General features: G+C 40.9%; 2 protein-coding genes across 2 annotated transcripts; one reads left to right on the top strand and one right to left on the bottom strand.

Moving 5' to 3' along the window:
• Nucleotides 1–27154: 27154 nt before the first annotated feature.
• On the top strand, nt 27155–33933 carry LOC136719126 (NLR family CARD domain-containing protein 4). Its single transcript, XM_066696969.1, has 9 exons — nt 27155–27470; nt 28342–28394; nt 28546–28806; nt 28908–30887; nt 31099–31191; nt 31513–31683; nt 32216–32308; nt 32399–32566; nt 33016–33933. Coding segments are annotated over exons 2-9 (3189 nt in total). The 5' UTR covers nt 27155–27470; nt 28342–28393; the 3' UTR covers nt 33438–33933.
• A 15916-nt stretch (nt 33934–49849) lies between these two features.
• On the bottom strand, nt 49850–57148 carry cdc42ep3 (CDC42 effector protein (Rho GTPase binding) 3). The gene is made up of 2 exons (XM_066696923.1): nt 56837–57148; nt 49850–51810 (listed from the first exon to the last, which is right to left on the bottom strand). Exon 2 carries the CDS (start codon nt 51570–51572, stop codon nt 50706–50708), a length of 867 nt encoding a protein of 288 aa, XP_066553020.1. The 5' UTR covers nt 51573–51810; nt 56837–57148; the 3' UTR covers nt 49850–50705.
• Between the last annotated feature and the right edge of the window lie 3800 nt (nt 57149–60948).

Here is a 60948-nt window from a genome sequence, read left to right on the forward strand (position 1 = left end):
TCGTTACCTGTATAAAAGACACCTGGGAGCCAGAAATCTTGCTGATTGATAGGGGATCAAATACTTATTTCCCTCATTAACATGCAAATCAATTTATAACTTTTTTGAAATGCGTTTTAATGGATTTTTTTGTTGTTATTCAAAAAATCAGCAGGGGATCAAATACTTTTTTCCCTCACTGTACATGAGTGAGCTGCCCTGAGAAATGCTTTTAATTCTAGCTGCGCTCTATTATTAAACCTATTATTGAGTTATTAGTATTGGATTGGGATAAATGTGGTATTTATACAGACTGAAGGCCTGGGGCATGGGTTAATGTCTTCATTTTAATGTTAAGAAATCTGTTGCTTAATATGTTTAAGTAATCAGTAATCAGGTTTCTATAATTGAGATAAATGGGTATTCAACTGTAGTAATACAGGGGTGGATATGAATGTGTGTGAAGCATGTCCTTATCTCTCACACACTCACCCTCCCTCTACCACAGACCTCTGCACACATGCAATCTTTCTCACTGGTGATAAAGAAAGAATGAAAATGCTTTACCTAGATTATTAACTTTAATAGACATACGTTTGGTTGTCTTGATTATTACACACTTCCGTCATCAGAACAAGCATAGGCATAAAGGTATGTACTTTATATGGAATTATATGCAATATAAGTTGGCATGCGCTGTATTTTTAAGAGGACCGAACCCCTTTCAAATTCTCCCAGTTAAGATTGAAGGTGTCCCCCATTGGGTTTGATCATTGGCAATTTCAACTTCCAAAGAAAAACCTAATTTAAACAGAGAACCACAGTGTAAAAACACCTTGAGTACAGAGCCTCCTGTAATGAGAGGCATTGAACAGATATACAAATTCAAGCACTGGCCTCAACAGCAAGCAGACGATGTGGGTGTGTGTTAATGCCACTTAATCTCTTGTTTAATGTAACATTCTGATATTAATACACCAGGCAGGGGACACTGAACTGAGGGGTGTCATTGGTGACAGTCTGTTCACAGTCTCTTAAAAAGTAGTTTTCATTTCACTCAGAAGTTTTATTTAGTGAACTCCATGTGCAGCTTAAATTAAAAGTGCGTGTGAAAAATAACAAATGTACTGCCTTGCTTTCCTCCACGAAGAACTTCTCTCCAACACATTCTGAGACAATTTATATATATATATATATACAGTGCATCCACGAAGTTTTGAATTAACGCAGTTTCTGAAGTTCAACATTTTGAACTGCATCACACAAGCCGATGGCAAATCTCTACACGTCACTGCGTTATATTTTTCCTAAGCACAGGGTAAAGACTCCGCTGGCTGTAGGACTGCTGGAAATGCCATCTGATGCAGCGTGACTCAAACAAAGGAGAAGTGACCCCACTTTGGATCCTAAAAAGAAATTAAAAAGTTTGGCAGAGTTCAGTACAGAGATTCCTACAATTTCCAAAGGTTATTATTAAGGCCAAAATGGTGAACTCTTTATTTGGTTAAAGAGCACATTTGGTTACAGTAACAATTAAGATTTCACAAAGAAATGGTTAGCTGGCCTAATCGAAAAATCTTACATTATTCTTTTTTTCTTAGTTCAATACTAGTACACTACTTGTTTATAATGAAACAAAGAAATGTGTAGAAACTGTTGTGTGTTATTTAAATCAGTGGTTTAATCAACCCAGGTCCTGGTGGAGTCCCTACCCTGCTGGTTTGTGTTCCTACCAAGCTCTCAATTACTGAATTGAACCCTTAATTGAAGTAACAGTTACCAAAATCAGAGCCTTTTGATTATTTTAAACAGTAGGGGTTTAAGTTAAGTATAAAATTGTATAAGGAATTTATGGAACCAACTTTTGATCAATTTAGAGTCAAATGTAATCAAATTATTACTTCAATTAAGGGTTTAATTAAGCTGAAATGCAGGGTTGTTCTATAATGCACTGTAAAGGGTTTCCCACAATGAGGTCTTTTACTGTAGGTACTCTTCTGTAGCTACTTTTAGCTGAGACTAATATCTTGCTGTCTGAGCTGCCGCTGTCACAGCAGATCTTCTTCTCACACCAAGCCAGCGGGCAGCGATTGAGACAAAATGCCAACAAGGATTAATCATTTCCAACATCACTTTCAGCATCATGGTGGACATTGACCGATGTTTTCGCTTACAGTACGTGCAGATGGGTCAGCCTCTGTGTTGTGTCTGCCGAACCGTTTAATCAGAGGTGGCATTGTTTTCCAGCAGTCGTGATGAAGACACACCTACCTGCTCCTTGAATCAGGTGGCTGCTGAAGGCTAATGAAGGTGATCGATAAACGCTGCTCAGTTGGGCTTCATCTTTCTATTATCACAGTGCATTGATTTAGCCTGCAACCCATTACAAATATCTCGTATCTGTTTATTCATTCAGCTACGTAGAAATAAATGAACGACTGAGTAGGAAGTGATGATGTCAGGCAACATACAAGAAGTCATTTTGAGATATCTCAAAATGTAAGTCCGATATCTTGAAATGAATTTGAGATATGTTGAATGTATTTCCAGAGATCTCATTTTAAAGTACATTTGAAGATATCCTGACAACAGTTAAAGATACCTGAAATGCATGTAGAGATATCTCAGATTCATTTAACACACTGCAGGTTACTGTTGTGCCAAAAAAACAACAATCATGTTTCTCATGGTAATTATTTTTCAGCAAAATCTCAGGAGTATCCTGCATGACTGAATAATGTATTATAATAATGATAGAAAATAATTAGGAAGTCAAGTCAGACTATGATAAGTCCCTGCTGTCAATTATGACCTATATATATTTTCTGATTTGCAAGCTTGTCAATGATGGAGGAGGGGAAGGCTGGGGGTGTTGTGTATTAATGTGGTGGGGAAAAGCTCAGTTAAACAGAAATCAGGTCAGTCTGTTGCTAAGGTTAGGAGGAGCCTCGCTGTTCTGACAGAGAGCCACGTCAGGGAAGATTGAGAGTCCACTAACGTATGCAGTGATGAAGATAGCAGCGGTGGCTGATTTAATTTAGATTAGGTTCTTCGGTACCGTCAGTAATATCTGTGCAACTGACCGAAATCTAGAAAATCCCGCCGACATGTTTGGAAATCTAATGTGTGGAAAACGACTGTGGGCTTCTTAAAAAAGATTAATTATGAGTTTGTTTAAAATGGCTGATGTTTTAATTTTAATGTGTCAGTTGCTTAGGGATCATTTTGTGTTACAGGTGCTACATTAAGCAAAGTTCATTATTGTCAATACTACTACAAGTGATTAAAAATACATTTTCACCTGAAGTTCAGATGATTTCAAAACCAGGACAGAGGACAGCATTCATTTTTACGTCTGCTAACTTCATATTAGGTGCCATTAAGATAACTGGAGAGAAGTCAGGCATTTATGATCCACTGACCCATATATTGAAGCTCAAAAACTGTTCCCACTTGGATGGTAGCTCTGCTGTCTGCCGGCTCGTAATCCTAGTCAGATATTCTCTTCTAATCAGAGGCCGTGTTGAAGGTTGTATTGATCACGAAGCAATGTCTCTTAGAGATGCAGCTTTTTAAACCTACAGGGCCTCCATTAACAACAACAACATGTATTTGATCATTATTCTGAACTGATTAACTGTTATACATTTTAACAGCATGGGGGAGGCACTGCTGGGTTCTTGGTACAGACTCGGCCTCTCTGATCAGTCTCCTTGATCGGTCAGGGGATGTAGACTTTCTATAGGCACTGTATATACACCGATCAGCCATAACATTATGACCACTGACAGGTGAAGTGAATAACACTGATAATCTCTCCATGTGTAGCCGCAGACCAGTCAGGGTGCCCATGCTGACCCCTGTCCACTGCCGAAAGCGCCTACAATGGGCACGTGAGCATCAGAACTGGACCACGGAGCAATGGAAGAAGGTGGCCTGGTCTGATGAATCACGAGTTCAAGGTGTTGACTTGGCCTCCAAATTCCCCAGATCTCAATCCAATCGAGCATCTGTGGGATGTGCTGGACAAACAAGTCCGATCCATGGAGGCCCCACCTTGCAACTTACAGGACTTAAAGGATCTGCTGCTAATGTCTTGGTGTCAGATACCACAGCACACCTTCAGAGGTCTAGTGGAGTCCATGCCTCGACGGGTCAGGGCTGTTTTGGCGGCAAAAGGGGGACCTACACAATATTAAGCAGGTGGTCTTAATGTTATGGCTGATCGGTGTATAATAGAAGTAGTAGTAGTAGTAGTAGTAGTAGTAGCAGCTCATAATTATTACTTTGACCTCTGAGCCACACTAATAAATCCCAATCAGAAACATTAGCTGAAGAAGCACATTTTCCACAGAAAGCGAAACTGCAGGTCTCAGGAATAAAAAAGATAAAACCCAGATAAAGCAATAAAACCCCAAAAGGACATGGTTAATTTACCTTGCCCTGACTAGGTGACTAACTCTTGACTTGTCTGCCTCCTTCCAATGGAGATTTTTCAGCTTCTACAGGTCATTTGAATTTAAGGACCATTTGCTGATTTCTTCACAGTTTGATCAAATGTGATCACAACAGCTTTGTAGGCTTTCACTGACGGATAGGGGATAAACCAGATGAAGGCGTGTGCGTGTGTGTGTGGGTGTGTATGGGTATGTGTAGGTGTTGTTTTAATTACCTACATCACCTTTGTTCTGGAAAATGCACTATTCCCATTTAATGGTATTATAGGATTGCTGTTTTCAGCAGGAAAAGAAAAACATGTAATGCATCTTAATAAGCCAACTGAGTACATGTGCTATTTTTACATTTCACAGGAACACTTGAAACAAGTCTGAGAGATAAAGGCACGACGATCAGTTCTGCCATTTAATTCAATAGCATTTAGACTCCTAGAGTAAGCCACGCGTGTCAAAGCTTCGTGCGATCTTTTAGAAAAGGCTTACTTTGCGTGCCCTTGAGAATTGCATCATAGAGACCATGGTTAGAGATCGAAATTATTGTTGTGTTGCTATAATCAGGGAAACAGCAGGGTTTCATCCTTTCAATAATAGACATTCACAGATCACCCAATTGAACCAAATGAACCAAAAAACAACTATTATTTTATGTTCTCCAGCTTACTCTATTTCTTTTTTTTAAATACATTTTTTAATTGGCTTTTATTAATATCACAAAAATTACAAAAAATGATAATAAATAATAATAACATAATAAAACATAAATTAAATATAAATGAATGATTATAATGAATATATACATACAAAATAAATATTATAATAGTAATAAGAATAGTAATTATATATATATATATATATATATATATATATATATATATATAATGTATATATAAAATAAAATAAAGATGGAAGAGAACCCACTGCAGATCATATACAGACCAAAGGAGTGTAAACATTTTCTGTGTTATAGCCTATACCAGGAGAGGTCAGCCCCGGTGCCGAGACCCCAGAGACCTTACTGAATTAATCTGAACTAACCTGATCCAAATAATTGGCAAATAAGGATCCACAGATACCTACAACAACCCACAGGACCGAGGCTCCCCAGGAACACGGCCAGGCCCCCCCAGGCCAATCTATCAAAAACAAAACAAAAACAGAAGTCAAAGTGATTCAATTGACATGAACTAAGGTTTGTCTGAGTTCCATAATAGAAGAATGGATTTTTGTCTACACATATTAACATGTCAAGAAGTTTCTCTCGATTAGGATCTAGAACTAAACTTGGCTCTATACCTAAAGGATACAAAAGGGGTGACATGTCAAATTTAAAATGGAGTATATCCTGTATAGCCCGATGAATAGAGCACCAAGCTGGTTTAATTTTATCACAATGCCAAGACATATGCATATAGGTACCCAATACATAGTTGCATCTTCTACGGCATACTGGGGAACACTCAGCTGTCGACACCCAGAGTCGAACTGGCGTAAGATAAGTTTTGAAAATAAATGTACAGTTAAGTTCTCTCACATTGCTGGAAATTGAAGAAGAATAGACTTTCTCAAAAAAAAATGACAAAAGTGAATCCTCAATAGGGTGATTGAGATCTGCCTCCCAGAGTGGTCTGAGGGGAGGAAAGAGGATGTGACCTTACTTGATCAATTTTGATCACTTAGACTTCAGAGATTATTTTTGACATAGAGGTGGTAGTAAGTAAAAGTTTTTCAATGTCATCAATTTGTAAACAAAATCTGTTTCTTTGAGTTAGTGATTGTATAAAATGTTGAAGTTCAAGATACTTAAAGAAATCTTTATCAGGTATTATGAATTCACTACTAATTTCAGCAAATGTTTTGAGAGTATTTTTCTTAAACAAGGAGGATAAACCATGAATACAAAGAGTAAGTGGGAAATCTGGATTGTGAGTGGGGGGGGGAACTGAAATACATTCTGGTAATTTCATAAATGTTCTACAATCATTCCAAGCAAGTAGTGTATTATTTATTACATATGATTTTTTTACAAGACCCAAAGACTTGTTAATAAAAGGAAGGGATCTCCGAAAGACATGGTGAATTAACAAAGATTCCATATGTATCTGAAGAGAATCAGATTTAAAAGCCGCCCCATCATCTGCCTAATCTGAGCTGACCAACAGTATGATTTGAGACTGGGTAGGGCAAGGCCACCTTCCCCCGAGGGCTTAATCAAAGTTGCAAACTTAATTCTTGTTTTTGTATTGTTCCAAATAAATTTAGATATAAATGTATTGATCTCTTTCAAAAACAGTGTGGCAAATAACAAGGCAGACATTGGAATAAATAATTCAATTTAGGGAGAATATGGTTGGCATGGTGGTGCAGTGGTTAGCGCTGCTGCCTCACAGCTTCAGGGGTCCTGGGTCGGGTTGCCTGTCTGCGTGGAGTTTGCATGTTCTCCCCGTGTCTGCGTGGCTTTCCTCTGGGCACTCTGGTTTCCACCAACCGTTCAAAGACATGCTGGTTAGGTTAATTGGCCAAGCTAAATTGCCCTATAGGTATGTGTGTGTGTTGCCCAGCGATGGACTGGCGTCCCGTCCTGGGTGTATTCCTGCCTTGCACCCTATGCCTGCCAGGATCGGCTCTGGTTTCCCTGCGACCCTCACCAGGATAAGCGGTTTCGATGGATGGATGGAGAATATTCATCCTGATCACAGGATATAATGGATGATTTGCAAAATACAGTGCATTGCAAGACATGACATATTACAAATTCCAATTAACATAATACAGTGCAATTCAAAGTATAATACATTTTACAAATTCCAATTTACACGATATATGAGCTCTTACATCCTGGTCTGTAAAAGCTGATAAGTGCAATCAAGATATTAGGTCACAGTCAAGGGCCAGGGGACTGGAGTGTAGGGGAAATCAAAATAACAATACGAGTACTAGTAACACAAGGCAAGTAGTATGATAAACGTTGTATAAGTGCTATCTTACAGGAGAATGAAAGACTAAATTAGTAGAGTCTGAAAAGATGCGTCTTGAGTAAGCGCCGGAATGAGGACAAGGACTCTGCTGTTTTGACTTTGGTGGGAAGGTCGTTCCACCATTTAGGGGCCAGGGATGAGAAGCAGCGGCTCTGGAGGAAGGAGAGTGGAGAGGAGGAGGAGTTAGTCAGTGAACCCTAGCATGACCAGTGTAAACAAGATTACACTTCACAGCATACTTAAACAGGTCAAATCAACACCCATAAGCATGCCCCATGTAGACATACCCAGCCAGCGTTTTAGTGAGGAGTACCATACTAACATTTTGTATTTTAAATGGGAGAAAAAAATAAACCACTGTAAAAACATATACTGTGTGTGTAGTGAGATGGGGTAGTCCTGGGGCATAAGTGGTTGCACCGGTTTTTGGACGTTAGGAGTCAATTAGGTCCTGATTGCCTGCCTTATAAAACGTGCAGTGGTTTTAGTGGTAGAAATTGGAGCTCATAGCTCAATGAGGCAGTCCCTGTTGCATTCCACCTGTGGCTTGGTAAGCGACAATACTGCTTAAACCCAGCGTGATCGTTATATTGTGTACTGATGTCAAGTGTTTGTTTGGGACGGACGTGTGCAATATTTCCTGATCGATTGAGGTACTGTTTTTATTATTGGTAGCCTGTTTTTAAATAAACGGTGGCTGGTGTTTGATAACCTTTCTTTTGTCTTTATTACAGGAATCCAGGTGTACCAGCCACTGTTTCTTATAGTGTTTTATTTATTTTAAGATTGCATTTTGCGATCTCTTTGTGGGGTTAGTGCAATTCTGCGCTTGAAACTGGTATATTTATGTATACCCTTTAACGGGTTACTTGAGAAGTGTGGGGTTTAGCGCTTGGTGTCTCCGACCACTAGATTAAGTTAATTTACACTTACTTGAGATTTATGCACTGTGTGGTTGGATTATGGTATGAGTTTTCTTCTTGAAGTTGTTTGGTTGTATTGGTGATTCAGTTATTGTTTTTGGTTGTGTGTATCTTTTTGTTTTGTTCTTTTATGAGCTGATCGAAGGGTGCAGAACTCCAGTGACAACGCCTTCACGTTTAAAAACCTTCAACTGAGTATAGATCAATTGTTACCTAGCAAAGAAGATCTTGTAATTTATTATTTTTAACTTTTGTATTAAACTGTAATACTGCACTACTGTCTCTCGTTCTTTCATTAAATTGAAGGGGACCTAGAAGTTGATGTCCCTTTTTTTTTTTGCCCTCATTATTGTTGGACAGGGGTTACATGTGCATGCATCCACAAGTGTACTCGAGTCGTATATAAAAAGATACATACTCGGTGTTATAGAGGCAGGATTAACAGTGACTAAAGTGACTTGTTCCTATAAAATAACAAAATTATACTAATAAGTATGAATCAAAAATGTAGGTGGATTTTAAATTGTCAATAGTCCATAGAATCACACTGCAACAGAAAAAAAGAAGAATGAGAAAAAAAAATATATATATAGACATCACTTTCAAGAAAATAAATTCTTATGCTTGCTGCAGAAAGAGAAAAAAAATGTTGGATGATCTTCCCAATAGAGCACTTTGAGTAAAATAAAGAAAAGTGCAGTACTCACTTGTTGTTATATTTCCACTGCTTTTAAAGGAAAATTAAAGAAAAGTCTGACTTCACTTGGGGGATCCACAGGACGGCTTTCCAACTCCCAGGAACTCGGTGGCCGTGGCTGATGTTTCAAACTCTAATCCTCCCCTTGTCCAGAATTTGAAGTTTAGCTGGACAGGCCAAGCCCCTGAAAACCCCAAGACCGGTGAGCTTTCTCCTCTCCGCTGCCAGATCTCTCCTCTTGCGCGGCACCTCCGCGGACAGGCCTTGAAACACGGCAGCCTTGAGCCCTTGTGTAGTACCTCACGTTCAATTCTGAAAGCATTCAGGATAGCCTCCTTGTCAAGGTCTCTCAGAAAGCGAACCACGATGCTCCTCGGTCTCTGGTTAGCTCCTGGTCTCTGTCCTGAGGATCTGTGCGTCCTCTCAATGTCAAATGGCTGGTCCAGAGGCAGGTCAAGCCAGACAGGCAGCATGTTTTGCAGGGCCCGACCCCTCCTGACCCTCAGCCAGTCCCACAATCCGAATGTTTTTGCGTCTGCCCCGGTTTTCGATATCGTCCAGTTTTTTCTGCAGTTCGTTTGCTGGCAACGCAGATTCCACACCGGCGATCCTCTCTTCCGTGGCTTCAGTGCGAGCTCCCAGCACCTTGATTCTCTGAACGACCTCAGTCAGCGAGTTTTCCTGAGTAGAAACTGAGTTTGCTATAGCATTTAGACAGCCGTGGAACAACTCAAATTTAGCGTCAAACCTGGAGCTAAGAGAATTTCTGGTAGTAGCTCTGTCGAGTTGAGGGCTGGGGGCGCCACGGGTGCTGCTTCAATCTGAGACGACGCTCCCAGGCCCAGAGAGGAATCTTTGTTTCTAGTGCTGGTAGAATTGTGCGAGCGAGTAAAAAGCAAGCAATCTTTGATCCCCTGGTTGTTAGCCATGTTACCAGGTAGTTCAAAATTGCGAACAAGCGAGTAAAGTGGAGGAAATAAGACAATATAGCTGGCGAATAGCACAGCATAAAAATCAAGCGGTCATCCGGCTCGGTGGGTCACGTGATCCCCCGCTTACTCTATTTCTATGCTAATTTGTATTCCAAGAATGTATAGCGAAGAGCTGTTTTCATTGTCTAAGTTTCTAGTTCAGTTTGTGTAATTCTGTATCAGTTCTATTAAAATGATGAATGTATTTTATGCTTAGTAATTAGCATGTGTACAGTGTTGCATTCATTGGCCTCATTCTTTTCCAGTAAGTTCTGGTCTGTCTTTAGTGTCTATTTATATTGTTAGGTAACTGCATGTTAATTTCACCAGCAATTTAAAAAAATCTATATTTCTTGGGGCCACTCTGCTTATTTTACCACTTGCGCTGTGCAAGAACATAGGTCAAACACAGAAGAAAAGAAATGAACATGCTGTTCCTTACATCTTTCTGTGTACACAGCTTGGAAAGATTAAATAAAGGAGAGAGTAAAACGGGCTGGATTTGAGATGATTGGCAGATTGGGCATAGCTTCATATTTCAGTGTTGGTTAAATGTCAGAAGAAATGTGTTATAACTGCAGAACAGGACTGGGGTTATTTAAGGTATGTTAGACCAGACATAACAGTTTAAAGATACAACTGTAAGCACTGTATTACATAGACAAATGCGGTGAGATTGAATTTGAATAAGCGATATGAAAGTTTCCAGCTTAGATTCATATTTGAAGATGGCATACTGGGGACAATAATCAGTGGTGGTATAAAAAAGAACTAGAACATAAAATCAATTATTATTATTTGACTCAGACTAACCATTAGCCATGGGAGAATAAATCATAGGGAAGAGAGGGTATTATCAAGTACCAAAAAAACACTCTGCAGCTCTTCCTATTGTGCTAATTATCCAGATTAGAGATCAACACAACGTAAGAAGGAAATATGACGTGCAGGAGAAGCAAGCGATAAGCGCACACAGTGTGTCCGTCACTGGTCACTTAAGATAAAGTTCAGAAACTTCAAAGCTGTATCTCTTTGAACAGGAAGTCAGTTTTGTCAGTGACTAGTGAAAGGGCATTGTGTGTCAACGTCATCTTCAAGCAGAATTTAATCAGTTTGCCGACGTAACTGGCGCAGTGGCTGAATCCTCTGCTATAGGCCCTGCACTGTTTCCTTGTCCTGACACTACCACAGAGACGAATCAGACGCAGCTCGGCTCACCGAACTGCTGAAAAGTACTTCTAGAAAACGTCTGAAGATTTCTGAAGCTTCAGTTCTTTTCAGAAACGGGATTTTACAAAACAACACATTTTATATATATATGTGAGTTGTTTTTTTATAGAAAAAACCCTCCATTGTGTTGTTTATGAAGTGAAACTCAAGTTTAAACAGCTCTTTTATTACATCCATACCTTTATGCTACTGCAGTTTTACAGCTACTTCACTGTAGGGTTTGGGCTGCCTACTCAGTGTTTATTTTGGTTGTCACCTGCATTTGTAATCTCTTAATGTGTGTCTCTCAAATAAATGAGAGATCTGATCTGATGATGAATCATGTATTTATTAATCATTATATCTCTCTGTGTCTCTCTGTGTCTCACTCTCTCTCTATATATATTAATTCAAATAAAGCTAGTAGAGAACAGGTGGTAAGCTGTTTTCTGAATGGGAGCAGGCAGTAACTGAAGTGGGTGAGTGTTGGAAACCCTGGTATACAAAGAAGTTATTGCTACAGTATATCAGTATATATAAAGGAACTTGTGAGTAAATATCTCTCTTTTCATCAGATCAAAAGTATCTCTGGATGAATCACTATGCCAAGATTAGCAGCAATATTAAAATTCAATTTTATACTTTAGATCAGTCTTATAACTGACATATACCCATCATATACAAGGGAAGGCACGTGTTTCATTTGAGATTTACTGTTCTTAAATAAATAAACAGTGATTTAACTATTATCCAGGCAAAGCCTACTCCCAGAGGCACCATAATATTTTCCACTTCAGATAATGAAAGAACTGCACTCAAGAAGTGTAGAGTGAAATTGTATAATATGGCATGCTGAATATATAAACACAAACTGGTATCAAGGATTTCAATGTGTTCCTTTAACATCATTCTCAAGAGGACACATATTCTGTTTGTGCATTTCTTTGAGTAATTTGCTGTATTTTATGCTTGTCTTTGAACAGCTCATATTGATACATACATCAAAGTCACTTTGATGTGACAGCTTTTAAAAGACTGATTTGTATGTGATACCTAACAACCTATATTTATCATTTTACCTGGTTTATGTTCTCAAAAGCATTTGGTTTTTCAGATTTCTCATTGTAAACGTATAAGGAAACGTAATTTGTCACTTTGTGGAGAACAAATACTTGTATTAACATGCTTAACTGCAAAATGAAGTGCACAGTGAGCAGCAATAAATAAAAGCAGCCTTAATAAAAGGTGTGAAAATCTAAATGAAGAGTTATGGTTGGGAAGGGAAACCACTTTTACATCAGTGTCAATCCTCCAATTGCAAAATGACCTTGAACATTAGATTAAAAATGTGAACTGTCATTTTATTTGTTCATAATGAATGTAAAGAGGCATTGATAACTAGGAAGGCTGTCTATTGGTGATTAAATGCTTCAGGTTTCTTTATCTAACTGAACGAGAAGGTCAGTACACTGGAGTAGCATACAAAGCATCTCTCCCACCACCTATTCAATGTACCGTAAAGAACAAGCCTGACATCCCAGCACCCTTGCACATACAGGGTGTTCAGTAATGGCTCCAGCTTATGCATTGTAAATCCCAGGGTTTTTTTGTAACTGTGCTTTCCGGAGCGCGTTATCCTAGCCACAAGGGAGGGAGTTATCTACATTATGCTGGCTGTGTTTGGTTTACTCCAGGCGGAGTGCGTTGCTCAGCCCACAGATCGCTCGTGTTATTTATTCTGGCGATTGCAAGGCTTCCTGGGCACAGATTTCTGGAGCCCCGCGGAGGACAATCAGTGGGGGTTCTTCAAAAGAGCCTGGCAAATATTCTCCAAGGCGGCCTGCACACAGATCAGCATTCACAACAGCTTGTAGGTAGAAAACCAGCCCCAGAACTCACTAGAGGGGAAATAGCATTGATTCACTTTGTAGCCGTACTTAATCTTCCTGTTGTGAGACCGGCCATGTGCAGGTTGGTGGTGGGAACGATGCCGTGAGAGTTGAGAAGGTGCTGCCACTGAGTTTGGGCTTTCTAAATCTTTTGACCTCTGAATGCTTCAAAAAGTGTGACCTTAGTGCAGAGGCGTTGTTCTCCTGTGCTGACCTCGACACATTAGTGCCATTTCCTCTCTGAAAATGGCCAGTTTGTGCTACTGGGACTCTCTGTCGCCATTAGGGAAGCAGAGCGCCACTGTAAATTGAACTCTGTCACTCTCTGGAAGCATCATGGTCTCGGGACGTGTGGCACTAGAGTGGTCTACTTCACAATTATCGAGTTCCTTGGGTCTGCGAGGATTTGAGAAAGCACAGGCAGCTGCTTTTTAGATTGATCATAAAATGACTCAAGCCATTTGTTCTTTGGGGTTTTGTTCACGGTCAGAAACAACCAATTCTGTAGGATTCAGCACAGAGGAGAAATTACCTGGGCCTTCATGTGTGCGCCTATATTGGGGTTAACTGCATCCGTCTGCTCAGAGGGTGTGGGAGTACACAGTAGACAGGAGAGAGAGGCAACAAGGAAACACAAAAATTAAGTCTAATCACAGAGTGAAACCTTCTCTGGCAAGCTCTTTAAAAAGATGATAATGTTTCTCAGTGTGTTTGGGTGTCATATGACGGTGGATGTGTTTAATATAGTGATACCCGTGACATCGTTGGGATTGCGTTGGTGTGACGGATGCAATTGCTTTTCTTTGTTTTAAATACCTGATATCAGAGCGTTTTATATTTCCAAGTATGAATTAAATGGGGAAATCAAATTCAACCCTGAATGAGAGCCTAATGCAATAGTGTGTGTCATGAAATCCTTGTGGAAAGAGATATCTGCAATTTCCTCAATTCATCAGTGCTACAGTAATGACGTTGTTTTAGTTTTTTTTGGTAATTCGTATTGAACCAACACATACAGTTCAGATGTCGGCGTCTTGTCCCGATGTCGTTTGTTGTGCGCAATCATCAGTCATTCAGTAACGATGCTGATAGGCAAAGCTAATCAGTACAGAACATCTTCAGATAATTCCAGCACACACAAGCCGAGCTTTACAAATTAAACGTACTGATTGATTCTTACTGTAGCTGACAATATAAATCACTGGTTTTCTGCCTAGGCTCAAAGTACCACTTGAAATATCAACACAATCTAGACTAGCATCTCATTTTGACCTGGTTCCCTGCCAGCCTACACATGTCTGTAGAAAGCGGGTAAATGTTCTTTAACCATTCAATGCTTTTTATAGCATTTGATTAAAAAATAATGTTGATAATGCATCTAAAGTATCTTTTAAATAACAGTAATGTAAATGATTATCATAACCTCGAAAAAGGCAGACACTTGAACCGGGTATATAGTTATCATATATAAAACATACTGTTATGGCACTTGCTAATGTTCTTGTGTGGGTGGGCTTTATAGTGTGGGTGGTCTATAGTTTTGTTGAACTGCATATTGTGAACAGCAAAGAAATGCAGTGCAGCAGAAGCATAAAAATAAAAATAAAAGTAGATTATGGACTTATATTTGCATCTTCATTTTGTATTTCACGTTGGTGTATGGGCAAGCCAAAATTGTGATATCAAATATTTGTGTTTATGAGAGGGAATAACTTTCTGACTGAAAGTTTTTTTTTTTAATGTTGCTGTGTGAGATGCCAGCTGCCAACAGATCCTTGGCAATTTCCACTTTAAACAGAACCATTTGTACTTTCCAAGAGCAGGGAGAACTGCGAAGGCGGACGAGAGTGCTGAAGCACAAGGAGACAGACCCTGGCTTCTTCACACGACGTGGTCACAGGAGATCAGCACTCAGCTGCCATTCTTTCAACATCTGGACCACTTTCAAATCACTCAGGTTGTTAAGAAGCAACCTTGTTCTCACTCAGAAAAAACAGGAATCCAATGAAGGAAAAAACTGTACATTTCTTATCAATTCAATAACGATATTCCCTGAGACCCTTCTATTATTATTTTTGTGCAACATTTCCCATTCAAAATTAGATACAATGTTAATTAATCCATCTAAATTCTCTTTTTATTATTTATCCATCTGGCCCCATACTATCCATATTCCAGTATAGGTTACAAACAGGATCCACAAGTTTTCCACAAAGGATTAGACGGTGTAGCCTCTATCATTTCAACTAGGTTGAACTAGTCATTGTAAAGGGCATATATCCGCAAGAAACCATATAAACCGTATAAAAAATAACATGAAGTTCATGTTCATGTTAATTTCATAAACAGTATTCACAGCTGTGCTTGTAGAATTAAATGGATAAATGGATATATTGACCAGTTAAAATTCAGTTCCAGTTATCAGTTGGGTCATTGATGTGTTCCAATCTGTTCTGGTGAGGGTAAGCATTTTTAACTCTATCAATAATTTACAATTTTGTGCCTTTGATATCTGGAATGGTTCTGTTCTCCTCGGTTATCATTACCCACCGGTTATCATTCAGTAATTATTACACTCCGGGATCCGATGATTGAGGAGACCTGTTCTGCATGTATCCGAGAAAAGAGAAGGTCAGATATATACCTGTTAATCTTCAAAGGTCATTCAGCACAGGGTGGGGAACATTAAAACCTGGGCATCTGGGTGATGAAATAGCCTCTCGGCAATCTGTAGAATTAGGTTCCACTTTCCTTTCCTTCATCATTATGTGTGTGAGTTTGTGTCTGTGTGGGCGGGACTGTCAGGTTCTGAGACATTGTTTGTGAGTGAACCACAACCCCAGGCACCCTCTGAAATCACTAACAGGGTGGAAAATATGTTTTAAAATAATATCTTCTTTGAGGAAGATGGCAGCAAATGGCACGACCACATGTAAATACAGAATAGATAAAAGCTTTAGTGGAACTAATGCTACTTAATTGCTGAACAGAAACAATCAGTCGGTACTGTTTAATGATAATGACTCACGGAGGCTGGTGGTAAACAGCTGAAGGCATTTTATCAACTTTCTGGATTTGGTGCAATATTACCAGTATCCTTAAACAACCCTAGTGTTCATCATTACACTGATGCTTCATCTCTGCAGAAATTAAATTGGCTTTATAAATCTGCTTTCTAAAAATAAGCCAAGTGATGACATGAGAAAACAGCTTCGAGGAATGGCAGGCCGTGGGCATTCTGTTCCACTTACAATCATCGTGGTTTTCAAGTTTCTCTGCTTGAAACTGATGTGCAACTATTCTATATACATACAGTCTCCCTCACATGCAGTCCAGCTTTCTTGTGTTGTTTAACGCAATTCAAGCAGAGCAACAGCATAGTCACTTTTGAAGTCTCATGTAGGGTCTGGAACACAGTTAAAAGCCTGTTTATAAAGTGACAGATATAAATGATGAATGATGATAAATGATTTTCCCAGCATGGGCCTGAATGAACAGCTGGATAGTAGTATCTTACATCACTGTATCTTACTAACTGTCTGCAGAACACTTTATTTAATGCAACGGCGACCTTAAGAACAATAATGGATGGAAAAATTGGAAAACATACTGCAAGGAAACAGCCAGGAAAAATACCAGTCTCCCATTATTCCCAAAATACTTAGCTCAGCATTAAAAGAACTGTAATACTCGATACTCTTTAGATATGTAGGACAGATGTGACGAGATCCTAAATAAAGAAATAGCTACAAGTAGATGATAATTAGGAAAGCCAGTAATGATGTGTTGACTGCTGTGGGCAGTAGAATAACTCAAGAGACCTATTTTCACTCCCCGGCACAAGGACACATCAGTATTGCTGCTACTGGTTTGATCAGTGTATTGACCTTGCCCTTGTCCTTGCTCTTCGTTCTCGATAATTCTTCTTGTTCTCCTTGAATTATTCACCCAACAACATGATATGCACAGTAGTCATACATATTTATAGATACGGTGATCAATTAACCTATAAACTATTAATCTAGTGTCACACCTTGTAATCTCTGTGTCACATACAAAGAAAGAAAGAAAAACTTATAAGAGTATATAGACTTCTCGTGGAGAAATCTAAGCAGATCTTCAGTGACAAGTTTATAATAGAAATAAGTCACCGTGGTAAAGGCAAAAGTGCAAAACTCTCATTACAGCCAGAAGATACACAACAACTGTCCACCAAGCACAATCCATAATGCAGGCAGTGGATTGGTGGTGAGCTACTTAGTAGTAATGAGCAAACCTGCTGAAGAACTTGTCCAGTTACTGTTGAGACAGATCAGTGTCCTGCTGTCAAGACAACTCTCAACTCTCATTGTCAACTCAAGTCAACATCTTGCTGTCAACACGACTTCATCTGCTCATATCTGGCCAAAACGCTCATTCTGCAAATCTAATGGCCCAGATATCTAACAAATATACCCGAACATCATTCTTCAGGAATTTTTGTGCCGATTTGAATATGCTTACCATACCAATCAACATCTAATCTCAAATTATGTTTTGATGCATAACCGATACATTGTAGTCTTAAATGTTGTATTTTTTTATTGAATTTCTGTAACTACCCTTAGTTGTCTGGGTTATGGAGTAAGAAGCTACTGCGCATTGTTTACTGCTGGCAATAACAACAACAATATTAAAATTCATGGCAACCTCTGAAGATGAGTCAGAAACGGATCTGTGCTCTACTTCTACTGATTGGCTGCCGGGCAAAAGAAAACAGAATTCAGTCTCTTTCAAAATGCATACATTAAAGAAGCCTCACACAAAGACTAATGATGCATAGAAGTACTGGAGGACAGATTTGCTTCCCACTTATGAATCGGACAATGTCCCGGACTGAGATCGGGCTAATTTATTAATTGTGAAGCATATAAAAGAGTTTTTAAAGGTTACACTAATACACAGCATATTAAATATCCTGCAAAAACACAAATATGATAACCGACGGAGGTAGTCGTGAAAAGTTATAGCCTCAGTAAAAGACAAGACCTAATTTCTTAGTATTTGCAAAACCCAAACTCCATTAACTATTGTGTCAATCAAGTGTAATAGCAAACTGACACGGATACAGAGTCCTACTGATTGGAAAATGTGATACAGAATTGTACTGCTTGGAAAATGAGATATAGACTTCAATCTCATATTCCTCTATGCAGCGCAAGTTTAATTTGTTTTATGTTACAGTTCTTCATCTAAGCATTTTCAGTACATACATTACAATAGAGTTATAAAGGAAGATTTAACCACAGATCTGTCTTTTTAAATATCTCTGGTAAGACAGTGAGGTTTCAGGACCGTTTCATTCAGGCAAATCATCACAGTAACAGTAATCAGACAGGAGGCCACCTTGGAATTAGATCAGGTGTGCATTACAAACATATTCAATGATTTAAATTATTAATTGCAAGTATTCTAAGGTTAACGAGTATTAAGTACAGTAACAAGCAAATACAATTAAACTGCTGAGCTCCCTTTATGTAGCTGTTGTAATGGCAAGTACTATTATTTCTCAAGAGATGAAAGAAGACCTAGAAAAAGATCACATAAATGATGGCAAGATGAACTAAGAACATTTGCTGGTGAGACCTGGGAGAGAGAGGATGTAGATCAAAACCAGTGGGCACATCCTGGGGTCCATCCAGCTCCATCCAGCAGTGCATCGATATAGGCTGATGATGATGATGAGGACTTGAGATGTATTCACATTCTTTCAGATTATATATAATTCAGACCAGATCATTCATACAGGGACTCAAAGGTAGCAAAAGACCATATTTTAACCCGGCAGAATTCTTTTAATAAGTCTACAGGGGCTACTCTTTGAGGTTTTTAAATCATGCCCGCTGCTTTGTGGTGGTGAAAAATCAGTTGACATTTTACTTGAAAAGAACAGAACACAAACACAATACAAACTGGGTCACTAAGAGATATCTGTAAGGTTTTGCAGACAAGGTTCCCAAGTTCTGCTTTTTTTACAACTGTGGTCAACGCGTTGGTTGGGTTGGTGATGGTTTATGTGCAACTCAGATTGAGCAGGACAACAATCAAATCAACTGCACTAAGCCAAACCACAGTTAAGCCCCCTGACCTTCTTTCATTCTTTCTTCTTTCTCAAAGAAAACTGATGGGAACACAATGAAATTTAATTTGAGAACAGAATCGGAGATTGGTCACACAGAGAATGGACCAGTCTATAATGTAACAGATTAATCAGTGAATCCTGAGATATAAGCCAATGTAATTAAATGGCTTCATGTTACACAGAAGGTCCTGTGATGCCTACTGTGAGATATGATTTAGGAACTACTACACCAACACAATACTCGCACATGTTGTCAGTAAACCGCCAAGGCGATCCGGTATCCGATATGGGTGTTCAATTGTCTGTTAAGAAATAATTGAAGCGCTGAAATGAAGCGCATTCGTCTGCAAAGGAAATAAGGAAAAAAGCATAGCATCGGGGATATGAGCAAACAACGTACATCAAGTTATGCTTAAGTATAAAGTAAATAAATTCGATAAAATTATACTGGTCAAAACATTACAGTTTTTTATGTTATGGAAATGTACTTTCACATGAAGCATTTTCAGAAGATCGTGTAACAGTTAGAGGCACTTTATGGATGGTGGATATCAAAAAGCAGTCTGTTCCTGAGATGTAAACTGTCAGTTTAAAAGATTAAATTAAAATAATTGAAAGTTGTGAATGTCATATCTAGTGATACCACCCCACAACCACAAAGGAGCTGTATAAAAATAAATAGAGGCTTCAGATTAAATTACTATTATTAATCTATTATGACTTTATATAGTCTGATGTTTCTTAAGAGAGGAACCAGTATGTTTGTTTCAAATTACAAAAAAGTTACCTGTGCTATTAAAACAATTGAGTTTTTTATTTTCAGGGAAATGGGTTTTAGAAAACTCGGGTATTGATTTAATATCACAGTCTGTCTTTGATGATACCAGGCTTCTCAAATTGTTTTCTCTAATCGCTTTTTTTTTAATGTCCTAACACCTCTGCATGTACAAGCATAGGAGTATATGAGTCTGCCATTTAATGGGGACATAAATAGATGGAGACAATATGATTTCTCTTTAGTAGTCACACTACACAACTTTTAACAATTGATTTTGAATTATACTGCTTTTGAAAAAATTAATTAAATGCATGATCATGAAGCTAATTTCCTAGCAGAGGCCTAACAGTGCATTAATAATATCAATTAGAGAATCGTGTCCCTGTGTTACGATTGATGGTAATCAAATACACGACTTTGTGGAAGGGTATGAACTGTGTTCCCAATTAATTTGCCAGCAAGACATTGCATCCCTGCTGGAGTGTTCTGCTTGACTGATAATTACCTGGTGATGTCACTTACACAGTATTGTGAGAATTGATGCTGGCAGTGAGAGAATCGGGGAGTGTATAAAGGCACCAAGACTATGAGGTGCTGCTAGGTACATAATTCACCCTGTGGTACATAAACTCAATACTGAGACAATAAACTATATACTGAGACCCATACACTCTATACTGAGACATATTTCCAAGGTTTGTAAAGAGACATGACCAGTTGGCAGTTCAAAATATGGTAGAAAAAGTTTGCCATTTGTGGGTCATAAGTCTTTAAACTATCTGTGTCAAACTCTTTAATGATTCACTGAACATAGTGAGAGATTATAGATCCACCCTTAAACCCTTCTACTGAGATATGTAAAGAACAGTTTATTTTTAAGTCTTTTAAGTCCCTCCTGCCCTCTCCTTAATTCACCTCATTTCTTGCCTTCATTTATATAAGCCATTATTTTTTATAAACACAGAATAAAATATACAAACACAGATGTTTCAGTGATCACAGATGAAAGTGCCTAGATTAAAGACACTGCTATAACACAAGCCTCAGTTCTCTGCTTTAGAAGGACAACAAAAGATTTTAAAGAGAATTATTTGATTGTAGAGCTTTTGATATATACATTCTTTCCAACTGTGAAAAAATAAAGTAGGAAAGGATTTACAAATCTAAGTTAAGGGAATGATTCTGAAGCTATTATTTATTTTGTCCTATACAAACTTCCCCTCGGGTGTTTAAATCACTTTAAGGATCATTCTGTGTTTTCTTCCTTTATGGCATTACACTCCAGTGAAGATCATTATTCTGGGCCTGCATTCATTAAAGATCAAATATGGTAATTGGAAATTAAATGGTTATGTAGTGGTCTCAGCCCACTGCACGTTTTGACAATGTTATAATTCTCATTCACTGACCCTTCAAAACGTGCGGCTTCTTTACTGAGCCACATGCCTCTGACGACGAAAAGCCACGCTCTATCTCTGACTAATTAAAACACCGCAATACAGTAATCTGAAGTACAAAACAACAAACACCTTGCAGATGAAATGAATGCTGTGTGTTTGTATCTGTTTTTTATCACTCCTCATCACTCCTCTTACAATGAGATTTTAGAGCAGAGATCTGAAATGTTGGTCTTACAGAGACACAGCGTCGTTGACATTAGTTGAATTTAACGAGCCTTCCGGTGTGGTTCTTGTCGAGTCTTTAAAGAATCATATTAAGCCTGCAGACAACCTGCTTTCCCATCATCAGAGATTCAGAGTCCTGTCAACGAGTTTAATCTCAAACCCAGCAAAGTCAAAATATATCTATTTGAGTGAGCACTCAGGTGGGAATGGAGGTATCGTCTTCTCTTTGGCCCTGCTGAGGGTTGAGCCGACCCACCGAAGCAAATACCAAAACATCCACCAATCAAGACTGCTAGGAAGAAAGCCAATTAACCGTGACCTTCCGGTAGATTCCTGAAGGACAGAGCAGACCTAAAGAGAAGTCTTCGTCTTTTGACAGGAACATGAAAACACTTCTTAGATAAGAAATCACCCTCTTCTTGTCCCATGGCACCAGTGTTCAATACTCACTCTAAACCTCCCATGATCCAGGAAAGTGCTTTTCTATTCAATATTGACATCGAATGTATGTTACTGCACATCCTAATGGTTTCAGACTCAATCAATAAAGGAATGTGTCAAGTTCTATCATATCCTTATAAAATTGTAATCTTCGTGTGTTCAAATGCAAAGATCTCATGGACATGATTCCATTTAACATTTACATATCACTTATTTTAGATTTAATATCCTGCATGTTCTTGTGTATTTTGTCCACAATCCCAAATTGCCATGCAGCGGTCTGTTTCAGCAGGATAATCACCAGCCGTTTTCTAATCCAGCCTGGCTTTGACAGAGATAAGAAATTCTCCTCTCTGTGTGGCTGCAAACAAAGCGACAGAGATCACTGATGTATCTGTGTAGGAGACGTGTGTGTGTGTCAGCGCTCAGCTCGGATACAGTGTGCTGTTGCCACGAGGGGACTCATTAGAAATTAGTTTGCCTTCCAACTTGGATTCCCATGACTGAGAAAACATGAAACAATATGAGAAATGCAGGTTGTTTTGAATATTTCATGAACAATCTCACTCAGCCATACACTACCATTCACTTAGAAATGTCTATTAAAATAACATCAGATTGATCAGAAATACAGCGCAGACATTGTTAATGTTGTAAATGACTATTTTAACTGGAAACGGCTGATTTGTAATGGAATATCTACAAAGGCGTACAGGGGCCCATTATCAGCAACCATCAGTCCTGTGTTCCAATGGCACGTTGTGTTTCTAAATCCTAGTTTATCATTTTAAAAGGCTAACTGATCATTAGAAAAGCCTTTTGCAATTATGTTAGCACAGCTGGAAACTGTTGTGCTGATTAAAGAAGCAGTAAAACTGGCCTTCTTTAGACTAGTTGGGTATCTGGAACATCAGCAATTGTTGTTTCAATTACAGGCTCAAAATGGCCAGAAACAAAGAACTTTCTTCTGAAACTCGTCAGTCTATTCTTGTTCTGAGAAATGAAGGCTATTCCATGTGAGAAATTGCCAAGAAACTGAAGATCTCGTACAACGCTGTGTACCACTCCCTTCACAGAACAGCGCAGACTGGCTCAAACCAGAATAGGAAGAGGAGTGGGAGGCCCCGGTGCACAACTGAGCAAGAGGACAAATACATTAGCATGTGTAGTGTGAGAAACAGACGCCTCACAGGTCCTCAACTGGCAGCTTCATTAAATAGTCCCTGCAAAACACCAGTCTCAACATCAACAGTGAAGAGGCGACTCCGGGATGCTGGCCTTCTAGGCAGAGTTGCAAAGAAAAAGCCATATGGACTGGCCAATAAAAAGAAAAGATTAAGATGGGCACAAGAACACACACACCGGACAGAGGGAGATTGGAAAACAGTGTAATGGACAGACGAATCCAAGTTTGAGGTGCTCGGATCACAAAGAAGGACACTCATGAGACGCAGACCAAATGACAAGATGCTGGAGGAGGGCTTGACGCCATCTGTCCAGCATGGTGGAGGCAATGTGATGGTGGGGGTGCTTTGCTGGTGGTAAAGTGGGAGATTTGTACAGGGTAAAAGGGATCTTGAAGAAGGAACGCTATCACTCCATTTTGCAATGCCATGCCATACCCTGTGGACAGCGCTTGATTGGAGCCAATTTCCACCTACAACAGGACAATGACCCAAAGCACAGCTCCAACTATTTAGGGAAGAAGTCAGCTGGTATTCTGTCTGTAATGGAGTGGCCAGCACAGTCACTGGATCTCAACCCTATTGAGCTGTTGTGGGAGCAGCTTGACCGTATGGTACGTAAGAAGTACCATCAAGCCAATCCAACTTGTGGGAGGTGCTTCAGGAAGCATGGGGTGAAATCTCTTCAGATTACCTCAACAAATTGACAACTAGAATGCCAAAGGTCTGCAAGGCTGTAATTGCTGCAAATGGAGGATTATTTGACAAAAGCAAAGTTTCAATTATTATTTCAATTAAACATCATTATTTCTAACCTTGTCAATGACTATATTTCCTATTCATCTTGCTATATTTCCTATTCAAACTCATTTAATGTAAGTGACCACAAACCTTTGAATGGTAGTGTATATACATGCCAAACAGGAAAGAACAGTCACTCCGAATCTACACCATAACCACACGCAGACGCTGGCTCTGACATCTTGCTGTTGTACTACTCTTTCACCTAGCTGTCGCTGAGCTAAACTCGAAAAACAACGTTAAGGACCAGAAGGGAAAGACACAGTGTAAATTTACTTTAGTGCAAGTCCATCTGTACTGTCCTGGGCATGCGTTTCACGTCCTGTAAAAGAAAGAAACAGTAGACTAATACTCTTGTACTATGTAGACTTCCACATGCCTGATTTTATGCTGCAATCTATGTTCTTCAGTTAATTACTTGTCGATAATTAAATCTCAAGACACGAGGGATAAAGTTAAAGTTTCCATTAAGCACACTTTGGGAAGCTTTGCTATTAATCAGTATAGCTTCTCTTGACTGGCATCCAGTATTTCTCTGCTCTTTCTTTGTTCCTGCTCTGCCTGCATCAATACCTTTTCACCTACTTCCCTTCTGCCTGAACAAGTACTAAAGGCCCACATCTGGGAGCTCTATTATCACATTAAAACCACGCATGTTTCACACGCAGCCCAGCAGGTGATCAAGATGCCATACTTATTACAGTTGTCCAACTCCAGATTAATCTATGTCTCGTGTGTCTGTTTGCTCTATAGTTGCTGTTTTTTATTCTGACATACCAATTTATCATGCAACTGATTTGCCGTTTTTTCATGTAACGTGGCGCTGTGTGCACATCTCAAGATAAATTGCAATAAGGTGTCCAGCCGCTCAGCGTGGAAAACAAAATCTGATAATACAATCTGATGTTCTGTTCCATGCAATAAATTGAATTGGGAATACTTATAAATCACCACTTAAACTGAAAATAATGTAAATTGAATTTAAATTAGCTTATGCAAATCATTTACCTTTGGTTTAAGAATAATAAACAACCATTTTATTGCTGTGCACCACTGATATTGTAAGTGTTTTTACAAAATTACATTCAATAAATGCTTTTGATTGGATGGATTACAGATTAAAGTGATTGAGATGAACCATAGGAGGACTTCAAACCAAAAGTGAGAATCTGAAGCATCCTAAGCACATTCTTGGTAAGGTTGTCTGAATATCCATTGGGTGCGAGTTCATCTTCATTGCTGTTAAGGAGAATGTTAACTTTCTTGTTCCTCTCCTCAGAAAGGGAAGTGAAAGTAGACCATAGACCAAACTGATGACATAGCCCATACTACATCAAATGAGTGCATTGAGAGTGGTTGAGCAATCAAAACTAACCCCAGTGTTGTTTTATTGGCTGGGTTGGGGTATTGTAATGCCTTGGAATGTCCTAAATCGTGACCAGGAAGTCCCTGTGAGTCAAACCCGTGCAAACCCTGGATTGTCACATTTGAATTACACTGAAGGTGCTGTCATTTCAATCAGTTAAATCTTACTCCAGGTTTGGTTCTTTACTGGAAATTCCTCTGTCTCTCTCCTCAACTGGATGTATTTCATGTCATTCTGTAATATGAGGGCAAAAAGCTCCTCCTGAAATTGAATAGATTACAATAAACAATAAACACATATTTTTGTTAACAGCACACTTGCTACTTCATGGCACACATTAACTAAATCAATGTGTCCTTTTTCATTACGATGGCATATAACTTTTATAACATTTATAACTTGTGCCCCCCCACCTTTTATGTTTAACTACGTCTTCACAATTGTGCCTGGCTTCCCTGCAATTTAATTTAGAATTATAACATTTTTTAGGTCACATGAGGAAATGGATTAGATCAAGCAAGAGTTCGACAAGTTCTAAAAGGCAATAATCTGTTTCACAATTTAACCTGCAGACCTATTGATCCAAACTTAATTTGCATTCACCCTGCGCAGTCAAGCTTATGGGCTGAGATCATGACAATAATCAAAATGTACTATATGAGATTTCCAATTCACACAAAAGTCAAATATGATACAGACTAACAGTCTTGTTAAAAAGGTGTCTAGTATTATGTAAAATTGAAATTATTACTTAGATATGATGTTAGTTTGTGATTTAAGTGTTTGCCAAGAAAATAATCAGTTTTATATCTCGGAAACCCATTCACACGATGATGTCATCTCCTTTATGTTTTTTTTTACAACCCCATTAAACAGACTGAAGAGGCTTTCTAATTATCTTCTTCAAACTACGCCTTCTCTCTGAATGTGTGACCAGTATATCTGTTCTAAGGGTTAGAAGCAATCATTTTAAAAAGGCATGAATTTTCAACTTTCAGACCAGTCTTTGATCATCAGACCTTTAAACCAAAATCAATACACTGGCATGGATGAAGCCCCAGGAATAAATAGTGTGCTGCCTGACTTGTGACCAGATTGTCGCTTTCTATTATGTTCTTGACCACCACTAGGCAATAAGCAAATTTGCAGATGTGTGTGGCAAAGCTGGGGGATGCTTTTTTGCTGTATTATCAACCCACTGTGAGTGTTCCCTCTTGTGGAAAGAAGTAATAATACAAATGATTGCTGTAGGAAACTGTGGGGGATTTTGCTCACATCAATATGGTCACAGAATATAAAGGAGGTGAACAATTTGCAGATTGTTAATTAGCCTGACATCTAAGATTTATCTTTTTAGTTGCTGTCAGACATTCAACAGCTCTTTTATTACAATTACATATAAATTGTGTTCATATTTATGTGAATAATTTTACAAAGACTTTAATTGAGACTGAAAAAAAAAAAAAAGATTCTATAGTGAACCATCATCAGAACTGGCAAATCTCAGCAGTTTGCAAATGATGATTAGGGAATAATGGTAACCATTAACCATATTAATAGAGTTGATTAATGATTGTTTATTCATATTTATGTATGGGTATTTATGAGATAATAATAACTGACATGTCTTAAACAACACCGTCATGTAATGTACACGCACGAAATCACGACACCAGAATGACGGCAAATGCATGACGTCATCACCTGATCTGGGGTGGGGTCCGAGGAAGTACCCGGATCTAACTACGACTGACTCTACAAACTAATCTGAGCCAGGGATGTGCGGTTAATCTTTGCAGTTTACCATAGTATGCTTTTTTAAAACCCTGGCAATCCGAAACATGCGTGCATATGTAGGTGTAGCCGCCTGCAACACATAATGTGTAATAAGTGTGTGCTAATGTCATTTCCGCGTTTCCCTCTGTCCTTGACTTTACGACGTTACTCAACTGCACTGAAGTTTGCTAGTGAAGTTGAATGAAGTCCCGTAATTGTCCTGCAGTCGGATGGTATCTGTTTGAGGGGACTGGGCAGGCAGAGCAGTGCTGGTGCGGGTCAGTGTGTCCTTCCTTAGCTTTCAAATCAGCTGCGGATACTTGAACCGAAAGTAATTGCAGTTTATTTAATGTAATAATGGCGAAGTCTGTATTCATATGATCGGACTGGATGCATGGGTTTGAGATGTATTGTCACTATTGTCAAAAATAAATGCATACGTCAAGAAATACAGTTGAGACAGTGAACGTGTATGAATGATGATCTCCAAGTCTGTCTGTCTGTCTGTATGTATGAATGTATGTATATGTGTGTGTCTGTCTGTATGTATATCTGTGCTTGTGTCTTTATCTGTCTCTCTGTATACATCTGTGTGTGTGTGTGTGTGTGTCTGTATGTATGTATGTATGTATATGTGTCTGTCTGTCTGTCCGTATGTATGTATGTATGTATGTATGTATATGTGTCTGTATGTATATCTGTGCTTGTGTCTTTATCTGTCTCTCTGTATACATCTGTGTGTGTGTGTGTGTGTGTCTGTATGTATGTATGTATGTATATGTGTCTGTCTGTCTGTCCGTATGTATGTATGTATGTATGTATATGTGTCTGTATGTATATCTGTGCTTGTGTCTTTATCTGTCTCTCTATACATGTCTGTGTGTGTGTGTCTGTAGGTATACATGTCTATGTATGTATATATGAATGTATATATATGTGTCTGTATGTAGAGCTACATCTACTTGTTTTACATAGGATAAGTAGGTTGATTGTATTTGAACGTAGCCCTCTGATGGGGTCTGGGCTTCACGGTGTTGTGTGACATCATGTTTATTTAAATGCAGCTCCCTCGTAGAAACAATAAGACGCATCCATCATGCTGATGATTGTAACCAATGCAATAATGCTGGATTTATTTTTATTTTCTAGTTTCACAGATCTGTGGCGAGCTGCAGTGCAGAAGTACGGAAAATAAAGACACAGTAAGTCTTTTCTTGAGCTGTGCAATGACCGTGTTTTGGGAAGTGTCCTTCCTGTTTTTTTTCCTGCATCATCAATTCATCCTCTGTTTTAATAAATACACGAGCTAGTGCACTTCTCCTGATCATGCATTTCGTCTTTATGTTACTTCAGTGGATTTCATCAAGACCAACTATGTGAAACTTGTCCAAAGAATGGGGCCGACAATCATCCATCAGATTATCGATGAGCTCTACAGTAAAGACGTCATCAACTTGGAGGAGAAAGATGTCATTCAGTGCGAGACAGTTGGCACAAGAGCCGCTCGATCAATCATTAACATAATGGAGCAAAAGGGGGAAAGCGCCTGTCAATTATTTGTTGACTGTCTCCGAGAAACAGACAAATTCCTGTATGAAGACCTGCTTAATGGATGTAAGTCATGTTTGAACAGTTAATGTGATTTTGTTTTTTAAATTGTTCATGCTTTTGCAAGTGTGACTTATCCTTCTTTTCTTTGTGTGTTTGTTCCTCAGCTGTATCTGCCGAACAATCTGAACAGAACTGGCAAAGGATGGCACAAGATTTAAAACGCCTGTATGGGTCGGCCTATTTTCAGAAGTTTCATCCTTTGGGGGAGGACATAGACATCATTTTTGACTTGGAAACAACCTTCACGGATGCTCTGTTTTGGAAAAAGGACATTCGGAATCAGAAAAGGGGTAATATGACTCTTTCCGAATGTCTGGATAAACTCCGGAGCCCGACTGCCATCGAAGGGGGAGCTGGCAAAGGCAAGACCACGCTCCTGAAGAGAATTGCATCGCTGTGGGCGTCTGGAGGGTGCCAGGTGTTAAGCAAGTTCAAGCTGGTCTTTTTCATAAGCTTGAGTTCTGCGCAAAGAGGAATATACGATACAGTCTGCAAACAGCTGTTGAGAGAGCCCTACACTGTTGACAGGAACTCTTTCAGAAAGGCTGTGCAGGACCTGAGTGAGAGCGTCTTGTTCCTTTTGGATGGATATGACGAATTCAAGCCAGAGAACTGCCCGGAGATAGAGGAACTGATCAAGCACAACTTTAAATTCCACAACACCGTGATCGTGTCAACTCGGACGGAGTCGGTCAGCAACATGCGGAAATGCGCCGAAATGATCGTGGAGATCGGGGACCTGAGCGAGGAGAACAGCAGGCTCATAATCGCCAACATCTTGGGCCCCGAACTCTCTGATGACCTCCTGATTCAGGTGCGAGACTCGGAGACCATGAAAGAGCTGATGAAGACGCCGCTCTTCGTGGTCATCTCGTGCGCCATTCGCCTGGGGGACACCAGCGTCATCCCCAGAACGCAGACAGTGCTCTTCCGCACCCTTTATGATCTCATGATCTCCCAGACCCAGTACAAAATGCCCCGCGTGGCTCTGGAGACGGTGCGGGAGAGCACCGATGTCTGCGGAGATCTGGCGTTGGACGGCATCTTCCAGCACTGCTTCGACTTCTACCTGAAAAAGCAGCTGCACAGTGAGCACGAGGAAGTGCTGCTCAAGTCCGGCCTCCTGAACATGCATACTGCTAACCGCTTCAATCCGGTCTACAGGTTCTTTCACAAGTCCTTCCAGGAGTACGTCGCAGGAAGGAGACTTCACGCACTGTTGACATCCAGCAAGGACTCGGAGGTGAAGAGGGGACAGCAGTACCTGAGTCAGATCGATAATATTTCCGATATTTGTAATAAATTCTACCATTTACTGATGTGCACTTGCGGGTCTTCCAAGCAAGCAGCCAGGATGGTGTTTCGACACATGGCGACTGTTAAGTGCCACGGGAGACTTCTCAGTGCCCCTGTTGAAAGTGACAAACCCAGTGGGGTGGTAGACTGTGACCAGGAGCAGATCTCACAGAATATGGAAGAACTTCACAAACTTGAGGAAAGCAACATGGAGAGCTTTGTTGCCTGTGCGTTGAGCTTTTTTGCAGAAAGCCTTTCCAATTCCGAGCTCAGCAGTGAACTTGAATCCTTCTTCCAGGACAAAAGACTTCACATAAGCAGCCTTTCCATTCCAGCCCATCTGTCGGACTTCTTCAGCCATCTGCCCAACTGCTTGACTGCTCTGGGCCTCATAGAGTTGGAGCTATTCGGTGAAAAACACTGTCCCGGAATCCCCAATCAAACCCGAAAGACCTACATCCCACAGCAGGCGGTGTCTCTGTTCTTTGATTGGACCCACAGCCTTAATAGCATCGCGGTGTACTTGAATGACTTTGAGAGGTTATCCAAAAAAGACATTGAAAAAGTGGAGAAAATCTGCTGTTCGGCCAAAAGCCTTAGACTTCATGTAACAAGAAGCAGAGGTATAAGTGGGAAGTTGCCTGAAGTCCTTAAGAGGTGTAAACCCAACCTCAAAGATCTGGTGATTGAAGAAACACCTCTGATGTTAACAGATGAGCAACACATTGTTCTGATGCAGAGGCTGAAGACCTTGTCCATCAGCAATCTGCAGACCGAACGACCGGAAGGTTTGTACCACTTGCTTGCATTAAATGCCAAAGCTAGGCTCATAACTGCTGTCTTTATGGACCAACAATGCCATAAAGTTCACTTAGAACACAAGCAAACACTGTATAAACATTTCATATTCGTATAAATGTGCAAGGGTATCGAAAACTTTGTGTCTGCTCTGGAAATGATGTGGAATGATACATTTCTGGGATGTTGTTGGTTTTGCAGGTGGATTAATGGAAGGAATACAGAACCTTCAAAATGTCAAGAAGTTAACCTTAAATAATATAAAGATGACTGAGGAGGATGCAAAACATATGGGTAAATTCTAGTCTTTTTCTAGAACATTAGACAAATAGAGACTTAAAAGCTGAGAATGTAATAGGCAAGACTCCAAGAAGTACACTATGACTTCATCAGTGACAGTCGGAGGTGTTTCAGAAAGAACTGTCACATGTAGTCTCTGCTAAGTTTCCATGAGTACTGTGTTTAGTTTGTACTACCTCTGCCTGTGCTGCCCATGAATGACAACTGAACGAATCAAATTAAAAGTATATTTGGCTTACCTTTAGATCATTAATACTAATTTATTCTTTGTTAAAATAATCCAACCCACTTATTCCTTTATTTATTTTTTAACAGCAAAGGGAATAAAGCATTTGAATAACCTCACTCACCTGCACTTGTCCAAGCTCGAACACATTGGAAACGGACTCCGCTTTATAGCCGAGGCTGCGACGAGCCGAGCGCGCAGCCTGGAGGAGCTGGAGCTCGTAGACTGCTGCCTGATGGAGGAAGCCGTTGCAGTCCTTGGTTGGTAGTATTATGTTCCTTCCTGCTGGTTGGTATGTACATTGGCAATGTTCAAGGATTGGTCCATGTCTGTTTCTAACATGTTCTTATTGATGATAAAAAATTAGGATAGTTCCATGAAAGATCAAATCCTTCTTTTCATTGAGTTTGGTAGCATGTCGCTATTTTGTTCTTATTTTGTACCCTGTCGAGGTCATTTAATAACTGGACAGATGTCCCTGCATTGATGGAGTGTATAGATGCTTGAGGCTGTTGAAACCTGTAATATTGGCCTCTCTCAAGGTGTGTAGTTCTGACAGGGCAAACCCACACTACCTGGCTGGGTAGAAGAGTATTTGTAGGACAGAAGGAGAGTGTGGACAAATGTGAGGAGTTTATCCGCACACTTCTTTTTTCCTACAAATACCCTTCTACCCAGCCAGGTAGCGTGGGTCTCTTACATCTCCTTCACACTGGGGTGAAGATACTATGTGACGCAAGATGCCCCGAGTCTCAATATACAATAGACTGTATCTTTTTTATTCCCTTTCAGCTCAAAATGTAAACAACAACAGAAGCCTCGCGACTCTTGATCTGTCTGAAAACCATCTGGAGGGAGACGCGAGAGACAGTCTTGATAAACTGGGTAAGGCAGTCAAGGTAATCCCTCCCTATTAAGAAGCTTTTCAACCACAACGGCGGATAACGTAGCGATGCTGTCGGTGCATATCTTTAGTTGACGAACTGGGGGCCCTGTCAGACCTGCACACCCTGATGTTGCCGTGGGGGGAGAGTGTGAGCGGCAGTCTGCCCAAGTTACTGAAGTACCTGGAGAAGCTGCCTGCACTGGTGAAGCTGGGACTGCAGAAGTGGTGTCTCACCGACCAGGATATGGAGCTCCTGGGTAAGTTGTTATGGTCTGTGGCACTTTTTGCGCACTGCGCCGGGGTGAGGCAGATTTATATTTCTCAGAAGCCCTCATCCAGGGTGACTTACAGTTTACACAAGAACCATTTCAACGTACTACAAGTGCAGTGATGCAATCAGTTACACATTATATTGTACACATACTCTGCATACACTGCACAGATATCACTCTGAACCAATGATCCCTTTGAAGCCTTTCAGTTTCCTGTAGCTGAGGGAAGTGAGAAAATTGTGCAATCTTCCAGAAGCTGCCTTTGCAAAGTATGACAAATGGCAGGTTCTCCAACCATCTTCGCTCAGCTTAGAGAGAGATTATATGATCTGCTGTAGAAGAAAAGGAGCCATGGTTTTATAAAGTGGAGAGACTCCTTCATAACCACTCGTGTTACCTTATCGTTTAATAATCTTTACTCCATTTGGCTTCAGCCGCATCGGTCCGTAGCGGCTGCCTACGGGAGCTGCAGCACTTGGACTTGTCTGGGAATTGCGTGGGCAGCGCCGGCTGGTGGGCGTTCGTCAGCGGTCTGGGGGGCCTCAGGAAGCTCCGGGTGCTGGACCTGAGCTGCAGAGACAGCATGCAGCCCGAGTCGCGGCTGGTCAACGAGCTGGCCAGGAGGATCTCCGAGCTGCTGGCGCTGTGGAAAGTGGTGCTGCTGAACTGGCGGTTGGACGGGGACGACCTCCGCAATCTCAACAAGGGCAACACGGCCTTCGGGCGCGAGTTCCAGCTGCTGGTCAGCCCGGACACGATGGAGGACGAAGAGGTGGATGAAGACTTCCCAAGGCTGAGGAAGACCAAGGGAGAACATGCGAGTGATGTCACACGCCGGGGGGGCAGGCTGTTATGAAGCCAGCGTGAAACTGTTTGAACAATAATATACATATATATAATTTTATTTGTACATATATCATTTTATTTTGGCTAAGGATTTGTAGGAATCTGGAATCTGTTTCATTGTAGGAGAGAAACGTGAATTTGAATCTCTTTTTTGCTGGATCTGAGAATGGTTATTGTTGTTCGTCAGTGTCTAGTTAAACATTTTAGTTCTCAATAATATATTTATTTCCTGTACCGTTTAACTGTGAACTGCCGTCTTGTAGCCAGTATGGGACTCCCCACTTGCTACAGGTTTTGTATATTTAGTCTTATATTTATGCTGTATATTTAATCCGTTCATGCCTTTTATATCATGCTTTATTATATTTTTGTATCGATTTGTTTTTTATTTTGTTATTTTACTAAGCTTTTGTATAGTTCCTTTGTATGACGGTTGCAGCAGGATTGTGTAAATCATGTGTGTTTTTTGATTTATTCATTTGCAATGAAATTCTTATTCAGTGAAACTCACATTTTGTGTTAATGTAGTTGAAAAAGTTAAAGTTTCTAAAATTAGAGGAGGTGGCCGAAGAGGTCTGTGGAAAAAAGTAGGACAGACATAACTGAATTTAAGATAAGATAATTTCAGCATAATGTCTTGTACATTGTGCTCTTGAGCAAAGAAACACAAACAGAGCTGAGTTTGAGTGACTGCCCAATTTCAGGGCCGTGTTGGATAAACCGTGCGAAAACCAAAAACAAACTGTGGCCGATTTAAACCCTCGCTTCAGTCCATTCGGGCATAATTGGCTTATCAAAGCAGAAAATACTTGTGCCGCTTATTGTCAGATTAATATGCAGCATTACTCTGCCTCCCAGCCTCAGCCTCCGACCTGTTCCCAAGTTTTCTGATTTATTTATCTATCGATTTATTTATTTTTGAGGACAAATTGCCTATATCTGAAAACTGATCTTACATGGAAGGTTTTCACTCCCAACATTTTGAAGCGTTTAAAAATGTCTGCGTCGTATAATGAGTGCTCTATTATTTATTAGATGACAGGGCTTGGCCATCTTCTAGCCTTCAAGGTCAGACACACTATGAAGCTTTGAACTTCTTTAAATAACTAACCGACTGTTTGCTCAGTGTATCTCAGTGCTGCATTAAACCGAAGCCCCTGCAGTGAACGACCACCTAACAACAAGGACCAGAGTGAACACCTCCCTTTAAAAACACAGGAAGCATGTTGTCTCGCTCATAATGGGATCATTTAATCTGTGTAACTGACGTGTGCATTGAGAATCTCTTAAAGGCATAATAATTTGAGGATTTTTAATGTGGTGATATAAGTCATTACCACTAGATGGCACTGCAGCTCTAAATAAGGTCTGAGGCGTTAAAATGCAGATTGCCTTTTAAGATTAGACGGTGTAGCCTCAGAATTTAAAACCTGCATAAAACAAACTAACGAATAGACAGATTAAAGCCCTTTGCACACTACTATAATCAAACCAGGAGGCCAAGTGCAACAGAATTAAAAACTACACAACACTTCAAAACAAATCCCTGCTTCAATTGCTAAACCAATTAAACATTTGTTTTTAAACAAAATCACGAACTCTTCTCAGGGTCGGCAGTTCTGAGATTTAAAGTGTTTCAGTAGTTGCAACCATTGCATTACATGTTCAGTCTCAGCCATCTCTCTCTGAAAAAAGTAAAAGAAAGTGCGGGAACTGATTCAACTTGTACCAAAGTGTAATGGTCTTTTCTATTCATGAGGCCTGCCAACTGAGAATAATTAACCTTTATGGTAAGAACATTTTAATTACTAAGTGAGTTTACTTATTGTTGGTACATTTGTTCTCTGGAGTCATTGAATGTGGCTGCTTGTGAAAAGCACTCAGGACGACAAGGGTCCTTCATTTTTAGCTCATGAGCCACATATATACACCATACACCAGTCCAAGTGACTGCTGCTTCTCACCTTCATCTCCTCACTCCTCTCTGGCTGTTTCCCCTCTGCTTTTAAACAAGCTGCTGTCATCCCACTCCTCAAGAAACCAACCGTTGACCCCACCTCTCCTCAGATCTACCGCCCTGTCTCCCTACTCCCCTTCTTCTCAAAGACCCTACAGCGTGCTGTCCACCGTCAACTCTCTGCATTTCTCAGCAACCAGACCTATCAAGTGACATGGCAAGATTCCTCATCTACCCCCCAACCTCTCCTCACAGGCGTACCCCAAGGCACTGTCCTGGGCCCCCTCCTGTTCTCTCTCTACACTCGCTCCCTGGGCCCCCTCATCGCATCCCATTGTTTCTCTTACCATTTTTATGCAGATGATGCCCAGATCTTCCTGTCTTTTCCCTCATCCGACACTCATCCCCTCTCGCATCTCTTCCTGCTTGTCTGCTATCTCAGCCTGGATGCACTCACACCACCTCAAGCTCAACCTCTCCAAATCGGACCTCCTCTTTTTTGCCCACTCTTCCTCACCTGCTGATCTCTCCATCTCAATCCCCTTGGAAATTACAACACTCCCTCCCTCTTCTTCTGCTAAAAATCTAGGAGTCACGCTCAATCCTGCTCTCCTACTCCCAGCACATCCCCACGCTGACACGCACCTGTAGATTCTTCCTGAGCAACATACACCAAATCCGTCCCTTCCTCACCGACTACTCGACTCAGCTGCTCGTCCAGTCCCTGGTCCTCTCCCGCCTGGACTACTGCAACTCCCTCCAGGCCGGCCTGCCTGCAACACCTACCCGCCGCTTCAGCTCATCCAGAACTCTGCGGCTCGTCTGGTGTCTCTCTGCCCCGATTCACACACGCTACTCCACTGCTCCGCTCCCTCCACTGGCTCCCGATACCGGCACGCATTCAGTTCAATACTTTGACCCTCACCTACCGCTGTCTCACCGCACTGCACCAAGATACCTTCAGACACTCGTCTCTCCATACATCCCCTCCAGACCACTGCGGTCTTCCAGTGCCAGAAGACTAACTCTGCCTCCTCTCCACTCTCCTTCCTCCAGAGCCGCTCCTTCTCATCCCTGGACCCTAAGTGGTGGAACGACCTTCCCACCGAAGTCAAAACAGTCCCAGTCCCTGAGTCCCTGACCTCCTTCTTTTCAGACAGTACTTGCGCTTATGTTTTGTAAGTCGCCCTGGACAAGGGCGTCTGCTAAGAAATAAATAATAATAGATTAAAATAAATAAGTAAATGCATGGATTTGGGACATGATATGACATATGATGTTCAATCTGTACCATAATTGACACTAGAAAGAGAAACATTAATTGATTAATCCAGAAAGCACTTGAGATTGCTGTGCTTCTGATGCCTGTACCATGAATCGAATGTGTTCACAAATTACAGGATAATAATCCCAGCAAAGAGTTGTGTCTATATGTTTTTTAATTATGTATTATGTGGGGGGGGGGGGCTTTATTTACACAAGGTCTGAAGAATGAAGGTGCTCGCTGATATATCTCATGAAAGAGCCTAACTCTTAAGTCTACAAAGTACATAATTCCATGTGTTTTGCTATTAATGTCATTATTTGGTGATGAAAGTCATATGGCACTGTTCAGAATGGCTTTAACCCAGAAGGAATTAACATGGCTGTACGTCTTGGACCTGTTTAAGGAGGTTTATAAGTTTTGAGGTAATCAGGATTTGATGGGATCGCGTTGGCTTAAAAGGATCAGTTAGCATGCAAGGAATAAGCTGTTCTTACTCTCTCATATTTTACAATATTATATCGCTGAGCTTTAGCATTCACAGTAACTATTGGAGCACTTACATCCAAACATATGTGTTATTAATAAAAAATACAAAATATTATCCTCGTTAATCAACATCTTAAAATCAAAATAAACCCAATATCAGAGCTTGCATTACAAATAAATACATATTTGAAAATCAAATGGTTAAAAATAAATGTAGAAAATCGTACAATGAAGCCGAAAGTAAAACATATTTTTTTCAATATATTCTCCGAGACATCCCATGCTCCGTGTGCGTGCTTTGTTTATGCGGGAGGCTTAGTGCTTTTGTTCCTGACTGTGCGTATTTTCATCACAGAGCCCAGGTTATTGTGCCTCAGTTTGGTTTTTTAAGGTCCTTTATTCTGCTCGGCCAGTAAGAGGATTTGGGGATTTCGTTTTCCTTGGACTCCTTCCCAAAAGCGGCATAAATGTATTGTAATACTTGCTTAAATTTATAATCAGATTATAGCAGAATGACTGTTACATTTGCAGATATCCACCCCTGCTACTCACGGAGACTTTTTGTGGGCAGCGGTTATGCACCACTAATCCCAAACAGTAGCACTTTTTAACTTTTAGCTGCTTAGGTTTTTCGTGTTTGCTCATAGCTAATTAAAATTCTTCCCCAAGGAGCTTGGCTCACAGAGGTTGACCTGCCTCACGATGCACGGCGCTGGCAATCGCACTGAATCAGGGCAGCGCCGGGCATGTGACAAATATTTGGTGATCACTTTCGACAGTGCGGGCCTCTAATGACCGGCTAGCACGCAAGGGGATCGTTGACCTCTCCTCTGTATTAGCCGGGTTTGCATGCGAGAGGCCTGGGCCGGAGCCAGAGGAACGAGTGATAAGGGCCTTTTTAACTTTCTCAGAATGTCTCCTTTTCAGTTCGTGGAACACAGCTTTAATGTTCATCATTCGGGAAATATACCTTTGGACAGAACGGCAGGACTTTAGGTTAAGCCCCGGCCGAACATTAGTAACACGAACATGGTCTGTAAGTGACCCGTTTCCTATATTGTGGAAATCCTTCGCTGCATTAAAAACAAGTAATAATGGCACCGACTGCTTTGGAGCTGGTTACTGATAAAGCAGTGAAGCAGAACAAACATTATTTTTGTTGTCGTTCTTGTAAATATTAAATTATGTACTCAACTGCCACTCCCCTTGCTGCTAACTTTTACAATTTGAATATGAAATTTAGGTGCATACTATAAATAAAATAAATTGTTCTAGTTGTTTTTAACTTGCAACATTTCCAGACATGCTTCAAAAGAGTGCCTGGAGACATCCCTCGCACCCCTAAGGACCCCCTGCTGTAATTTCTTGACACACTGGGGGTGCAATGAAGGGTTGATACATGTTGAAACATGTGGCTTCGAGTCCAGCCATGCCACTCTGCCCAGGGGTGGCTGGGGGGTCTCTTCCTCTGTGTTCAGCATCCCGATTTCACTGGCAATTGCACTGACTAATAGACGTCACTTTAGATTGACTGAAAGACTGTCAGGTGATTTACAGCAAGTCGTGCGGAAAACGCACTTAAAAAGGTCCAGTTGTGTAGAAGCAAAGGTGCGGATGCAGGAAGATACTAATGAGAGCTGGAAATAAACAAACAATGTCTGTTATAATAATGTATATTGCTAAGATGTGTCTTTTGTTCACACTGGGAAAATGTGTTAAATGTTTCAGATATAAGCCCAATAGGAATTGTCTTGGCATGTGGTAATAATGTATTCATATTATATCTAGAAACACTTGCAAGATGCATTTGCATTTGTATAGCTTGAGTATTCATCCACTACGGCTCACATTTCCTCTTCCAGTTGTGACCATCTGCTCACACAGCGTTCCACGTGTCAGTCATTAATCGCCAAGTCAAACACGGCCTTCAAACGCCTAAATGTTTTCCTTTCTCAGCTCTTGCTTCATTTCAGTCCTTACACATTGCAACCCCCCTGGCAGAAATACCAACTTTCATTCTCCACATTGTAGCCCAGGTCTGTGCAGTCCTCTGCAACGCATCTCTCTGCACGGCTCATTCAAGAGCATTACTCTTCGAGTCCTGCAGATGGTGCAATGCGGTCGGGAACAGGTTACATCACCTCCGTCTGTGGAGCTTCAGACTTTTACTGCCCGTGTTTTGGTTTTGGTTTCCCGTTAGCTTCTGCGATGGACCCAGGAATTTGTTTCCAGTGGTTATACCCTGAGTTTGTACCCTTGGCGGCCGAATGATGTGGTGTTGTCCTCCAGGGGCGTACTAGAGCCCACGTGGTCGCACAATAGCTCTTCTCATTCCCAAAGAGTTACCTGTAGGCAGTGCTGAGTCAGTGCAGGTGACGAGTGAGATCCCTTGACCGCCATTTGAAAGCCTGTCTTTCCTGTCATGTTTATGGCCAGGAATGTCCTGTAGGCAATGTGCATTTTCCTCTGCGCAGACAGATGTTGATTTATCAGGGCTGAGCTGACATGGGGCCGGGCTTTTGTGCTGCCTTGGTGATTCAACAGCCACAAACACACAAACGGAGAGAAACGCAACAGTGCTGGACCTAACAGGTGTCGTGGGGGCAGTGTCACCCACGTGCCGCTCCGCTTTAGCTTGAGACACCCCAGACTCTCTACATTTGGGGGCTACTAGTAGTATAAAACCAGTAGTGATAGTATTAAGGATGGAGGTTGACTTATTTCTTGTGCAGGAAGGTGGCGGTGGTCAGAAATCATAACTCAAGATTTCCTGTGTCTGATCAATCAAAAAGGCCCAAACTACGAATTTAAACAATTTTCTGTGTGGTAATAAAAGAAGTGGAGGCACATTTGGCTTCCAGATGGTCCAGAGGGCGGCTGAATACACAGTGCCACAGTAGGGCAAAGTTCACACAGTGCATGCCACGGGACGAGCGATGGGGCCTTCGTGCATCATTGACGAGGAATTCTAGAGAAAGACCCAGACAGTGGATAAGGTCACTACAGCTAAACCGCAGGTCATTTTTTCAAGAAAGCAAATAGCGATAGTTTGGTGAATCTTTCCTCGAGTTTACATCTTGTGTTTCCTTTACCTCCACGTACATCCAACTGCTTTTGACCCATTGAAGGACTTACTCCTTTGTTTCCAGACAGGAAAATTAAATACTTCCACTTTTAACAGGGAGGTCTAATCTTAGATATTATTATTGATACAGGTGTACATTCTCAATTTCTTGAGCACACAAGGAGTATAGTTGTATCTTTATTTTATTGTGTGTGTATATATATATATATATACACTCACCTAAAGGATTATTAGGAACACCTGTTCAATTTCTGATTAATGCAATTATCTAACCAACCAATCACATGGCAGTTGCTTCAATGCATTTAGGGGTGTGGTCCTGGTCAAGACAATCTCCTGAACTCCAAACTGAATGTCTGAATGGGAAAGAAAGGTGATTTAAGCAATTTTGAGTGTGGAATGGTTGTTGGTGCCAGACGGGCCGGTCTGAGTATTTCACAATCTGCTCAGTTACTGGGATTTTCACGCACAACCAATTCTAGGGTTTACAAAGAATGGTGTGAAAAGGGAAAAACATCCAGTATGCGGCAGTCCTGTGGGCGAAAATGCCCTGTTGATGCTAGAGGTCAGAGGAGAATGGGCCGACTGATTCAAGCTGATAGAAGAGCAACTTTGACTGAAATAACCACTCGTTACAACCGAGGTATGCAGCAAAGCATTTGTGAAGCCACAACACGTACAACCTTGAGGCGGATGGGCTACAACAGCAGAAGACCCCACCGGGTACCACTCATCTCCACTACAAATAGGAAAAAGAGGCTACAATTTGCACAAGCTCACCAAAATTGGACAGTTGAAGACTGGAAAAATGTTGCCTGGTCTGATGAGTCTCGATTTCTGTTGAGACATTCAGATGGTAGAGTCAGAATTTGGCGTAAACAGAATGAGAACATGGATCCATCATGCCTTGTTACCACTGTGCAGGCTGGTGGTGGTGGTGTAATGGTGTGGGGGATGTTTTCTTGGCACACTTTAGGCCCCTTAGTGCCAATTGGGCATCGTTTAAATGCCACGGCCTACCTGAGCATTGTTTCTGACCATGTCCATCCCTTTATGACCACCATGTACCCATCCTCTGATGGCTACTTCCAGCAGGATAATGCACCATGTCACAAAGGTCGAATCATTTCAAATTGGTTTCTTGAACATGACAATGAGTTCACTGTACTAAACTGGCCCCCACAGTCACCAGATCTCAACCCAATAGAGCATCTTTGGGATGTGGCGGAACGGGAGCTTCGTGCCCTGGATGTGCATCCCACAAATCTCCATCAACTGCAAGATGCTATCCTATCAATATGGGCCAACATTTCTAAAGAATGCTTTCAGCACCTTGTTGAATCAATGCCACGTAGAATTAAGGCAGTTCTGAAGGCGAAAGGGGGTCAAACACAGTATTAGTATGGTGTTCCTAATAATCCTTTAGGTGAGTGTATATATATATATATATATATATATATATATATATATATATATATATATATAATTGAATATAAATAAATGTTTAATTTAAATTAACACTTAAAAAAATTGTATATGTTTTATACAAATGTAATTGATCTGAAATGAAATCAGATATAAGATTGGGCCATTATATTTTGGGATAGCACTCTACACATTAATTATTTGTGGTAAATTCTACTTTTATGTTTGAGTTTGGTTGACTTACTCCACAACTCTCTGAAACACGTGTTAGTTTTTGTTGTTGTTGTAAAATATATCTGATCATGAACAAAATGCGTAATATACTCCATATCACAGAGTACACCGCCGTTTAACGCAAATAGCAAGGAGACAAACTGAGTGAACTTCTAATTTAAACAGGATTTGTCAGCGTGGTTTCTATGCAGCAGGGGGCGCTGTTTCTGCAGTTTTCTGTCTTTAACTCGCTCTTCTTAGAAAATTATGTATGTGATAAAAACGATTGACAGAAATGTGGTAAAGAACAGACAAGCATGGTACCACTAACACTAAGAAACACAACACAATAACCTTCTTGAAAATACATGTTGAAAATGTACCTAACAGAATATCTGTGACTGTTAGCTATGGTAGAGTTATTAGGAATAGTTTGCATGAACATATATACTGCCTAAATCCTCTGTTATCATGTGTTTATTAAATATACTTATGCTTGATCCAGATTTGCTTTAACCGCCGCCACACACTTTATTGCAGCTGTATTCCTGACGCTGGACACGTTGGCAGCTCAGCGCCAGGCGTGGATCTCGGTGGCCGCGGTGTTTAATGTGTGGCTGCTGCCCCAGCTGTGATAAGAATTTGGTGGAAGAAAAGAAACATTCCTAACAGCTGGAGGGAGATGTACGTGCCACTGGCGGCAGGCTCCCCGGCCCATGTGTTAATCCCTGAGAAGCAGCACATCTGAGGTCAGGCTGCTGGGGGAGCGCATTGTCCGAATTCCTTCCTGAGAGCAGCCCTCCCACCGGGACGCTTCACCCCCCGAGTGATTGGCAGGTAGAGTAGGACAGCAATGTACTGACCTCAACACCTCGGATTACACTCTGACTTGCACTTGCTGGACATACTGTACGTTTAACTGAAGTCTGCTTCCATTTCGATTCGACTGCAACTTTAAAATCTGGTTCTGAATCTGGTTCTTTAACAGTGGAAGTGGAATTTAATGCACAGAGTTAAAAAAGAGGCAGAGCAAGAGAGATTGTAAGATAAAGGCCCTATCAGGCCCAGGGAAAGCCAGCAAGTTCTGGGAATAGAGCATGGACAATTGCTTTAGAATTGAATGTATTTAATTAATTTAGTGTAGAATTGAGAACAAGGGCAGTGATGTTCAGACTGTACAATGCACTAGTTAGAGCTCATCTGGATACTGTGGACAGTTCTGGGCTCCACACTTCAAGAAAGATATCGCTGCTCTAGAGGCAGTTCAGAGGAGAGCAACCAGACTTATTCCAGGTCTGAAGGGAATGTCCTACTGAGAGACTGAGGACCTGAACCTTTTCACCCTGGAACAGAGGAGACTACGTGGGGACTTGATCCAAGTCTTCAAAATCATGAAAGGCATCGACCACATCAAACCAGAGGAGCTTTTCCAGATCAGCAGGGACACACGCACCCGGGGACACAAATGGAAATTGGGCTTCAAGGCATTCAAGACAGAAAACAGGAGACACTTCTTCACACAGAGAGGCGTCACAATCTGAACAAACTCCCCAGCGATGTGGCTGAAGAGACAATTTGTGAACATTCAAAAACAGACTGGATAGGATCCTTGGATCACTTAGTTATTAATGGACACCAAACGAGCACGATGGGGCGAATGGCCTCCTCTCGATTGGACACTGTCTTATGTTCTTATGATTGCCAGCTGGTGATCCATAACACTTGCCTTCCAGCTTCCCTGTAAAGTAGAATCAAACATAAAGGGGGGGAAAAGCAGCTGCTTGTGAACTTTTCACGACCAACCTTTATTAGGTTTGTCTTGTCTTCGATGGTCCTTTACTACTGTTTACAGACATCTCCAGTTACAGGAGAGAGACCATAAAACTCAATCCCATTCTTCCAGCATCACACTTCAGTCGAGTTTTGTACACTGTATCTGAAAATGTCCACAACATGAGAAGACCGCAGTGTTGCCAGCAGATGTTCTCCAGCAGACTATTGAGACAAAGAATTGACGGAGCTTACCACACCAAAAGCTCGTACACTGATTTAAACACATGAAAATGCCTTTCTCAAGTTTTTTATCTTCTTGGAAGGAATGTCTGAACTTCCCCCCTTCCCGAGTTGATTTATTTTAATCCTTATTTGTTTTATGAATTTGGGGAGCGTTTCCTCTCACGCACAGCGACGTCGTGTCAAGGATTGTTTCTCTACATTGTTTGACTTTATCTGTGACGAGGAGCCCCTAACCTTCATTAAAGTTCACATTTTCCCTTAAACAGACCATTAAACAAATGGTCAGCAGCTGTTGTGTCCTATACTTGGCTTAACCATCTACGGTCTAAGTTGCTTGAAATCTCAGGCAGATGTGATTGTTGACACGATGACAGCGTACAGGAGAAGTCAGGGACACCGAAAGCCTCCCGAAATCAGGGGAGGGGGTCCCTACCTTAAAAGGTGGAAAGCAAAGACAGTTTTTCCCTAATTGCAGGAATGTGTCCAACCCAAAAAACATTACAGAGTGGAAAGTGATTAACAGTTGAGATTAACAGGTCTGAGGTACGGCGTATACCTCCGCCTTACACAAACATTATCTTCTTTCTTTTCTTCCCCAGGGGTGCATAATACAGCAAACCGTTTAGAAAATGTTCACTGAGGGAGAGGTTAATTCCCCGGTCTCGTAGGAGTAACACTCGGACAGAAAATGACTTCAATCCATCATCTAGTGCACTTCCCCTTCCCTGGGAAACATCTCAGCCCATTAAACTGCACATGTAATGAGCTGAAGTATCTGGTTATGGTCACAGATTCATGACATCAGTAACATGATTTGGCTATGATTTGAAAAAGCAAAACATCATATTGTGGCAAACTACATTTCTCTCTCCTTTTCTTCCTGCGTGTTTGTGAGGATTTGTTTTCCTTCCTCTCCTCTCCCAGCTTCTCCTCTGTGACTTCGGAAAGCTGAGACGGCCAAGTCGGACGTGTCACCCAGCCTGCATTTGGATCATCTGTATGTGGACACGTCTGTCCCGCTGCCCGAGCAATGAAGCCCGACTCCGACTCACATGGTGAGAAAATATCACCGATATTTCCTCAGATACTTTAAATACTAGTATTATTCTGACTTTTATAATCTCTTCCCTGGTACGGAGAATTCAAATAAGTTCCTGCTTAGTGGACGGGAACTTCAGCGGTCTGTTTGAACTCATGGCACTAAAAAGCCGAAGCTTCGGCTTTTTAGTGCCATGAGTTCAAACAGACCGCTGCACACAAATTAGATTGTGTGCATCCGAAGTTTATATCACTCCGATTTTAGTCACACAATAAAAACATCGTTCCGGCCCGGATTGATTCGATCGCCTTTGCTCTATTTCTGGCTCTGAGCGATAATCTCGGAAGGATATTAGAGAAGGATGTTTATAAGGCCTGCGTCGGAACCGGCTTCCTCTTTTCCAGTGTCTTTTTGTTGTTTGCTGTGAGACGCTCGCGCTGTGGCCCTGGCCTCCACACGGGACTCTGGTCCCTATGGCAGCACGAGGCACTAACAGTCAACAGAGCGGCCTGTTCGCTCTCACTGCAGCCGGCCGCCCCCCCTCTCTGCATATTGTCTACATGTCCTCCTCATGACTCTATAGAGGCTGATAATTTATCTCCCCAGAGTATCAGGAAGTAGATACTTACTTAGTCAGCACGTTGTGGACACTGAACGAGCCCATGTGTGGATGCCTATGTGCTCTAACAACATTACTGTTATCCTTCCCATATTATAATTATTATTATCATTGCTGTAGATATTAAATTAATGTATTATGTCAAATAAGCAAATAAATCTAATCCTGCAGGGGTGTCAGACTCCAGTCCTGAGTGTCTGCAGTGTCTGCTGGGTTTTGTTCCAGCCCAGCTCTTAGCACCATAATTGCTCCAATTAAACAATTAACTGGACTAATTGAATACTTCTCTGCAGACTCTGACATGTTCTGTGGGTTCAATATTTTGAGTCATCGATTAATTGTCAGATATCAGCTATACAATTAAAACATGAGAGTTGTATATAAGCATACCTGAGTAAATACTGGCATTAATTCAGTAATTGGGAGAGCCTGTTGCAACTGCGTCTCCCCAGGACTGGACTCTGACACCCCTGCAATACTGAAAGTCTGTAGATGCAGAACTTCATGTTGACTGTGAGATAATGAATATAACCTACAGAACAATACTTGGACAAATAAATGAACCAGAAATGCATTGATCAGTGATTTTTAATATTGAATAATATTGAATAATAAGCATTGTAGTGCTGTTGGAGATGCTTCAGACTCCCTGAAGGTAATTATCCGGACATCTTTAAGACATTGAGACAATTAGGAACATAATACTCATTTTCAAATGACTGTATGTCCAGCCCAGGTCCCGTTCCACATCTGGAATAGCTACGGTTGTTCCTCTCCGGTGCTATAAATGCCTCGCTGTACCTTCAGAGAGCAGCAAACACAAGAAGCCTTTATTGTCTGAAAGATGCTTGTGTGGCCACATGTCTGAAAGCAAAACAGAAGGAAATATTTTATTAAACTTTCCAAGCTTTAGCTTAACCTTGTCCAATCTGTGAACTGTGGGTTTAGAATATTATACCTTAAGTACGAGACACTGGTCTTATTATTCTGCACTTTCTTTGAGCTGGGGTGGAAAAAAACAACCCATAGCTTTCCATGCTTTCTTTGGCAATTAGGGCTTTCAGGGAGTGCTTATTCATCAGAAACCTGACAGTTTTACCTTATCCCAGGAAAGAGGAGAGTTGTTTCTCTTACTGTCCCCATTTGAAACTTATATGCAGGCACCGGTTACAAAGAACACATGAAAAAGTTCCTTTCATTGCAGTCGAATGAATCGGTATATCAAAACAGGGTTTACATCTGCAGTAAAAGCTTATGGGAGAGAGAAACTCAGCTGTCCAATGCTGCGTGGGTGTGACTAGCTTCTCGCAATGGCTGAACACGCATATCTGTGAATATGTTGACAGGCTACAATTACATTGCATTTCTAAAGCATGAGATCTGTGTCGGAGCTGTATAACTAAGACACGGCTGATAAAAGGTGCATCACGAGGAGATGGCGTCTCAAACCTGTCGCCTCCTGCATTTTCCTCAAACGACGGACCTATATTGTTTTTTTTGTAATCGTATCCAGTGTGGATCTCTGAAGGAAGCATTTTTTCAACTATTATTCTTCAATCACAGCTGAACTTTGACTAAAAACATATGATTTACCAACTTAAATCTGTATTACTAACAAATTAGGGAAATATACATAAATAAAAGGGCAATATGTCATATGTATGGTTATATCTAAACATGTATGGCTTTAAAAATGGACCTGGATGTTTGTCTATTCCTGGAACCATTAATGGTCTGAGGAAATCATCCATCCAATGAGATAAAAGTCCGGCAGACATGACATGAGCACAGTCCCAGTTCTGCCAACGGACAGAAAATATTCTAACTCATGTTTAGCTGTTTAGTAAGTGAATCTGGAGAATGGCAGGGCTCTGAGGATAAACATACATTATTAATCTGGTTAAACTGATCACAGGAAGTCATTGCTCTCATCCTGACGTACTTCTGCTTTGTACACTTGCTTTGAAACGTGTTCAGGGTGTATCAGATCAGTTTTCTACTTTCATAGAAAAGAAAACATCTTATCTGTGTTACAAAAGGATTAATGCCACTACCTCTCTGCGTAGCAGTATAAAAATAAACATTTTTTAAAAGTATGAATCACATGTATTTCTTGTGGTTTTGCTATTATCGTTGCTTTTTATTCACAGAATAGCATGAATACCTCGCTTATTCATATTCTAGGGTCTACTGGCTGTTCTGCTTTCTTCTAAAGGTAGCTGATTGGTCGGTTCAGGTTTCACACACGGGTCTCTCTGAATCCAGGGTCAGTCGGCCGGTCCATGCTGCACTGAGGTCCCCCGGGGTCGAAAGGTCAAGCTGTTCCCCGCAACGATCATCAAAGCTCGAAAGTCAAAAAGGGTCATTTTCTCCCGCGCTATAAAAAGAATAGCTCCAACACGGTTTTTTTGTTCTTCCTCTGGGAATTTTTCGACGACTTTGGCAAAACCTGCAATTATCTAAATAAAAACTGACCACCTCACAAGAGTCTTTCAGCTTGAAATAGTTACAAACAGGCTAAAAAACCAAAAGCAAACATTGTTTCCACAGTTTGTTTGGTTCCAGAAAAGGAAAGATGATTTGATCTAATTTCAGTGTCTAAAATGGTTTCATGTGTTTTTGTATGTATGTTTGTATGTTTCCATACTGTTATCCATACATGAACACCTGGCTTCTCAAGTTACTCCAGTCTAATTGGTGATTTATAACCATTTTCCATGTTAAAGTTTAGAAATTACCTCCATCTGTTCTCTCGGAATGCTTCAGAAGTCAAGTTTTCCTTTTTTGTCCCATGAAAACAAGTTTATACATGTCGACGATGCATTTATAATCAAAACTTTCAACGTTTTATATTGTGATTAGAAAGGTTGCTCTCTTGAGCGAGTTTTCATGTTTGGCAATTTGAAGAAATGATGAATATTTCAGCTCAGTTCAGTCAATATTGCGACAGGAAACGAAGTCTGTGTTTTGTGTTCTAGTTTCCGATGGGAAGCACAGAAGGGAAAAGACAGTCTTGTAAACATGTTTGAGTTGGTAATAACATTCAGATCACTAAGATAGACTTCCACATACTTGGCTCAGTCCTTTGTTAACCTTCTCAGTAAAGTGTGCGAACCTAAAGTTATCCCTTTGACAGACATGTCTCCATCGAAGGCGTGATTAACGACGATTAAATTGTGTGTTTGGCGTAGGTGCACAGCTTGGAGCCGGCTGGGGTTGAGGTTCTGGCTATTGTTACATCCACAGCGGAGGCAGGGAGGTAGGGATCTGGATGCTGTAATGGGGTGGCACTGCTAGGTACTGCAGGGCAGTTCATATTGTCAGGTTGGCGCCGTTTCTCTGAACTATAGTAACCAAACTGACTCCCTTCGAACAATACACTGGGGTTGAGTTTCAGAGGAAAGCAGTGAATCATCAGCCTGTGCTTTTCTGTTAACGGGTGAAGACACTGACTCACCAATCCGTTTTTATAAATATTATCACAGCATTTCCATCTGCAGTGAATGTAGGATAGATAGATATTAAATATTTACATTAATATGAAATTCTCAGTTAGTCTGTCACACTCAGCTTCAACTCTCTCTGCCTGCCTGTACCACCCAAATAATTATTCTCTGGTGAATATATAAGATGATTCGAGTTTTTCACCCCATTAACCAGAAAACCTTTCAACCTGTCTTGATTTACTAATGTAAAACTAGTGCGTGACTTTGAATTGCTAAAGGGGGTCCTGGGCCGATATTTGGGATGTTTAGCCCCTGACTCCGAGGCTGTGGATTTCGTGTGTTCATGACAGAAACCAGCTTACAAGAGCCCCGCTGGTTAAGTACATAAGTTATAAATCAGCAAAGCAATAGCGACTCTTATGACCTCCTAACCCCGCCCAGAGCACAGCGCCTTCGTTGATTTATGAGCGCACGGGAACACTTGAGCTTCAGCACAGTTTCTGCGGTGTCTATGGACAAGTCACATGACTGGTCTGTCTGAAATGGACGGTCCAACCCGGCCAGGCTATTGCTGTTGATGGCAGCACGTGGGAATGCCAGGAATGTGAAAGCCAGGGAAGACAAAAAAAGCTAGGACAGGAATTTGCCCAGTCTTCAGAATTTTGTACAGCGATCTCAAAGGTTCTAGAATCACGCAGAAGGTGGAAGAGTAAAAAACAAACAAATGTACGCATCATACATAGCTGAACAATCACGCCACATGTATGTTTCAGGACCAATGCCAAACTATGTGGTAAACCAGTCCCTTTTGCTCCACATTGATTGCATTTTAAACACATTTCGTCTTGGAAATTAGGAGCAGTGTGATATACAACGTAAGAACGTTTTTTATTATGTCCGCAAAACAATTGTAAATATGTAAAATTGACTTATATCCTGGTGGTGAGATGGTTGTCATAAATATTATATTATAATCGTTCAGTGGCTCTTTTATACATATTTTCTTTTCAGAGAGAGAAGCAAGTAAGCATTTTCCTTTTAAAAAACTGATCTAGTTAAACATACAGAGGAGAAAGCGAACCAATAACAGATTATGAAAAAAGCAAAACAAATACAGGGTGTTTTTCAGAGGGAGAAAGATAAGTAATTGCCAGGTAATCTGTAAACCACTTAATAAACTCATTTTGAGGGGATCATATGAACCTATTGAACCTTTAAAAATATAACTGAACAAGAAGAACAATCAGGTTTTTAAATATTGTTTCACAAACCAACTTCCTATCTTCCCCCTGTTGGAAACAACAGTGCAAAATCCTGAAAAAGCAGTTTGACAAACCTCTGCACACAGTTACAATAGTACCACATTCAACGTACATCTATTGCTGGCATAGGCACTGAATACACAGACCGCAAAATTACTTCCAAAATTTAATCTTTCCAACATAAAAGGCACTTGTCTATGAGAAACAATGTCTGTGTTATGTGTAGTTATTTGGCACCTTTTGGCATCAGGTTTTGTGACGGAAATCCAAAATTCCGTAAGCATAAACTACGGAAATACGCCAATAAAATCCGTATGCAAAAATGTATATGCAAATGAACAGTCGTGCTTTCTACTTCAATTCCCAGAGCAATGCAAAGTCGGCATGCTATTCATAGGATCTTTCTTTTCTTCTTTTATAGTTTTCCTTTTTTTGTCAACCCATGATGAATCCACTACTTGCTCTACATCTTTGGTTTGTCCATGACATTTAGAACCTCATCCAAAATGGACGGTCCTAAATCGAGTTCGAGTGACAGAAGAGAGCCGGTCATGTCTGACATGGACTCTTCCAAGATGCTTTTCCCCTTCATGAGTTCAAGTTCATAGTCACAGATGAGATTGTCCTCCACACTGTTGCCTTTCAACCAGTCATTGTAATGTCCGGTGAAATTCGTCGAATGATGAAGTTTTCCGTTGCCGTTCACATAACCGGGAGTTGAGTTTTTAAATCCATTATCGTTCATATGTATCTTGCCATTTTCAAACTGCTTCTTTTTCTCTATTTCCTTTGGCATGTCAAAAGACAGGATCGATTTCTTGGTGGTCTTCTTGGTGGGGCTGGGTTTCGGATTAAAAATATCCATGGAGAGGAGGAAGCTGTTTCTCTGTGTCTCCTCAGAGCCGAGTGCTGGTTCAATCACAGGGTCTAAGGGCTCGGGGTTGGTGGGAAAGGTCACGGCGGACAGCAGGGGGAGAGTGAGAGCCTGTGAACCTCCAATCGTTGGGAGAGAAATGGCGTTTTTCAACACCGGTGACGGAGTCTCTGCAAAAGTGGCATCACAGGTGCTGTTTGCCCTGAAGAACTCATTGCACGCCACGTACTGCGGTGACACCTGCTCCTCTTTACCGGGAAGGAGGTCGTACTTCCCCTGTAGGAATGACATATCTCCAAAAGCATCCTGCTCCCCACCCTTGCCGATGTGAATGGTGTGGCGAAAGTCTCCCAGTGGAGGGCTGATCAGATCGGGAGACAAGATATCCCTCAGCTTGCACTTCTTCCCCTTCTTGCTGTTGGCTGCCTTCAGATAGATGGGCGTCTTGGCCGGCATCGTCGATATAGAGAAGTAGAGAGAAAATATCAGAGAAAAGTTGTCCAGCAAACGTGGACTGTGGGTAGATCCTCACGCGAAGGTCCTCAGTGTTGGCTGTGATGTCACATTCTCACTGCCCGGTGCGTCTGGCGTCTTCGTCTGGACAGTTGTGCCCCACCTTTCACGTTCTTCAGCAGCAATTGTATCCTCTGAAGAACTGTCCCATCAGGCCTACAGCTCACGAACACAGGGATGCCTAGTTGGGATTAGACAGAAAAATTTAAATTAAAACAAAGTAGGAATTGTACCAACTCTTCCCCCTTCAGCCTGGCTTAAAAATGGCTACACAACACGACTGCAGTCAGATACTCTTAACCAATTCATTTTATTTAAACTAAAATTTGTTTCCACACCTCTATCACTTCAGTCTACTGACGCTAGCTGCTCAGATATGTGTCTCCTGGTGCTGTCGGACCCAGGACGATGTGTGTGTGTGTCTACCTGCATCCAGCTTACGAGACTCTCGCTGAGGGGTTGTTGGTATGGGAAAGAACACGGGCAGTTTAGTTTAGTTTGGAAAGTCACAGAAAGTAGAACAGTAAGCTTTTTCAACGAAGGCTTGTCAAGAGAAGTATAAAAATACCACCATTTAAGACTCACTTTTTTTTTCCAGAGACAAACTTGCACATTGGGCAAGGATCCTAGCAGAGTTTTTGAACAGGGATGCCTTTGTTCCTTGAATTACCATGTTGTGTTAATAGAATACAATCAAGATGTATCAAATCTTGATGTCCAGTTGCTCTAACGGGCTTCTCTTGTAACCCAATTATACTTGTATCATGCAATACAAACTTGAGTTTGAAATAATAACTGCAAGCTGTACATATGTTTCTAGGTGCATCACAATTTACTCATATCCTTCTGTCTGTATTTTTAATCACAAACATAAATAAATACATAATACATTAAATAAAATAAAATAAACTGGTCCTGAGTAGTTGCAAAGGAATATAATCCACTCTGCTGGTATATAACCACATATTAGAAATGTCTGTTGAGCCATGAATGCAATTAAAAACAGTAACATCAGCTAAAAAGGAAATAATCAAGTGTAACAAAAAAAAAGCATAATATAATGCAACCAAAATCTGTCCTGCACTTGCATCTGACACCCCCGGATTAAAGATCTTTCTGGCATTATTTCAGTGGGTCTACTACATATGTTTGCAAAGCTTAAACTTCTCTTTCACAAGTCATAATACAAAACAGCTGAATTCCGGATTGTGCGCGGGTGTGTTGCATATTTGTACGGTTTCCTTAGAAGTGGCCTGCTACTCGCAGCCCAAGCGTGGAGAAAGTGCAAGGAGTGTGTTTCCCTTATATAGGCATATGTACTTTCAAAGGCCTTTACCCAGTGACCCACAGAGACGAAGCGCTGGGCTGTCAGAGGCGACCCGGTACGGAAACGTCTGCGTGTCTGAGTCGACCAAATATGTATCGCTGCAGAGACATGGGCATTCTTCAGATGCCAGGCTGAGGGGGTTCTAAAGTCTCTGTGATGGGCCGAGTTTCAACACTGTTGTGAACTATTTCAGTAAGAATATGTAGGTGAACGCTGCATTAATATGGACTACAGCAGGATCTGCCTGGAGAATAACTGCTACGATCCAATTAATGATTTAATACAAAATCCACAAAGATTATAAATAAGACATTCAAAATCCCCTTGATGCACAGACAACACCGGCTTGGTTTTCACAAGCATTTGACCTTGACTACATCCTGTTCATGCACAAGAATTAAAGATGCATTGGGTCTGGAGTGGAATGTGCTGACTCGATCAGGATAAAAATAGCGCCCATTTTAAAAGTGTGAGAGTGATGACTGGCTGTTAATGCGCTGAAAATCGCACTCATCTCCCTTAAGTCCGAAATAAGAGTCCTGGGGGGTATCAGAAGGCCTTTAAGAGGAATAATAGCATTTTTGGAAGGCGTGTAGTACACCACAAATATACCTGCCACTTAGCTTCTGGTACTAAATATAGGCGGTATGAGAGGGCACGGGGCATGTGCACTACAGGGGCTCAATTGGCGTGTGTTTGTGTGTGCATGTCTGTCTGTGTGTGTGTGTGTGTGTGTACGTGCGTGTGTCTGTGTATGTGTGTGTGTCTGTGGTGTGCGTGCGTGTGTGCGTGTTTTGGGGGGAGGACTGCAGTGTCGACGGGGATGCTGTCAGAATGCAAAGAAGCTGTTCTGCCGCTGAGCTGCCTGTGTTCCCGTCGACCTTGAATAAGTCACAGCTGATCGACGCTGCTGCTGGGATTGCACTTCGGATATGATGCCAAACATCACAAATTGACACATATTCCTGCTGTGCAATAATTAGGAATAAATACGTACGTGATCCTTTACAGTAGCACATGAAGCACTAAATATGCACATATGTGTATTTGTATGTATAATTATAGTTTATAATGCAATTAGTATTGTACTTATATATTTATAGCATTGACTGTTGTGTGGTTCTGCCTTAATTAAATAGCATCATTATAATTGTGCTATAATACTGTTATAAACTCACGGATTTGACATTCCTTAATTTGACGTGTGCTGAGATCCGAATTTGACATCTGAAAGACGTGTACGTTTTGAATGACTTCCAGTAATAATGCTCAGCTGAGTGCAGTCGAGTCCCTCAAAGCCAGTGTAACTGTAGATCGGATCTTAAAACCAGACATATTGGATCAATTAGGTACAATGTAAACATTTTTGAAATACTTTCAGTTTTATCTTTCATGAATATTCTTCTTACTTCTCCTACTGGGTCACAAAGGTCACCGCTAGTGCTAAGCCTTTGAAAATAAGTTCAGACCCAGAGGTCTTCGAGTAGTTTGGGCCTTGTTTTGACAGCACATGTGCAGGTCTCCAGTTCAAACAACGCTCCCACACAATTCGTCCGCGAACTGAGACTTTTCACTTTTCTTGTCTTTTGGTTTTGCCATCCCACTTTAAAGCCATGACCTTTTCTGGGCTTTCGAAGGGAACACGCTATCTACGCAGAGATCAGCAGACCAACCCATGTAATGCTGAAGCTGAGCATGAAGAGGAAACAGGGTTTGCCAAACGATTCACTCAGATAATTTTAGTCACTGGGCTCTTTGGTTCTGGTTATTGGATTTGAAGAGATGACTCGGATTGAAGCAAAGTAAATTGAAGTTCCAAGTAAACAGAAGCACTCAAGTAAGCCTGTGTTAAGAAGTGGTTACTTTGCACCAAGAATGAATCTTATTTATTGACTTATTGATGTTGTTTATTGCAAAGTGGCCTTCCACATAATAATTATTCCTTTGAAATATGTCGAATTTGGTGATCTAACCTTTTTGGAATAATAAAAAGTACTAGTTAGGGGAGTCTGTTAGAATAAATAATGTATAATGGATGTATAGATGTAATAAGTCCCTTTCTCTTATAAATCAAAAAGGTAATAAAACAAGATAAGTAAAGTAAGGACAGACCCTGCTCAGAGACATCTGTTTCTCAAGTGTCAGCTAAAGTGAACGGATAATAAACTCATAGCTGTGGAGAAAGATGGTAACCAGATGTGTTTGGACAGGTAACTAAATCGTTCCCATCTCACTATCCCAGTCATTTCGTACAGATCGTACTGCTGGTCACCTTGACAGCACACGTGAGAGTCTTTACATGGGGACAAAATAACCCAAATACTTTTAATGATATACTTGGAACTGTTCTGTTGTCCCTCTCTGTATTGTGAATCTGTTTTTCCCTTTTCAACCCCACGCACAGTGGCATTTAGATGTCTTTGCAGTAAAGCAGAGCCTACAGTAGCAATTAGTGAGCAATGGTCTCTCGCACAGACACCCTGGGGCCCAGACAGGAGAAGGTGGTTGATTTTGAGTAGAGTAGGGAACCTCCATACATTGTCCCACAAGAATGATCCATGAAGTGAATGAAGAACCAAGACTCTCAAAGGCATGAATGGGAACTCCTCAGAACCGAAAAACCCTTTCAAGTGTTTCCATCATAAACAAAAGCAGCAGCACCGTTGGCATCAAGACGCAGATATAAACGACTGGTGGCCATTTAAGGTCTTGTATGCTGCAGGAAACATAGTCCTAGCACTGTATAATCCTGGGGTTATTCTAGATCTGGTCAAACCCTCAGCTGTTGCCTCAAACAACTGTTATACCTGACCATTAGTGCCAAGTTTATAATCTACATTTGGCCGATGCTGGAGTGCAGGCTGGGCGCTGTGGTGTCTATCGACCTAATCTTCCAGTACTGTATGGGGATTTTATTGTATTATAACACTGTTATTAAAATGTAATCATCAAAATGATGGCATTAACAGTCAGAATTGAAATGCATTACCATGATGTGTATAATGTCTTCCATGGTACAATAGAAACATGTATAATATGTGTGTGTGTATGTGTGTGATGCAGCTGGTTTAAAGCCATGCCACAGAAATGCAGATCCGATGATGTCAGTCGAACACTTGCGGGTCGTTTGAGCAAAAGCATCTGTAGCGACAGTCGCGGCATCAGATCCATTCAGCCTTTTAAAGCGTTTCTTTCATTCCAGGAATAATTCAGCAGCGAGACACTGTGTGTGAGGGGTCTGTGGAATGAGCGTGCCTCTGATATCAACAGCTGTTTCGAAATTCATAATTCAATCATGGGCACAATATCTGGGTCACGGTATTAATAGGCCTGTTTAATGATACTAGATCTGCATTTCCAAGTAACGGCGACTGCCCGGTTTTTCCGTAGCAAATATATACAAATAAACAAGCATTCTGCACATCTGTATTTCATTTTCATTGATTATATTTATTTAATATTTAATTCTCCGTCTTCTATTATTCTATCTGTTTACATACACACGCATGTGTCTAAATACATTTACACCCCCCTAGTGTGCTCCTCACAGAAAAGCATTGATCGTTTTATAAACGTGCACAATAGCATACATCTTAAATCTGAGTTCAGTTATCAAGCTAGTTAATATCCTGTTTAAATCTCCATACGTTTCTTCTTCCACTCAGAAACCTTGTTGATAAATCCATAATCTTCTTACCTCATTGACTCATAAAAGGCGCCGGTCTAAGAAAGCTGTGCACTGGTTCTCAGTGAAGAGATTTTGATGAGCCTCCCCTATGCAGTAGCATGCTTTTTTAAGTCTTAACCACAGGCTGACTCTTTAGAAAATGGTTAAAGGACAGCTGGGTTCGTTTTTTTTATAGATTTGTTGCAAACTCACCAATAGACAGAAGCATCCAACACCTGTGCCAGTCTGTCAGGGGCTTCCTCCCCAGTTCAGCTGGCAGGACAGGACTTCAACTTTTTCTTCTTCCTCCACAACAAACCGGTCCAGCTCTTTCAGTAGCTGCTCGTGGTGGCGACCGAGGAACAAAATGACAGCTCTTCTTGTGCCACAAATATCTCGCTCTGTGCAAACTTTCTCCTCACAAACGCTATTGTATGCAAACGGCTCACAATGACGGGCTGCATCTGATGAATCGAGGACTGTAAAAGCTAGAGGGCAGACAGCAGACACATCCCAGGCACTCCAGCTCTGTGGGCTGGCCTCTCTCTCTCTCTCTCTCTCCCTCCCTCCCTCCCTCCCTCCCTCTCTCTCTCTCTCTCTCTGTCTGTCTCTCAGATGGTAAAAGGAGAGAGCTGAACTGAAATCCTGGCAGACAGGATTGTCCCAACACTTGAGCAGTCAAGCTGCATGTTCTCCTTCTCCCTCAGGCAATAAATCAGGTATTCCTGGACCACAACAAACAAACAAAACCAAAGCGTTGCACACATAACACAACGAGGAGCTTGCAAAACTTCCAACCTCCATAACATTTTTCTGCCAGACCATTTTGAATTGTTGAAATATTAAATAATGAATTGTTGAAAACACAGTCCCATTTCTCAGCAGCTTGACTACAGATCCAGAGAAACTGCACACTATCAGCCTGTGCTTTTAGGATTTAGACGTGTGCTCAGCTTGGTAGAGAGATTTAAGGTTATTCTTCTGCTGTCAAGATGTCTGCCTTTAGCAACCATAAAGGTGCTGCAGTGACAACATTGTTAAAGGGGAACACGTCTTTATTTCATCCTCATGACTGATGCTATTCCAGCAGATCAGGTCTCAACAAGTTCACACTCGCAGCGTCAGCAGGAGGGAGACGGGTGGCCAACTAGAGAGACCCAGTGCTTTTATATGATTATTATTACTTGGTTGCTGAGACCTTGCCACCAATTTAGCATGTATTTATATTAACTCATCTACATTAAATAACAGTCTGTATTAAATAAGGAAGGTAGACAACATATAGTGCACTTGAATTGAAGGGAGAATTGTGATTCCTATTTGTTAGAAATTAATATGAAATTACCCTACAAATGTTCTGCACGTTCTTGGCAGGAAAAATACAATAAAATAAAAATATGACATTTTAAATATTTCCTATTCATGTGAGTGTATGGAAATGCAGATATATTTCCTCTTGCTGTCTTTTTTTTATTCAATAATGATCTGGTATGTCCAGGATATTAAAACTGTAACAAACATGAACTATACCAGAGGAAATACTAACAGGGGAGAGTAGTTGTATTGAATATCTACCAGGAATGTTTTAACATGTTCCATCCACTGTCTTATCATAGTTTAAGGAAATTCAAGCATTCAAATATGAGTTACTTTTGAGATGACATATTTTCATGAGACTCTTCATTGGAAAATGTACTCTTGCTCTTTCCGACAGGACTGTAGGTTGGCACAACGGCTCCAGTCGTGTCTCTGAATAATCCCCTGTTAATCCCACACTGTCACTCTGCAGCTACTTGAGGCTTGCGCTTGTTATTACAACAAACTTTAAGGTGGGTCCGTTTCCTACCTAAGGCTGGACTTTTAAGGGAAAATTAATTCGGGTTGCTTAGACTAAAACGCAAAGCCCCCAGCTGGACCCTCTCTGTGTTTGAAGTTGATTCCTCCATTTGGCTGCCATCAAGCAGAGCGGTTTATATTTCACCCGCCTGGAAATTAATTGACTGACTCTTGTGCTGTAGCTGTGGGGTAGCGTCTTGTCAGAGAGGCAATTTCTGTTGTTTTTATCAGGACGATTCTGCGATGTATCCATTGGCAAAGTTTTCGGCCAGTGGCGAAGAATTTCTGTGTTAAATAAATGAATATTATTTAGATACTGAATGAGTTCTGCCCTGTGCATTTATATTTGGTGTGTTTGTTTAATGTGGAGGAGAAAATTAGCTTCTACTCCTATACAGATTTAATATTTTCTATTTTAAAATGAATTGTATAGTTTGCTATATAAACTGCATTAAAATGGAATCCATTTGTTGTGAAATACAGCAGCAGAATTGGAACAAGGGAGGGCAATCTGTAAGGCAGCATTTTGTTGTGAAAGAGTCTTAGACATATGCATTGCCACCCTGAACCTTAGATTCACTCGTGTTCACAGGTCACGCATGTACACATTTATATATAAGTGGTCCCGAAGAAGATATAGTGGGAGGCCATGTTTAACGGACATTCAGGTTACAAAGTTATCCTAAAAGTCTTGTTGCTCAGCCTATGATGAGACAAACCCTGTGTCACCCCTGGATAAGACTGTGTCTGTAATCTTAAAACTGCGAGCAACCTCTCTTGACATTTCACTAAAGAAGCCCAAAGCATTGCTCGCAGCTTTGACTCCAGTTGGCTTTCATTGTTTACACAGCGGTGAGTTTATATTACCTTGTTAACATGTTGAGACTGCTGGAGGGGAGGGAGGGAGGGAGGGTGGGAGAGAGAGAGAGAGAGAGAGAGAGAGAGAGAGAGAGAGAGAGACAGATAGAGAGTACTGTTGTTATAGCAGGTGCTAACACAGATCTGTCACACTAAACAGGTTCACAAAACCCACACACGAACCATTGAATGGATGTGAGCTTCATTCACTCCAGTGCTGCTGAGATCAGGACACATCGATATTGTCAATTACTCAGTCTCACCGTATCAGATTGCATTGTTGTGCTTAACGCCTTAATCACATTTAATTCAAAAGCATTTCTCTTTCTCTCTCTCTCTCTCTCTCTCTCGTAGGATATGTTGTATATCTATATATCTTTAAAAAATATGTGGTTCTAAGAGTAGGGAGGTATATTTGTCTGCACCCGTATCAGAGGTGAAGTGACATACCACAAAACAGAAGGCATGACTGGAAGTCACGGCCACCTGCCTTGCATGCTGCTATTAATCTCCTGTTCAGTCCTCTGTATGTGTGGTCACTGTTGCGCTTGACAAAACCCCAGCAGACCAAACCACTGCCCACAGATGCAACTGCACACATGCATGTATCACCTATTGTGTGGCAACTTTCGATTTATGTATAAACACACTACGTCTCTTTCTATTTCATGCTATAGATGAGAGTTCCTCCCATAATTCCTCAGAACTGCCAAACAAAACGATCAGATTTCAATGTCTGTACTTGGCACCCATTCTGAACAAATGTCTTCCAAGGAAAAAACTCTCCCATGAAGACGGTGTTGATTTCGGTGAGTCTAAAGCTCTCTATACCCATAAGACAAAGAGAAGAAACCATAGACTCATGTTTGGTAAGTTAAGGTAGTCCAAACAATGACAGCTTCCCATGTGGCCCACATACCATATCTGTGATTACACTCTTACATGCAGACGTGCAGAACTCACCTATCTACTAACAGGCCTATTCATATTCATCTCTCACAGGTGACAGTAGGGGATTTATTGTGTGCCTCCAGGGCAGACTAATTCAGGTACAACCGACACGCAGTCTAGTGTGCGAGTGCTTAAACTGCACTTTTCCCTGCGGATAAAACTCCCACGGAGACGCAGATTGTCTCCGCTAGGCCTGTCATTCATAAAGGAAGGAGAGATTTGTCAGAGTGTTGAAACGAAAGAATTTGTAACACCATACATGCTGTTGATGAATATGAACTGCTTGATATTAATGCTAGATGATATGTTTACTGCAATGAAGTGTAATAATGAATGGCGTAATACACCAGGCAGCAGTGTTTTACTGTGATGAGTATTTTTCTCTCCCTGATTATAAAACTGTGGTGATCTGAACGGCCTAAACACACCTAACAAATATGACGGACTGTTTCTCTCTTCGACTCTGTAGAGTTAATTATGTTATACAGCGGTGACAAGCAGGCATTCGAAACATTGCTGCAGGCGATGTGTCAAATCAATGCCAGTCGTCTGGCTTTTAATTTCACCACAGCTGAGGATATTATCAAACTTTCTATATTTATTTTGTTTTTCTGCGGATAATGGGTGGTGCTCAGTGTCATGTTGAGTTGCAGTCAACACACGATGTTGTGATTTTAAAA

The sequence above is a fragment of the Amia ocellicauda genome, chromosome 23, assembly GCF_036373705.1.
Source record: "Amia ocellicauda isolate fAmiCal2 chromosome 23, fAmiCal2.hap1, whole genome shotgun sequence".
NCBI lineage: Eukaryota > Metazoa > Chordata > Actinopteri > Amiiformes > Amiidae > Amia > Amia ocellicauda.

Excerpts from the sequence above, each read along its gene's own strand:
- LOC136719126 (XM_066696969.1), top strand. Across the intron at positions 28,807-28,907 it reads TGAAGACCTGCTTAATGGAT|CTGTATCTGCCGAACAATCT; the intron begins GTAAGTCATGTT and ends TTTGTTCCTCAG. Across the intron at positions 31,684-32,215 it reads GGAAGCCGTTGCAGTCCTTG|CTCAAAATGTAAACAACAAC; the intron begins GTTGGTAGTATT and ends ATTCCCTTTCAG.
- cdc42ep3 (XM_066696923.1), bottom strand. The coding sequence starts at position 51,572 with ATGCCGGCCAAGACGCCCATCTATCTGAAGGCAGCCAACAGCAAGAAG.